Here is a 67,956-nt window from a genome sequence, read left to right as displayed (position 1 = left end):
GTTCTCCAGCTTACAGTCACACAACGTGATTTTGAAAAATAAAGTCATCCAGACAGGATAAGATTTTCTCCAGCTTGAGGGTGAACTTGCATTCAACTCTCTCATTTATTTGAACATTGACAGTAAGAGAGAGACTAGAGGGAGACGTAAAGCTGCAACAAAAATGATTCCCTAACAAACATTTTGGGTACACTGCAATGACTTTTAAACGACTTTCACATTAAAGACATTCTGTCATCAGTAACAAGTCTGACAGATGTGCCAATTGAAACTTTTTTGACAAGACTTTGCCACGTCTGAGCCCTTTTATGAACTCAGAAAGCACTAGAAGACTTCTGCTCATGTTTTTTATTGTTTCAGTTATCACACAGTAGGTATGGTTATTTGAAAGATTAAAATCTGAAGTGTCTCACCTCAATCTTTAGATTGTGTAAATAGAGATGAAGTGACTTGCTAAAACGGTCAAATTCTTTTATCAGTCGAAAAGATACTTTGCGGGTTGTCAACATGCATTTTAATTAAATTCAAGGCTGATTGTTTTTTTAATGTTCTTCTTTTAGTCGTTGATTTCTTCTTCCATGTTGTCTATTGGTGTTGCAAAGGTGATGGATGGTACAATCATTAGATATTGATCAACTTTGACCTGAGAGTTCAGCGTAAATGTCCTGAGATCTTTTCCTTGGCTCTTCTGATAACCCTCCACACTAACCTTCAGAACATGCAGAATTTGCATTTCCTCTTCTTGCCGTGTCCGCAGAGGTTGTCCCGTGGACCTTTTTTATTATTAAAAAAAAAAAAAAAACGTATACATCTTAATAGGATTAAGGTTTGGGGATGAGGTCTTTCCTCAATTAGACACATTTTCTTCTTCGACATGTGACATGTTTTGATTAATATACAGACGGATTGCAGAACCCCATAGCCCTCTACTTAGCCTTGTTTTTTACTGCTCTATAAATAGCGGCTGGTTTTTTGGGGAGTCAGCTATTCAGTTCAAATCCACCCCTCTGTTCCACGGACGGTGCAATTTTTGAAATACGTGGTACAGTTTTGTGCAACCACCTTTTAAGTACAGCAAATGCAGCATAATGTTAACAATTTGCTTTGAAAGATTGTTTTGAGACTATAATACAGTTTAAGTTTGTTTGTTGGTTTTTTCTTAATGATTATTTTTTGGGATACCAACAACTGTCCAAGCTAAAGTATCCTTGTAGAATAAACTGTATATTTTTTTCATACTTACTGGCTTTATCTATACCAGGGGTCGGCAACCCAAAATGTTGAAAGAGCCATATTGGTTCAAAAACACAAAAAACAAATATGTCTGGAGCCGCAAAAAAATGAAAAGTCTTGTATCAGCCTTAGAATGAAGGCAACACATGCTGCATGTATCTATATTAGTTAGAACTGGGGGAAGATTTTTTTGCATTATGCACTTCGAGAAAAAAGTCTAAATGTCGAGAAAAAAAGTTGAAATGTTGAGAAAAAAGTCGAAATGTCGATAAAAAAGTCGAAATTTCGAGAAAAAAGTCAAAATGTCGAGATTAATGTTGAGTACAATATCGAGAAAAAAGTCAAAATGTTTAGAAAAAAGTCAAAATGTCGAGAAAAAAGTCGAAATGTTTAGAAAAAAGTCGAAATGTGGAGGAAAAAGTCAATTTCGAGAAAGAAAGAAAAGAAGAAAAAAAAAGAAAAAAGGAAAAAAAGAGAAAAAAAGGGAAAAAAAGAGAAAAAATATTTAAAAAAAAGGAAAAAAGGTCAAACATTTTCGAAAAAGCTCCAGCAGCCACTAGGGCGGCGCTAAAGAGCCGCATGCGGCTCTAGAGCCGCGGGTTGCAGACCCCTGATCTATACTAAATGCATACAGGTATACCGTACATGACACAATTCCTTATCATTTAATCACTTTCCAGGCGATATGGAGCACTGCTTAGATTTGATGATTTGAATATTGAAATGAGGGCTCATCCCAATGGGATGTACAGGGTGGAGGAAGAGACGGGTGAAATTCATGGTCCTCTTCAGAAAAGACACATTTACAAAAGCAGTCACAACAAATTGGCATTACTAAGGAAAAGTCAGAGAAATTGGTCCAAAATATACCATATGGTCTTGCTTTATATGCTTGAATTAATTTTAACTTGACTTATTAACAAAATGAATCACTTTGACTGTATTAGTTTCATCAACTTTTTAGACTTGGACATATTTGCATTCAGTAGATCATCACCAACTGTGTAACACAAATGAACCCACAACTCTGTTTCTAGGGTGCATACTCACTGAAAATAATAGTAACAGTGATTTCCAGCATTTCAAATCTTGCCACTACTTTTGGTAAGACTAGATCTGATAATGTCATATTTCTTCCGTTTTGAGACGCTGCAGATGACTTCAAACATCTTTTAAACTCACACTGAATCTGCGACAACACCAGGAGGAAGGTTTAAAGGATGGGCTACTCGATCAATGTAAATCCCCACCGCATTCAGAGGTTACAGGGTGCATCCATTTATCATCCAGGAAGACACTGAACAGATTGAATTGTCACAACTCAGGCTGGAACAGACGAGGTGAATGAGAAATGAATGAGCTGCTCCCTTCCTCTCTAGCATCCAGAACAGGAATAGACTGTGCACAAAGGTAGACGTTAGGCTCATATTTGGAGAGCGGAGAGCTGGGCACTACTTTTTAAGTGTCTGACCTCCAAGTTCTGTCAGACTGTATATTTCCTGACACAGTTTCACAGGCTTACGTTATTAGACATGATCTTTGATCTGGAGGTTAAAGCCGAATTATGACCAGCGATAATGTTATTTGAACTCAACTGAATAATACTTTCTTAATCCTCAAAGAGAAATGATGTTGTTGTAGTATGAATTATCAACAGAAACTTGGTAAATAAAATTAGACAAAGTCGTAAAGTTGAAGGTAGGGCTGGGCGATATTTCGAGATTTTAATATATATCGATATATTTTCAAACGCGATATGGTACGAGACAATATTGTTTATATCGATTTACATTTTTTTTTTTTTATGATTTTGAGCTTATTTTGTGACAAATTGACTTGAATGTTTTATTTGAGATTTGCACAAATGTTTTGTTATTTGCACAACTGTCAACCTCAGTGGAAAAGTCTGCCTGTTACTGTCTACATTGTATTAATTGCACAGTGTATTTTAATGTAATTGTTATGCAGGAAAGGGATATTTGTTTTATTTTATTCAAGAAGCATTTTTATTCTATATATGCAGGCAGTTTATTTTTATTTCATTTGTTTTATATATTTTGATATTGTGCAGACCTCTGTTAATAAAGGAACCTGTGTGACATTTGGCACGAGGCTTTGTATTAAAACTGACTGTTTTTTTAAGGGTTTGCCTCAGAAAAAAAATGAAGCTAACAGAGATGCTATGCTATAATTCTTTGGGGGAAACCCCAATTATGGCACAGAAAAAATATCGATATATATCGAGTATCGCCATTTAGCTAGAAAATATCGAGATATGACTTTTGGTCCATATCTCCCAGCCCTAGTTGAAGGCATAGCAGAGAGTTGCTGTGCTTGAAACTTGGCACAAAGTTACATATTGTATAAAATGAAGACGTCTACTAAAAACTCTCTTTGTAGATAATACAAATGAAACTCATAACTTACAGTTCAGTGTTTAGAGTACAGAGATGTTTCTTCACATTAACATTTCAAGGATTGCATTGTACATGCAGATTGTCCCCCAATCTCTCCTCTACTTTTACCCAGGGACACTGCTAAAAATGGTGGTCCCTATGGAAAAAACATGATGTTGGGCCCTTCTCCAAGGTCAGAACGATCCATACACCTCATCTCCCTGTGCATTCTGCACCAAACACACGTGATAAACAGTCATACATCTAATTCCCCTTGTCTGGTCGCTGCGTCCTCCTGCACATCTGTGCTACTGCTGAGCCTCTCCTGCAATTCTTTCTCTGTATTTTAAATAAATAAATGATCTGCATGTCTCCTCCCTGGCTGGATGGCTTGAAGAGAGACCTGGTTCTTAATTAACCAAAACTGCATTAATTCAGAAGTAATCCCTGGTAGACAAAAAGCTTTCATATCACACTAACCTTCTTCTGTTGAATCGTAATGAGTTGCATTTACCGTACTTAAATTTAAAGAACTGCCTCACTGCAGAAATTACTCATAATTGTTCCCATCTCCACAAGGATATCTGCTTGCCTCGCGGACATTCCAGCACCTTCGACTAAACTAAAGCGCTTGATCGTCCCTGCCGATCAGCCTGTCAACCAGGATTTCAAAATCAACATCACCTCTAAATTTATCACACCTTCCAAGGTGGTTAGAAAAAAACCTGGGTGTCATGATTGATGACCAGGGGTCCGTTTCACAAAGCAGGTTTAGTGAAAACTCTGAGTCTGTTAACCCTGAAATGAGGGAAACTCTGAGTTTTCCGTTTCACAAAGGGAGGTAACTCAAACCAGAGAAAGAGAGGTAACTCTAGCCTGTTTCACAAAGAGAGGTAACTTAAGCTCTCGGTCAGTTACCGTAGTAACAGATGCTCTGAATCTAACCTGGTCAGTTACCGTAGTAACAGATGCTCTGAATCTAACCTGGTCAGTTACCGTAGTAACAGACTCTCTGAACCTAACCTGGTCGGCACCAGGTTTATCTCAATGAACCTGGAGTTTCTCTGCGTCTCCGCTTCTTTCAGAGCTGCACGCACATTTGATTTCCTCATTCATTCAGTCAGCAGACGAGTTTTGGCGAAGTTCTGCCGTCTCACATTAAAAACAGAGTCAGTATATATATATTAGAAATCCATTGTCACAAACATGGCATGTCCTTTTGATGAAGACCCAATTGATGTAGGTGCAGCATTAAAGGAGCATGAGGCTCCTTTTAAGAAATGAGACTCTCTAGCGCCACCCTTCACCACGACGGCCGTTGGGGGTACTGCAGCCAACAGTGAAGCCGGCACGGGAGAACGGGGAGAACGTGCAGGCAGCGTCATGTGACGTCACATCCACAGCCCAGCGCGGGAAATTCGGGACCGAATTGCAGCACATTTTGCAGCACACAGCCTGTTCAAGGCAACGGAGAGATACACTAGAGGGCTCATTCTTTTGGGTTTGGAATGCTTCATCTGACATTATTACTAGAAAACTTAAAATGTATACAGATTTTTTTCATAAATCCTGCCACAATCCGGCCTCAAGCTCCTTTAATGCGCAGAGAATTAAATATTCGTCGGGAGATGGCTTTTTATAGTTGTGGTTCACACGCTTAACTCCAGGTGAAACTACTTAGAGTTGAGTAAATTAAATAAAATCCGCTGTTCTGGAACCGAAAACTCAGAGTTTCCGATCTCAGAGTAGATCAACTAAGAGTTCAGGATTAGACTCAGAGTTTGTTGAACCTGCTTTGTGAAACGGACCCCAGCTCTCCTTCTTCTCCCACCAGGTTGCTATTGTTATCCGGTCTTCCTGATTTCCATCATGCAGTAAATCAAGTTGTACCTAACTAACTACGCCACCCAAGTCCTGGTACATGCAAGGGTTATTTCCGTCCTCGACCACTGCAATACCTTCCCGGCTGGTGTTTCAGCTGGCGCTGTGAAACCGTTACAGATGAACACGGTGGCTCGTCTGGTTTTCAACAAACCTAAGAGGGCTTAAGTCACTCCACTGCTTATCAAAATGCACTGCGTCTCTATCTGTCTTCAAGAAGCTTTTGAAGACACACCTTTTCCATCCTCATCTTCTCTGTTAACTAACAGTACTGACAGATCCCAACCCCACACTCCTTTTGCACGTCACTATATAAATTGATTCGAGTTGTACTTTTGATTGTGTTTTTCCGCTCTCTCTTTGTAATTGCCTTTTTCCTTTTCAAAATTGCCCTTTTGGCACACTGAAAGTCTCACTCTACTTTTTGGATTTTATTTTTTCCTCTTTTTTTTGTAAGTCACTTACAAAGCGTCTGTCAAATGTAATTTAACATTAGAAAGTAAATCTCTTATTTACAAATCTGTTATTTACCCCAAATATGCCATTTCTCAATCAAGTTTTTACCATACAAACTGGATACAGCTAAATACAGTATGACTTAATCTACATCTTATTATTTTCTAAAATAAGCTCTGTGTGTGTGTGTGTGTGTGTGTGTGTGTGTGTGTGTGTGTGTGTGTGTGTGTGTGTGTGTGTGTGTGTGTGTGTGTGTGTGTGTGTGTGTGTGTGTGTGTGTGTGTGTGTGTGTGTGTGTGATAAAACACCTCATAACTTGTACTTTACAGAAGCCATGTGTCTATTACAGTTGTAGGGCAAATCTGAACCGACATTTGGAAATCTCTATAAAACTCAATTGTGAAATGAATACATTTCAATAAAATCATGCTATGTCTAAATAATGGCAACCTTTAAAACCTTTTATTTTGACAGGTAACTCTCAATTTAATTCTAGCTTTAATTATTTTCACTTAAATAATGTTGAATTCTGGCAAGGCAAGTCCTTAATTCTTAAGTTTGCAACATCTGAGGGATTTACAGGAACTCCATCCATCCATCCATCCATCCATCCATCCATCCATCCATCCATCAAGTATAAAATAATTGTTGTACTTTGTCTGCATCTCAATTTTCCCCACAGCTCATATCATGATATCGACATAACATCAGTATTAAAGAGCTGTGGGCTCCCCGATGAACAGGCCCCTCCTCCCAGGACTGGCAGCTTTCCTGGAGGAGCTCATCATGCCATGGGCTGTGTGAGCTGGGGATTAGGACCTAAAAGCAAAGGCTGAGACAGAGGTTGGAATGTGAAGATTTATTTATTTAGATGGTCCAGACCAGGGGTTCTAGAGCCGCATGTGGCTCTTTAGCGCCGCCCTAGTGGCTCCTGGAGCTTTTTCAAAAATGTTTGACCTTTTTTTTTGTTTGTTGTTTTTTTTTTGTTTTTTCTTCTTTTCTTTTTTCCTTTTTTCTTTTTTTTTTCTTCTTTTTTTACTTTTTTCTTTTTTCCTTTTTCTCTTTTTTCTTCCTGTTTCCTTTCCTTTTTAATCTCGACATTTCGACTTTTTCTCGTAATTTTGAATTTTTTCTCAACATTTCGACTTTTTTCTCAACATTTCAACTTTTTTCTCAATATTTCGACTTTTTTCTCGAGATTCTACTTCAACATTAATCTCGACATTTTGACTCTTTTCTCAGCATTTCAACTTTTCTCGAAGTGCATAATGAAAAAAAAATCTTCCCCAGTTATAACTAATATAGATACATGCAGCATGTGTTGCCTTCATTCTAAGGCTGATACTAGACTTTTCATTTTTTGCAGCTCCAGACACATTTGTTTTTTGTTTTTTTGGTCCAATATGGCTCTTTCAACATTTTGGGTTGCCGACCTCTGGTCCAGACAGAGGGGAGGGAGGCAAGAGCACCGGTGGGATGGCAAGGAGGGCGTTTAGTGACACCGGACTGGCAAAGCAGTGAGCCGAGGCACTGGTGGGGTGGGAAGAAGGTACGGGGAGAAGAGCCGGTGGTGCAGGCAGGCAGGCAATAATGGAGGATGGGAGGCAGGAAACCCGGAGATACCACAGCATAAGGACTGGGGATGAAAAGATGAACATCGGTGATACTGATAAACGAAGCTAGATGCGTTTGAGTTCTCAAAAATGGATTAGAGCAGATCTACCAAAAGTAGTTACAATCTGGCAGCAAGCACACCGAGGTCCGGGGTTTATAAGCCGCTCTAATCATGATCAGGAACAGGTCTGCAGCAGCCAGCTCCTGAGCCACCTGCCAAAGCACACCACGGCCTGGCTATCTCCCATTTGTGTCTGAGGGCAGCTCGCCTTTACAGAACCAGCCAGAGCAATCACTCTTACATCACTTATAGCTCAAAGGGAAATTTGAGTTCAAGGGAAAAAGATTGAGTTTAAAAACTCCACCTCACCTGTCGTCTGGTCCTTTTGTGTACCTTGTTAAAGCGTGTTTTATTAGGGCCTGAGCACTTACAGTGCGAAGGCCCTATTGTATCTGTAGGATTCCTTCTTTCTTTCTTTCTTTCTTTCTTTCTTTCTTTCTTTCTTTCTTTCTTTCTTTCTTTCTTTCTTTCTTTCTTTCTTTCTTTCTTTCTTTCTTTCTTTCTTTCTTTTTATTTTTCCGACGAAATTAGGGCCTTTTTTTTCCCCTAAACGTGCCCCAAAAGTCACCAAATTTTGCACGCAAGCCACGCAAAAAATGTGATATTTAATGGTTTGCATTAATGGGCGTGGCAAAATGGCTCAACAGCGCTCCCTAGAAAACTTTGTGCCTCAAGCCCCACAATACGGTTTGACGTACATGCACGAAAATGGGTACACACCTGTATCATGTCGCAACTTAAAGAGAAGTCTCTTGGCACCATGGCCGAAACCGAACAGGAAGTCGGCCATTTTGAATTAATCGTGTAATTTTGGCGCAATTTATGCCATTCCTTCGGCAGTTAATACGGCCCGAACCGTAACGTGCACCCAGGTGTGTTATACATCAAAATGTGCGTCTCGATCCTGCGACGACGCGCATTACTTTTCTCAGTCAAAAGCGTTACCGTGGCGATGATAAACGCCAAAAAGCGCCCCCCTTCATCTGGTTGGTCCATATTTGATAGTCCTTACTTTCTGCCATAACTTTTGAATGGTTTGACATAAACACTGGGTGGTGTCATTTGACATGGTTTTGAGTCCTTGAACATAATTGTTGCAAATTAGCCCCGTCCCTTAATCTGATTGGTCAATTCTCTGATAGTTCCTACTTTCTGCCATAACTTTTGAATGGTTTAATATAGAGAGTCGTGTGTGGTTTCATCCGCTAAATGTCCAGTCCTGAAGAATCTACATGCAAGTCATACAAGCTTCCACTGCAGCCTGAACATACACAAGGGTGCGAGGGCCCGTTCATCGTTGCTTGCAGCTTTAATTATTATTATTGTATTATAACTTAAAGGGAGGAAAATATGTCAGTGTTCATCAAGACGACGGACTGGAGACACATCATTGATGGGGACTAACAGGAATGGACAGAGTAGACTGTATTTATTGAGGAAGCTTTCTGGGTTTGTAGCAGGATATTGCACGTAAGTATGTTATGGAGAGTTCAGGCTCTTCCCCTAGATGACCCTAGTAGATGACCCTAGCCATCTACTAGGGTAGCAACAGCAGAGCCATTTACTTGAAATAAAAATGAACAAACCTGCAAAGAAAGCTGGCTCTGCTCTGGAGCCCGTGGAGCTGATTGTGCAAAGACAGGTGCTTCATAAATGAAAAACCCATCCAACTACCCTGAGCATCCCCTTCACAGCACAGCGGTTCAAAAACAACATGGTTTATCCAGTCGGAGGCTTTTCCAGATTCACTGTAACACACGGCTACAGAAGATCCTTTGTGCTCACAGCAAAAACCTTCTACCATGATTCTTTGAGGCAATGTATGACAGTTACTGCAACATTTAATAATGCACTTTTACTCATAAAGTTTGAAAAACAACCAAAAAAACTTGAAAGCAAAATTCTTCTATTATCTACAATTATCCAGCATCTACTGCTGATCCTTTATGTCATAAAACCAGAATCTAAGGCCACGTTTCCCCCTCTACGTTTTGAAAAATATCATCATTTACACGAACCCGTATAAATATTCTGTTAAGGCGCTATGAGCAGCCAAACCTACAGGGGGCAGTGTAACGAGAAGCATAAAGTCATGCTAGCCAATCAGAATCCTGTAAAAAAACAACAACAAAGTGAATTCCAGTTACTTCCAAGATGGAACGAGAGTCTTTCGTTTGGAGTGACAGAGAAGTGGAGTTACTTTTAAGTGTGACTTTAGAATATAAAACAGGTAAAATACAAGAAAATGTTGATGGTGGCCAAACAAATTGTAAACACAGGTCGCACACATGATGCTGCACTGCAAAAACTCAAAATCTTACCAGGAATATTTGTCTTATTTCTAGTTAAAATGTCTAATTTTTAGTCAAAAAATCTCATTACACTTAAAACAAGAGTCATCACCAGATAAATAACTTTGACAATTTTCACCTGTTTCAAGTAAATTTTCACTTGTTTCCAGTGATGAGTCTTGTTTTAAGTGTAATGAGATTTTTTTGACTAAAAATGAAACATTTTAACTAGAAATAAGACAAATATTCTTGTTAAGATTTGGAGTTTTTGCAGTGTGGTGACGTTTCTGTCCCATAATGTGACGTTCTGAAGCCTAAATGTTCGTTTCCTTCCGTTTACAAGCAAACGTGAAGACGGAGTTTTTGCAAATCTCCACTTTGGCCGGAGTTTTCAGAAATGATCGTTTTTGGTGACTTTGAGCTTCGTTTTCATGTAAACGAACGGCCAAAACGCATGAAAACGCCAGCGTTTTTGCTACGTGTAAACGGGGTCTAAAACTGACTGAATCAGTCCAATGTATATTTATATACGGTCTGCTGCTTCTCACTACTAATCAAACACCTCACTGTATTCCTTACCTTCTTACACGTATCAATTATATTCTGAATGTGTACACACCATGTAATTCTCTCAGCTACACTCTCACTGTGGTGGCACATTGCATTATGGGAAATAGTCTGCAAGATAGACTGGTTGATTGTACATTAAGTTTTACCTGAACTCGCAAACCATCTGCACTTCTCTCCATACTAATATTTAGGCAAATGCAATATCCCATCATAGTCAACAAGCAAACTAAGAGTTTATGGTCTAAAGTTAGAGTTGGCTCTGTCAACTCTGAATATGATATAGAAGCCACGAAGCAGTTCTTGGCTTTCTGGAGATTTTTCTTTTTTTTCCTTTTATAGGTCTCATCTGTTTTGTTTTAGCTGTTTTGGTTTACTTCCTGTTTTAGTTTCAAAGTCTAATTTACTTCCTTTTGTTAGATTGTTGACCCCTGTGTCTTCTTAACCTTTGTGTGTCTGTCAGCCCACTGCATACTCCTTTGATTATTTCACACCTAATACTAATAAGTTGTTTTTTTTTTGTTTTTTTTTTAGCCTAATATTTATTTCCTGACCACAAATCTGTAAGATCCACCAAATAAGAATCTCACAGCATTTCAGTTAGCCTGCATGTTTTTGAAATTGATTTGATGGACACTTAGACTAACGTTTTTTTTAATACCATCATGCTTCCACCTGTGTGAGTGAAAGAATATTCCCAATATCAATGTCATAATGTTGATTACATTCAATCTCATCAGACCTCCTTGAATTATTTTTCCTTTGCATAGGAAAATCTTATTAACATGGGCGACAACCTTGCGCTTATTTCATTCGAATGTATCTCTCTGAGTTATGTTTTTGTTTTTCACCAGCAGTATTGCACCTGTATCGTAGTTATAATCACTTACTATCACTCTGGTCACATAATGACATTCAGTAAATCTTTCAACTATGCATTCATTCACTCTGCAATTTCTCCTACGCCAACTCTTTCCTTCACCGCTGCAAACATTTTACTTTACTACTGAAAAATGTGCTCTCCTCTGTTTGGTTGACATTGCCATGTTTATAGTGTCTCCATTAATGATGGTTCTTATAGTTGTTATGTGCTCTTTTAACTTGGAGTTAACACACTCAGAGTAGTTTGAAGTAACTCTATATGAAATGAGAAATCCCAGAGTTTCTCATCTCAGAGTTTGTCAGCTCTGAGTTAGTATTTTAACTTACCCTTCCACATAAAAACATTTCACTGCAGGAACCAAGACTGCACCTCTGGATTCTGAAAACCATCAATTTTAATCACTTGCACAGCACAATGATTTTTTTTTGTGTTTTTGCTGAACCACACAAAGAGTAAGCCTGCTGTGGTCAGAAATCAGCTTCAGGATCATAGTTGTGCACTTTGACAAATACCTGCACAACCAAGGCACATGAGGCATCCGCAAATACACAGGATGCCAAAAGTGGGAAAAAGGGTATGTGTCTGGATTCCTTATCGCCTACTGGTCCCTGGACCTGAGGGTCTCATGTACCCACATCCTCCTTTTTCCTTTCTGCTTCTCATTAAAATTATCAGTACGGATAATGCTAATACTTGCTTTTAGCAAGACAGATTTTCTTTTTTTAAAGATACTTTTATGAATCCCATTGGGGAAATGAGTCTTCTGATTCTAACCCATCACTAGTTACACTAGGAGCAGTTGGCTGCCATTTCCGTGGTGCCCGGGGAGCAGTTGTGGGGGGTAAAGGGCCTTGCTCAAGGGCCCACGACGATTCACTTTCATTGCCAACCTGGGGACTTGAACCAGGGTCCTCCAGCCCCAAGCCCTTCCTCTGTAACCAGTACTGGAGTTGAGGGGGGATGAGGGGGGATGGCATCCCCCCTGAAATAAAAACGGTCAAAATCATCCCACCTGTATAACTGCCATCCCCCCCCTTTCCATCCCTTATGTCATTTCATCAATGAATGTGGTTTTACTGCTATTTCAACATTTAGAGTTTTCACCAGAAAAATAACACCAGAAAAATGTGACAATTTTCACCTGTTTCAGGTAAATTTTCACTTGAAATAAGTAGGAAAATCTGCCAGTGGGACAAGATCTTCTTACAAGCAAAAAAATCTTGTTCCACTGGCAGATTTTTCTACTTATTTCAAGTGAAAATCTACTTGAAACAGGTGAAAATTGTTGTTTTTTCCAGTGATGAGTCTTGTTTTAAGTGTAATGACATTTTTTTTACTAAAATGAGACATTTTAACTAGAAATAAGACAAATATTCTTGTTAAGATTTTGAGTTTTTGCAGTGATCCATTTTACTTATCCTGTGAAGGACAGACGCATATTGATAAGTTCAGAAAACTGTTTTTATTGTTGTGTTTTTATGTATTTGATGTAAGCCCAGTGGATATTTAAAGCTTACAGAAGGCTGCATTTAACTGCTGCTATGTCATTCCTGCAGTATTTCTGCAGGTGTTTTGGTCAGTGCTATTATTTGTAATATATTATATTATTTGTAATCAACACAAATTATCTGTCCCCATATGATAAAATCCAACATCCCCCCCTGATTTTTTTTTACAACTCAAGTACTGGTAACAATGCATATTAACTGGAGGCTTTACATCTACAATCAACTGTACAAAGTTTCAAAATCTCCACCTAGCTTCCTCTGCAAACTGTGAGAGCCTGGCGACTGATGTGCAGCTCTCATTTAGCACACATTCGCTTTGGGATAAAAGTAACCTTATGGTGCACGGCCCTGGGACAGCTGCCAGTCAAAGGTATCAATCATGACATGGCAGAGCCTTTTTTATGACATCAAATAGCTAATTTAAACTCATCCCTTCAACAAAAAAAGAAAGAATACCAGCTGAACATGTGTTAAGGGTATGAGTGGCTTCACTGGAGATGTACTTGTGACCTACACAGTCAGTCACATGGGGCACACTTAAGATGTTTTGCTTTAATCTCCTTAGGTCTTAAGCCATCCATAGGCATGTACAGTCTATCATCTCAACACTCGGCTCAAATGGCTCGGAGTGAAGTTTCCCTCCTGGCTCCTCTCAGTTTGGCCCGGAGCTTCTGCAGCTCAAGTGTGACACCTAGTGGTGGTGGGAAGTTGCACATGAGCCCTTTTTAATGAGGTGAACTTGGGAAGTCTTTGCTTTTGTGTCTTATACAGGACTGTCTCAGAAAATTAGAATATTGTGATTTTCTGTAATGCAATTACAAAAACAAAAATGTCATACATTCTGGATTCATTACAAATCAACTGAAATATTGCAAGCCTTTTATTATTTTAATATTGCTGATCATGGCTTACAGTTTAAGAAAATTCAAATATCCTATCTCAAAAAATTAGAATATTCTGGGAATCTTAATCTTAAACTGTTATCCATAATCAGCAATATTAAAATAATAAAAGGCTTGCAATATTTCAGTTGATTTGTAATGAATCCAGAATGTATGACATTTTTTTTTTTTTTTTAATTGCATTACAGAAAATAAAGGACTTTATCACAATATTCTAATTTTCTGAGACAGTCCTGTACAGCTCATATTTTTGAAAGGCCATCATCCTTGTCTAACTTTGACTAAGTGTTGTGAAATAACGACTGTTTAGTTGTTGTTATTTAATATTTTGTAGATGCATACAATCTGGAATTTCAGTGTCCACGTTCCCATTACTGACAATAAAATGTAGTAGGCTATTTGTGACGGCCCTCTAGACATTAGGACCTGTTTCCTGGTGATTTGATTGCAAAGATCTGCAGCCTGTCTCACTAGAAGTGATGATTTACACCTGGTTTCATGGATGATTACTCATTTACTATTAATATTATGTATATAGTCCATGAACAGACTCCTTGGTTTGGTTTAATTGTGGACGATTTTGTCTATGGTTTATTTGCACTGCTCATTACATAGTTAACCAATAGCACTTTTCATTATTGCCTCTTTTATTATTTTTTTTGGTTGTTGTTCATGTTTATTGGAGAAGTCATCCATAGCCTCAACATGTTTACCTTCCATTAAGCCAAAAGATTTTAATTACTTATAGTTTACTTGAAGTGAATAAAGAACATATGAGGAGCATAACATCTCTGTTACAATATATAACTTATATCAATTACTTTTGTATTGTATTGTGTTGTATGGTGGTAGAGACAATATCTATCTTCTTTTTGTTGTGCTTTTAAGAAATGTTTTTTCCCAACTTTTAAATGTTCCTCACTTCACAGTGTCAGGCTGTAAAAAACAGACACACCCTGACATCAATGACCAATGACATGATGTTTTTACTAATAAACTCGTAAAATGCTTCATGTCAACTTGTGGAGGTCAAGGTATGTTGAAGAAATGTGGGAGTCTCACAGATTTAGCATATTAAGTTAGCTTTCGCTGGAGAGGAAGGTGTGCTGACAGAGCAATCAGGGCTAATGAACCAACATTTCAGAGATGTGAAACATTCAGCACCTCTTTATCCCCTGTAAATGCACAATGATTGTACAGATCAAACCTTTAATCTAAATCTGTTTGTGGTATATCTAGATTTCCAGGCTACCATTGTTGTATTTTTTCCCTTAGACCTGAGGGTGCCGATAGTTTTGATAGTATTTGAAACAATCGTGCAGAGACCTCAGAACACCATCCAACCCATTCAAGTCATTAGCACACTTACTGAGGAGCATTATGAAGGCACAGAGCAAATTGTTTGAATTACCGATACAGCCTTCTGCCGCCGCCTTCACCTAACATTATCAATTTGCATATGAGTATACACCATCTGTCTGCAGAGCTGCCCTTTCCAAATGCCATGAAAGGTCAGAAAGCAATAAGTCAAAGTGTCACCCTGTGCTGCAAGAAGGCTTGATTTCACACTTTATCTTATGCATGAAAATTGTAAATGGTAAACATAACACAGAAATTGATCTAGAATGAATCGTTATGTTATTTATGAAGGGGTTTAGTTGCTGGTTTGACTTAGGAGTCCCCACCTGTGCTGCTATACTGTGCAGGGCCTGATATTTTAGATTTCATTATGTGCAGTACTTTATGGTACAAAGAGGTCAGTTATGTTCAATTTCCCAAGACATATTGATTCTTCTTCTTTTTTTTTCTTTTTTTTACTGACAGTATTTGAATCAATACAGGTCCAGGTTTTAAAGCCAGCAGTTAGAACCTCATAACGCTTCTGGTTGAAGCACAACTCAAGCTGAAGGTCTGGGGTTGGAGAACATGTTGCAGCACTTTGATGCCAAAATGCCTCTGTTACTTCTATTGTTAAAAATGAATCCAGTCTCTCATGCCTTTTCTTAAGATTGTTTCCCACTCAAATTCATTCCTTATGGTCTTTATGCTGAAAAATACTTGTATGTAGTCTAACATTTCTGTATGTTAGTGTCCTTAATTGTGCATTCTGCTTTTATTTTGTTAATTTTTCTACTTCAGTCACATAAAAATAAACTGCAGGTTCAATATTAGATAATAGAAGGGACAGCATAGAATATGTTGTTATAGTGACTACATGTTCACAAGCTACTTATTATAGAAGATTATTTCAAAATCGTTGACAAATGTACATGTTAACTTCCTGCTCACGGCTTCTTCGCTGATGAACAGAAAAGGGCTGCATATAAACTCTCATGTTAGAAGTAAGTGTACAAAGAGATGTGCAAACATAAAAGATACAAAACTGTCACGACTAGGTATGGTGAGGACCCAGATGCAGGAGAGCGAGAGGCAGGAGTTCAACAAAAAAAGGGTTTATTCCAAAAAAAGGCAAGGACCAAAAACCAAAGCGCTGCTTAGCAGGATCAATAACACAGAAACAGGGATCAAAATAACTGGAGGAAAAACTTGGCAGGACACATGGAGGAAAGCACAGTACGGAACCACAAGGAGCAAGGGAATGACAAGACCAGATATACACAGGGGATAACGAGACACAGGTGCAGACAATCAGGGCAGATGGGACACACGCGGGGCAAAACAGAAACAAACTGGGGGAAATGTCAACCACTGACAAAAACGTTATTTGAACATAGGATTTGTATCTCTATCTTTATCTCTAGATGTGTGTATGTGTGTACTGTACACCTGAAGGGAGAAAAAGTATACTGCAGTATATGGTTGAATGTTCGGCAGTCATTTGTGATGTTTATTTTATACTCGTATAACAGTTTTATACTCATGTGGTCTGTTGGGACGAGTGCTGGTTATTTATGCTGATGGTGGCAGGGGGAAAGGCCTGCAATATTGCTCCTTAACACATTTAGTGTGCAGCAAATGAGTGCAAATTTCAAATACTGTAATTTTAGTCATTCTCTGAGCTACAATTAAAGTCAGTTAAAAAGATTACAGTACCTATTGACATGCTGAGTAAATGTAAACTGTCAGTTTAGACTAAAACTTGTCTAAATATACACCGATATGCCTGTGAAAGGTTTCCTTTTCCTTAAAGCAAATAAAGACCTATGTTTGCGAAGGAATTTAAGACATGGGAAGCACACAGACAGTTTGACTGCAGGACCCAATCCTGTCAATGCATCATTTAAAAATATAGGAATTCATCGGTTTAAAATTTTATGAGGCAAATGGTCTCACCAGCGTGTCTGCCTTCAGATTTATGTGATCTGTCCCATCCAGAAGACACGCAGCTTAGGCACATTCGCATTGTGTTCCCGTATTTGCATGAAGACCATGTCATCGTGTGGAGACAGCAGATTGGATCCCCACCCAGAAATAGTCCCCGCACAGAGCCGACCTGCTTGTCCTTTCACGTTCTCCGGAGTGTCAGGCCGTGAGACACTGGTGGAAATTACCCCATTCCTCCCTGTGACAGGCAGGATAATTGGCTCCCGTCACATGCAGTCCGCTTGAGAATCAGATGCTTTTTCAGGGCCACGGTTTTCATAAAGTGCTGTGTCACATCTGCTGAAGAGGATGTGAAAGTGTGAGGAAAAATAAGTGTGTGCAAGACAACGTGCCGGAATTGATTTCAGTGTATGTGTGTTGGGCGAGGGGGGGGGCTTCCTTACACTCAATTTTGTCTTGAAATTGGTGGTTATCATGTGGTGAAATTTTGCACATGCCTGTAGAACGTTGTTTCACTGAATGCAAATAAATGTGTGGAGACAAAACCCACAGCTTGAAAGCCAGATGGAACTACTACAACATGACTAATAATACTCTACTGTCTAACAGAATCTAACAGAATAAAATCTAACAGAAAGTCAATCACAGGAACATTTAACTTAATGTGTTGCATTTTTACTTGTGCAAATGAAAACAGATGGACACGGTGAGTAAAAACTACCATCCATCCATCCATCCATCCTTCTTCTTCTTCCGCTTATGAGGAAATGAGTCGTGGTGGAAGCAGTCTGAGCAGAGATACCCAGACTTCCCTCAGACACTACCTGCAGCTCTTCCAGGGGGACAGGCCCGTCAAAAGACATAGACCCAATCCCAATAACCCCCTACTTTCTTTCACTAGCCCTACTTTCTACCACTAGCCCTCCCTCACTACCACTACCCCTAAAAAAGAAGGGACAGATTTTAGGGTACTTGAAATCTTCCCTGGGGACTGTCCCAATACTCCCACTACCCCTACTTTCAGCACCACCACTAATCAGGAAGCTGAGAGCCAAAAGCTGTTTTAATTTAAGCTGTAGCGCTGTTAATATGCCACTTTATTAAGTTTTAATATTTTTTCAGGTGTAAAAGTAACCGTTAAGATCCCCAACCTGGGCTCAGTTTATCCAAATAACGCCTGTTAAGAAATTTGACCCGATGTTTTCGGAGATGAGAAGAGTCATCGGTCCGGGGCGCAGCAGCTCACGTACAGACGCCGTCGTCCCGGGGGAGAAACCTGTAGCTCTGTTGAGAATTACCGCTGGCTGAAATAAATCATTTAGGAAGATAAATGTTGGTTTAATAGATGAAATCTAACAGTTGTAGCTACGCCTGTTAAGAAATTTGCTCCGAAAATTTCGAGATTTCTGCCTGCCTGCCAGCTCCGGAGCTGATTTATGGTTCGCGTAACATCGACGCAGAGCCTACGGCGTAGGGTACGGCGTAGGTTACGTAACCTACGCTGTAGGCTCTGCATTGGTGTAACACGGAACCATAAATCAGTCTTTATTCTGGCGTGATCTTCGCAACAACGAGCAAACGAGTGATTATGTACATTCACTAAGTGAATATTATGAAAGTAAAATATATATTTCTCGCTAGAAATGTAATCAAAACGCATTTTTATGCAGAAACTAACTCAAAATATTGATTTTATTCACTAAAAAATAAGAAATGTCCGCCATGTTGTTTTTTTTTTGATTCAGTCCACAAATGACGACGAAAAGCATTCTGGGAAATTTTTCTGTCCCTAGATCAAACTAGTGAGCATCGGAAAACACTTGATCCGTAGGGACAGATTCATAGCCACTACACTAGTTTTCTTCACCAGCCCTAGGTGAAAAGAGGAATTGGGACACCACTACCCTCACGGGAACGCAGAAAATTTAGGGGTAGGGCTGAAAAGTAGGGGTAGTGGGAGTATTTGGACAGGGCCAAAGTCTCTCCAGCGTGTCCTGGGTCTTCTCCCGGTGAGACATGCCTGGAACACCTCTCTAGGTGCCCAAGCCACCTCAGCTGGCTTTTCCCAATGTGAGGAGCAGCGGCTCGACCGATAGTCCTCCTTCATGGCTTCTCCAAACTCCTCCCAGACCTGAGTTTTTGCCTCCAGGACTGCCAAATCTGCGGGTTTGCTTGGCCTGCCGGTGCCTATCTACTGCGTCAGGAGTCCCATCAGGCTAACATGGCCTGATGGGACTCCCTTACCTCCATGTTCACCACCGGGTTCGGGGGTCGCTGCCACGACAGGCACCAGAGACCTTTCGTCCACAACTCATTAATGGTAAAAAACTACCATCAGACATTAAATGGACATGAAGCAAACATAAGATGTCACCTCTGTATGCATTTAAAAAAAATGACTTTGTTAGAAAAACATTGTGTCACGACTGGTGTGGCAAGGACCCAGATGCAGGAGAGCGAGAGGCAGGAGTTCAACAAAAAAGGGTTTATTCCACAAAAAAGGCAAGGACCAAAAACCAAAGCGTTGCTTAGCAGGATCAATAACACAGAAACAGGGATAAAAAAAACTGGAGGAAAAACTTGGCAGGACACATGGAGGAAAGCACAGTACGGAACCACCAGGAGCAAGGGAATGACAAGACCAGATATACACAGGGGATAACGAGACACAGGTGCAAACAATCAGGGCAGATGGGACACAGACGGGGCAAAACAGAAACAAACTGAGGGAAATGTCAACCACTGACACATTGCAGTTACCGGGATAAAAGATTGTGTCAAAAGGCTCATGTTTGGAATTTGGCTTATTGAGTGCTAAGCCACGTAAAACAGACATACCTGTGTTGTCTTGAAACTTCCCTTTGAAACAATTTGAAAGTTACAGTGGTCGCAACACAATAAAAGTTTATAATTTTTGTCCAACAACGTGATTATTTTTTGTGCTAGTTTCACATCAGTTTTCCAGTTCTGAGACCTGGTTTGACAGCATCAGATTTGAGTTAATTCCCCTGTTGGGATCCACTGAAAAGGAATCTTGATGAGGAGAAATGTTGCCAAATGTCAAAAAAAAAAATCAAGGCCAAATCTCAAATAAAACACTAACATTATGTTCACTTATATAATTAGTATGAGTGTGATTTCTCTGACTTTAAAAGTCACTTTTGATTTAACTCTTATGATGAATATTTAATTCAGCCGTCTGCTGTTTCCTCTCCATCTCATCTTCATCTTCTTCCCTCTGCTCCAGAGGGTCTTTCCCTTTAATCCCCAATTTATAACTCAAGGAGAAGCTTCTCATTCAAGTCATAATCATCTCTCGAAAGAAATTCCTTTGGATAAGTTCCCAGAGTGTTTTAATTTGCCCGTCTTGTCACCTCTTGATCCCTCCACCAGCACCACCAGCACCACCACACACACACACACACTTCATTTCTGACTTTAATCACCTCTATGAATAATGGTGTTAAAACACACTTTTACAAAATGTTAACGTCATAATCATATAATCTATCAACACAGAAGCTGGCATGCCTTCCATGCATTTGGAATGATTTACTCATCACTGAATATTGCTCCTCTGCAGAGCCCTTCTCCTTGAGTCTCCGGGGACGTCGTAAAGCTCGGCTCTTCGTGCCGGGACAACTTTGAATACATCGAGAGACCACTTAACATGTTATTGCCTTTTAGAGGCCCTTCCCTGAAGATATAAACCTCCAAATTGCAAAGTGAGAAACCTGTTAATGTTTCGCTGCTCCATCATCTGCCACTTTTTGAGTCAATCAGTCAGCACACAATTAGCTTTCCCGGCCACTCAAGGAGAGACACTCAGTTATTACATTTTCAATGCCCTCCTGCTATGAAAGGTATCCATTAGAGAGTATTTATTGGACTCAGGACCATTTCCGACAAAAAGGTAATCCAATTGTCTTCAGTCCTTTAATAATTCAGCCTTTTGCTCACCCCTGCTTCTCTTGTAGCTATTTGTTCAGCATGATGAGACAGTTAGCCCACAAGAGCAAATATCGCAATGAAAATATGACGACAAAATAACTGACCGAATAAATCTAGATAATACACACAGCTTTAAAAAAAAACAAAAAAACTTGTCAGGCTGCAATAACAACCTTCTTTGTCTTCTCAAAGCTTTCTAACATGTCATGATACACAGTAGCTGCAGATCTGCCCCCTTTAGCTGCGGAAGCATTGGCAAGGGGACGCTGATGGATAAAGGTTAGTCCAAACCTTATCAAGATGGTCATGCAACTGACGAGAGCTTTAATCTCAATAATGTGGAAATTGCCTCTACAAACACACAGCCACATGAAAGGGCACAATGGAGCTTTTTATGCAGCTTCTGTTTTGATGTCTTGAAAAATCTAATTTTCAACACTTTTAATTTAATGGATTACAATTTTTTTTTAATCTATTAAGATAAGTAACACAAGTGTCTGTTAAAACAGCAGCACATAGTCATTGTTCATCTTTTTGTTCATTTTTATCATCTCATTGGATCATTTCTGACAAACAGAGAGCCAACGTACGACGGAGTATTAGGGCCAAACTAAGACAAAAAAAAGGAAATTACGAGAATAAAGTCGTAATATTTCGAGAATAAAGTCGTAATATTACGAGAATAAAGTCGTAATATTTTGAGAATAAAGTCATAATATTACGAGAATAAAGTCGTAATACTAAATATATTATAAATATGTAAATATAACTTCACAAGATGCTCAATATTCCTCATTTTAACACAAAGAGAAGATGCTCTTCCTGTTAGAGTTCTCATAAATTATATTCTAATAATATTACAACTTTATTCTCCATAAATTACGACTTTATTCTCGTAATATTACGACTTTATTCTCGTAATATTAAGACTTTATTCTCGTAATATTACGACTTTATTCTCGTAATATTACGACAATTTTATTTTTTTTTTGTCTTAGTTTGGCCCTAATACTCCGTCGTACCAACGAGATAGCAGCACACTAATTAAGGATATAATATAAAAGTTCTTATGAAGTCCTTAACACTCGTCCTACCATGTCAACTGATACTCGCCTTAGATTGAATGAGAAAAGCTCGATAAACCTGCTGTCATGTCACCCATAGGTTTTCTGAAGGGTGTTTTTGATGCCTCTTCCCTCATACGCCGCAGTGCCATGTTGCAAATGACAGGAACAAGCAGGCCTGGGAAGGACGCTGGGACACACTCACATTGCGTCTGTCAAGGTAGCTATTTTTGGCTTGGATGGTTTACCTTCAAGTCTGCCCAAATATCCTCATTGAGATGAAGATGTTTAATGGTATCAGATGCAGAGGTGGGTAGTAACGAGTTACATTTACTTGAGTAATTTTGGGGAAATTTTGTACTTTTAGGAGTAGTTTTGAATCACTATACTTTTTACTTTTACTTGAGTAGATTTGTGAAGAAGAAACTGTACTCTTACTCCACTACATTAGGCTATATTGAGCTCGTTACTTTTCTTTTATCCCTTTTATCCGCGTACGCGTCAATCTCATGACATCACTGAGGGATTCTTTGAGAAAAATATTTGTTTTTGCATGTTTTGTCACATTTACACAGACTCAAACACACACACAGAGTTTATATGAGTTCATGGTTCTAGTTCTGCCTGCGGAGCCTGGTTAAAAAAGAAAAGTACAAAGGCTTGAAATTGTGTGCTACATGTGCTTAATTAATTTTTTCATTCTGTTATTTTATCTATTTTATTATTTATTAAAGTACTTGAAGATTATTTTAATTTAAGCTATTTTTGATGTTTTATTAATTTTAATTTATTTTATTATTTTATTGATTTAATTTGCCTGAAGATGATTATTTTGTACTTTTGTCTGTTTGAATGGTTGTGTTAAAAAAATAAATCAGACGTTGCTCAACAGTTACTCAGTACTTGAGTAGTTTATTCACCAAGTTCTTTTTTACTTTTACTCAAGTAATTATTTGGATGACTACTTTTTACTTCTACTTGAGTCATATCATTCTGAAGTAACAGTACTTTTACTTGAGTACAGTTTTTGACTCCTCTACCAGCTCTGATCAGATGACACCAGAATGACATCCGAAACCAGCGCTGCCACGAAGACTAGCAGAGCTCTGCCGAGACCTGCGGTGGCTTGGCGGGTTTACCTTCAATTAGAAAAGCTTTATTCGTCACAGAGCCAGCGTCCTGCACAGTGAAATTACTGCCACTACAACCCATCGAGAGAACAGAAAAAAGACAAAACAGATGACAAGATATGACATGGGTACATAGGTGCAATTAGGTGAAAAGGGATGACACTGGGATAGGGGAGGGAAAAAAGGCATCTTCACACTGTGTAAAAATGCACAGTGTGAAAGTGTGAAAGAAAAACACCTCAGCACCAGAAAAGCAACATACTCATAACAATTTAACAACATCATAATGAAGACTGGCATGTGTGGAGGGGGAGAGGGTCGGTAAGTTCCCAGCACAGGCCATCCAGGTGAGCACCGCGGCCAGTACTGGAGTTGAGGGGGGATGAGGGGGGATGGCATCCCCCCCATGAAATAAAAACGGTCCAAATCATCCCCCCTGTAAAACTGCCATCCCCCCTTTCCATCCCTTATGTCATTTCATCAATTAATGTGGTTTTACTGCTATTTCAACATTTAGAGTCATCACCAGAAAAATAACACCAGAAAAAAACTTATTTGACAATTTTCACCTGTTTCAAGTAAATTTTCACTTGAAATAAGTAGGAAAATCTGCCAGTGGGACAGGATTTATCTTCTCATTACAAGCAAAAAAAAAATCTTGTTCCACTGGCAGACTTTTCTACTTATTTCAAGTGAAAATCTACTTGAAACAGGTGAAAATTGTTGTTTTTTCCAGTGATTAGTCTTGTTTTAAGTGTAAATGAGATTTCTTTACTAAAATGACACATTTTAACTAGAAATGAGACAAATATTCTTGTTAAGATTTTGAGTTTTTGAAGTGATCCATTTTACTTATCCTGTGAAGGACAGAGTCATATTGATAAGTTCAGAAAAGTGTTTTTTATTGTTGTGTTTTGATGTATTTGATGTAAGCCCAGTGGATATTTAAAGCTTACAGAAGGCTGCATTTAACTGCTGCTATGTCATTCCTGCAGTATTTCTGCAGGTGTTTTGGTCAGTGCTATTATTTGTAATATATTTCATTATTTGTAATCAGCACAAATTATCTGAACCCATATTATAAAATCCACCCTGATTTTTTTTTTTACAACTCGAGTACTGACCGCGGCTCTCCAACCTGATAGCTGCGTTAGGAGGGCTGATACGGGGGGAACCAGGGTAGGCATTGAATAATGAGGGAGGTGTTTTTATCATGCATGTGTGTGCATGTTTGTATGAGTGGTTATCTGCCCAAATATCCTCATTTCGATGAGGATGTTTAATGGTATCAGATGGCACCAGAACGTGGCACTGCCACGTAGACTAGCAGAGATCTGCTGAGACCTGCGGTCGCTCGGCTGGTTTAGACCCTTTGCAGTCGGCCATCGTAGGATGAGTAAGTACAGGTCATGATCCTGAAATGGTTCCTGGCTCCTTCAATATGCTTATTTCTGCTGCAAAGTTAGACATTTTAACATGGGGATCAATGAAGATTGTCTGTATCTGGAGCCAGTCCCCAGTGGTTAGTCGAACTCCAACTTTTCTTATTACTACATTGACTTCAACTCAGACATGGGAAAGCTGACTTCTGGTGTATGCATGTATTTGAATACTATGTGCTTATTCTGTCCAAATAAACAAATCATTAAATGTCCTGCAGTCCTGCATGAAATTTAAAGCTGCAACTGTTTGGTTTCCCGGATGAAACATGGTATAAAAAGGTTAGAAGCTTTGTTACACACCAATTGTGGGTATGTAGTGACTACACTGTGTCTGGGAAGGCCAAGACCTCAGAATTGAGACCGGCCACTGGTTTTATTCTTGAGCCAAGAGGGCAGACAGGGTGTAGTACAGAGATTTATTTTTGTTTATTTTTGCTTCTACGGGAGATCTTGTTGTCAGACGCCCTGTTCACACTGTGGACATGCTATAAACAAGCTGTCCTTGTTAAATTTCCACTGTTCCACAACACTGCAGCTGTATAATTAGATGGAGCAAACTGGCATCCTGGAATCACCAGGAGTGGCAGGAATATTATTGACTTGAGCAGAGTATTCTGGGATACCAGCTCTCCTTTACAGAAAGTGTATGTCTTCCTCCTTTTTTGCCTGTGTCACCTAAGAAAGTATTAATCACATTTTTGTGATAGTTGTCACAGCCCGGCTCTTGGGCTACGACAAAAATGGGAGACCAGACTGAGGTGCGAGCATAGCAAGCAATTTATTCTTTTATATGTCTATATCTATATTTTCTGTTGCACTTTTGAAATTTCTTAAATGCTGTTACCTTTTCTTATCCTGTTTTCAATACATTAACGCTTTTAAACATTGTTAAAGTGCCTGAGCCATTACCAAGAAGTACAACACAAAGAGCAACAAGTGTTTGTGTGTTTTACAGTCTATGATTTTACCCATTGCACTTTTTCCCCTTATTTGTTTGTTTGAATTTGTCTCCCCCTTGCGTTTATATACGGAATTACGTGGTGGCAATGTCAACAGATCTGTGTATACATGTAAAATTATGTTTGTTGGTTAGAATGGGATAGAAAGAATACAAACCGACCCCATGGCCAGCTTTCTGAATCGTGTGAAAAACCCCTTTCATTGTGACAAGACATGTTTCTTTTACCGCCTCAGATGTATTACAAGTGTGGTCCAAACTCACACTGCAGTGCCACACTACTTCATCCTGCCACAGTATTACATTTGAGGTTACATTAAAGACTTTTACATACCGTCACCGTATGTCAGTGGTTCTCAAATGGGGGTACGCGTACCCCTGGGGGTACGTGAAGGCACTACAGGGGGTACGTGAGATTTTAAAATATACATATATTTAAAAAGTAGCATCCATGCAAAAATCCTTTAAAAATAAATATTTCATAAATAATTGAGGAAAATATAAGTCTAAATTCATAAAATGAATTTTATCTTCAGGAGTGGGCTATTCAACTTATTATCCTAAAACCCCAGAGAATCCCCCACACCAGGATGGTTCCACCTAACCTGTCAAATGCCACCTGGCTTCACCTGTCAATCACTTGGACCAACGATGGAGTTGTGGTTGAAGCGTAGCAGCAATATTTTTAGGTTTAATAAATCAGTTACTGTTGGCACAGTGCTCTGTTTTAGGTCTTTTTTTTACAACCAAAAGTGCTTTGCACTGGTTAGGGGGTACTTGGCTGAAAAAATATTTCACAGGGGGTACGTTACTGAAAAAAGGTTGAGGACCACTGCCGTATGTCACCGTCACATTTTGTATTGAGCGTTGAAACCAATTAAACGTGTGAGAGTGTCTCTTTTGCATCTACTTTGTCTGGTTTTTCCCCAAGAGATGTCTGAAAGTGTGAATGACAGCGTTGGATAACAGATGTCCGTTCATGAAGGCCAGGAGGGTGAAGACTGGATTGCTGTTAAATTCATACATTGTATACAGGACGTCGGTGCTGAGGTATCTGAACTCTTCTGGTGTGATGTTAAAATCCCTTTTCTTGGCAAAAGCATAAAGTTTTCCATAAAGCTGGTGAAAGAAGATGTTATAGCTTTCTGCACTCCACTTCAGGATTGATCTTAAGTGGAGACCCCTGATCAACTTATGGAGATGTATGAGAATACAATATTCACACTTCCTTTCTTTTGACAGCTCAACTAATTTCTCGCCGGATTTATCAATTACCAGAAATGTCAACATTTTTTCCACAGGAACAAACTTTGAATCCCTGTCCACATCCTTTGGTTCCTTCACAATCACATTCTCTGATAACACCAGCTCATGAAACTGGAACAACCCTTTGATTTTCTTGGAGGCACGCAAGAAAAAACTGCTCACACCTGAAGGCTCTTGCCATGACACGTTTTCTGAAAGATTTGGCTAGTTCGTGCTCCACTGGCGACTTGTGAAGTTTTTCTTTCATTACGTATCTGTCAGCAAGCTTCCGAAAACATGTTAATTTTATAAGGTCCTTGTAAATGGCTTTGTCAAGCTGTTCAAACTTTTCTTCAGGGATGTAAAAATCCATATCTACAACTTCTCTCCAAAAGATGTCAAAAAACTGCTTATTCAAGGCATTGAAATGTTGCTGAGAGCAGGTCATTTCTGCCTGTGTGAATATTCGCAAACCAGATTCTTGGTAAACTTGTTCACCAATGTTTTGTAAAACTCTGACAAGTAATCCGGTGTGGTTTCTCTTGGGGGGGCTCTGATGACTCCGACGACACTGCCGCTGAGTCAGCAGAAGGGAGCTGTGAGGTCCGGCCTTCAGGACTGGGGTCCACATGACCAGAAACACTTGGGACATTTCTTTCCTGGTCAGTGACATCTTCATCGGCCACCTCCTTGGTATCTTCAGCTGAAGGTTTAACACTGATTTCAGTATACTTGATTTCTGCTGATTCTTCAGTTGTGCCGGTGTTCCCGGCACCTTCAAAGGATGTGTGTTTTTCGTTCTCTGTTTTTCCTAAGATTGGACCAGCTTCCCCTTTGCTGTCCTTCTCTGGTCGACTACACTTTATACAGAAAAATGTATAAACCATCTTAGGAAAAATACTATCCACAGTTGCCACCAGTTCCTTCGTAAAGTTACCTGAATTCCTGATTTTTGCTTTGATCAATTCTTTTTTTTTTTTTGTCTGCACACATATTAATGATCAATGCTTTGATGAATTCTGAAATCAACTGCATGGTCTGAGACAACATGTCCTTCAGAAGGTTTCTTGTATTTTCCTTGGGTTGACCAGCCTCCATTTCCATGATAGTGTAACATGGGATTTAATTACCGCTCGGACCTTGTCCTCCGGGTGTGCAGCCTGCCGTCCGTTCATTGCTGATGTGTTTTGGCGACGAATGAGCTCAAACTTTTGATACCCCACCGTGTTTAGTGAAAAGAAGCGACCTGCTCACTCCTCAGGTTCAGAATGAGACCTGAGCTCAGTGCTCACTATTTTTGATATCAAAGGAAAGTTGGTGACGTAGAAACGTTGCCAGATGACGTCAGGTATGAGCTCAAACTTTTGATATCAAACGATTCGGACTAAGAAACGGCCGAAGTAATGACATAAATTGCGCCAAAATTACAGGATTAATAGGGCTTGGTCACCAAGGTGCATTCTGGGACTCGGCTGCCATATTGGCAGCCTCATGAGTGTAAATAAACAGCAGTGCAGTAGTTTCAAAGTTTCAAAGTTTATTTAGACGGGACAATGCATATTAATGTAGCACCAAGTGAACAGACGGAACGCAAAAAAAAGATGTTAAAATGCCGGAAAGGAACTGGAATTTACCGGGATAACTTAAACAAGGAAGCCAGGGACCGGTATGTGGAGAAAATAATGATTATTAATGGTTTGGATCCATATGAAATCCCTTCTAAAGAGTGGAGCTCCTCATCGGAGTTCCACTCTTTAGTAAGGACTTACTGCTGCAGTTCTGCACAACCCACGTCTTAGGCTACCTTGTTTGCGAGTGTTTGGCAGCTGCTTTGGTAAATGTTTGACTCGCCATGTGTTTCAATAAATTTGTATAATAGTACAACATACAGTACATGTTTTGTATTACTCTTACTTTTTTCTTTTTTAACCGCTATATTATGCGGAAGAGGCTCCGAGGTGGAGCAATATTTTTGTTTTCCTCGTGAGATTATTTTTTTCCTCTGCAGCTACAAATAGAGTTAATATTTTTTCCTTAACAAACTAGTTTTATCTGCAGATTGGGGTTAATCGCAGCGCAGAGAGCTGGCCAGTAACTGCGTTTAGCTCGAGAAGTGGGAATAAAACCCGTGTGAATGATCCGACCCGGTCTGTGTGAGTGTTTGTTTGTGGTTTACTGTAGAAGGTTATTATTTGTCGTCTTACAGCCGCGATCCAAGCGAGCCGACGACTCTTTAACTCTGTTTTCTCAGATACTTGGTCTCCGTAACGATTAAAAGTACCAGGAGGCTAAGATAAAAAGAAGAGGGAGCACGTCTGTACACAGTGCGCAGTGGTCCGAAGAGCAGCTCAAGTAGCTTCCAACAGGGCGGCTCCGCCAGGTGATGACGTCAAGACGAACATGCCCTATTCGAAATGGTCGACTTCCTGTTCGGTTTTGGCCATGACGCCAAGAGACTTTTCATTAAGTTGCGACATGATACAGGTGTGTACCGATTTTCGTGCATGTACGTCAAACCGTATTGTGGGGCTTGAGGCACAAAGTTTTCTAGGGGGCGCTGTTGAGTCATTAGGCCACGCCCATTAATGCAAACCATTAAATATAAACATTTTCGCCAGGCCTGACTTGCATGCAAAAATTGGTGACTTTTGGGCCACGTTTAGGGGGGCAAAAAGGCCCTAATTTCGTCAGAAAAATAAAAATAAAAATAAATAAAAACGAGGATAACATCTCCTACAGATACAGATACTGTAAGTGCTCGGGCCCTAATAACTGTATCCACTATGGATATTTTGTGAGGACTCGTATCGCAAATCTGCTGCGCAGTTTAAAAGATCCCAGTCTGAACGCGACGTTGCCTTTAACTCTTATTCATGGTAGAAAAACATATGACGCCGCTTGATACCGGAAGAAGCCCATTGGTGATTGACGTTCCTCCCATCCAATAGGAATCGAGATCTCACACATTGAGCCCGCCCCTTCGAGAAAATTGACCAATCAGCGCTCGGGACGTGAACTTCCGCCAGCCGGACTGAGCATGTTCCATTGTACGAGCTTTCTGAAAGAGTGCCGCGATTGTTGAGCTGCGAACTGATAAAAACACGCTATTTCATTGCACTTTGCAACCGTTTTCCAGAGGCATTTGTCTGTTTTCGTGCAGGAATAAACCCTGCTGATGTCGTGCGGGTCAGAATAGCGGCTGGTTTTGCAGGGGAGGGGGGGAAATCGTCGGCGTTTCCAGCAAAGGAATTCCCGCATCAGCGCCGGCTCGTCCTCCACAAAAGGGCAAGTTGTGAACTAAAACCTCGGCTTTTGCCGGCGCCTTTTCGCTTTTTCTTTTACTCCTTTTACCCGTTTTGCCGTGGTTTTCCGGCTTGCTGCTGCTGCAGGGGCTGCGGGGATGAACGGGTTCAGCACCGAGGAGGACAGCCACGACGGGCCGCCGGCCCCGCCGTTCTACGGCCAGAGCTGCTGCCTGATCGAGGACGGGGAGCGCTGCGGCCGCGCCGCGGGGAACGCCTCCTTCAGCAAGAGGATCCAGAAGAGCATCTCGCAGAAGAAGCTCAAGCTGGACATCGACAAGAGTGTAAGTGTAAGGGTTTGAGTGTTTAACTCTAGTGGTGTGGAAGTTGCCTGTCATATAAAACGCTGACTTCCCCCCGGCCGGCGTGCAGCGCCTGCCATAGACATATATACGTAGACGCATCGAGTGGGCTTGCCCGCTGCTGCGATACGTCAACGTCGCCGCCATATTGGAGGTGGCAAAACTGCGCTGTAAACTAATACAAGCAAGCCCGGATTACCCAATGGGCATTATGGGCGGGCGCCCAGGGGCCCACGCGCATCAGGGGGCCCATGGCCGAGCCTCTTTTTTTTTTTTTTTTTTTTTTTTTTAATTTATTTATTTAATTTTTTTTTTTTAGGGATTGGGGCAGCTAGAATTGGAGAAACCCGTAGACTGTATATAACCAATAAAAATCACGTAGATTTGTTTTTTTTTTTATTAAAATGGAATGTTTTGATTGGTCAAACAGCAGTCGGACGTCACTGTCCTTATAAACGCCGCACTGACAGCTCCGAATTGTGGGAGTGTAGGAGTTTGATTGGAGAAAGATGAGTGAGAGAAGCGGTTGTAGTAAAAGAAAGCGGAAAAGATAAAAGGAGGAGAGGGAGGAAACTTTTTTAAAAAGTGTGCCTTCCATCCACAACTTTTTTTCAAAAAGAAGCAGGGATGAGGAGGAAGAGCCGTCGTCGGCTCCGCCGGTACAGCCACCACCGCGCCAGCTCCGCGGAGCCGGTCCTGCCGCCGGATCCTCCGGAGGAGGATGCCGGACAAAGCGCGACACAGCCGGTTGCTAGTTGTAGCCACAGCGCGCCGGGGGATGCTGCTTGTTGGATGTACACGCCTTGTACATCCAACAAGCAGCATACCCCGGCGCGCTGATGGCCATTAAGTCTCAGCTCGTCAAGAAATTGGACTTTGATGAGATTGTGACTGAGTTATAGTAAGAAAGCAAGAAACAAGTCTTTCTGAGAGAGTGATCATGAGAAAAGAAGATGGGAGTAAAATGGACAAAGAGCTGAGAAGGAGAAAGAGAGAGAGAGAGATGAATGTGGGAAAAAACGTTTAGAAAAAAAGAAGAAAAAAAGAGAGATGAACCAGAAATGAGAGCCACATTGAAACACAGAGGAGGAGGAGAGGAGAGAGAGAGAGAGAGAGACATTGGAACACAGAATAGGAGGAGAGGAGGAGAGAGAGAGACATTGGAACACAGAATAGGAGGAGAGGAGGAGAGAGAGAGACACACAGGTAGTGTGTGTGTGTGTGTGTGTGTGTGTGTGTGTGTGTGTGTGTGTGTGTGTGTGTGTGTGTGTGTGTGTGTGTGTGTGTGTGTGTGTGTGTGTGTGTGTGTGTGTGTGTTTTAGTGTGTTAGGACAACCTATATTACATTTATTTTTCATTTTTATTTAATATCATAAGGCTTTTAGTCTAGTTGACCAGTGCTATTTTGCATCCTTGTATTAGCAGAACATGATAGGTGACAAACACACTGAAACAGAGATGAGAAGGAGAGGAGAGAGACAGCCACAGGTATTTTGTGTGTGTATGTGGGTTTGTGTGTGAATAATGTAGGAATCTGACTCTGAATCCACAATCTGGACTTGTGGAGATGAAGCAGCTTTTGTTTGCAAATGGTAATGAGTAACAATATGCTGATAGTCTTGATATTGTAGCTGCTTGCTGAGGAAAGCATAGTTGCAAGTATGTGTAAATCCTGTATGATGGAGGATATCTGCAGGTGCCGATTTTGTCCATTGTAATCATACAGACAGTACCCTATCAGTGTAAATCCTGTATAAGCTACAGGTGTTTCCAACAAATAGCAGTCCATAATTCAAAACCCAGTTTGTTTGCATGTTTGTGTGTTTTCGGGGGAGAGGGGGGGCCCATCAAGAATTTCTGCCCAGGGGCCCCTGCCCTCTTAATCCGGGCCTGAATACAAGTATGAGTTTAGTTTATTCGCAAATAATTAAAAAACACAAATACAGATAATAATCGAGGTTTGTAAAATGGGACTCCCCAGAAGCTACTGTAGCTTATGAATAGGGGCCCAGTCACACACAGCAGAACAACTATAAATTACACATATAATACATATACATACAGTATAATAACCTTATATCCTTATAACTTAAATAAGAAAAGAAAAAAATCTCCTAGATACAAATATATTCTTATAAAAATAATACATCAGGTATTGGTACATAAAAAATTTAACAAGAAACATAATTTAATAATATTTTTTCTTTTAATCTTTTTTTTTAAATTGAGAGAGATCCAGACTCTTTTATAGTACTACCAAGCTCATTCCAAATTTTTGGACCTTTGCAGGTTACACTAAAACTTGCACATTTTAGTTTCCTTTTCTTTCCCTTTAAAAGTTGTTTTCCCCTTGTGGTGTGTTCATGAGTGGGAACAGAAATGGGGATGAGATGACAGATCATTCTATCATTGAGTCTAAAAACTACAGTATACATTACACAGGCAATAAGAACTTTATTGATCCCACATAGGAGTAATTCCTGTTATATCAGCTATAGAGAACAAGGTGGTGCTAAAAAACAATATATATCCCCCCTCACAAAAATAAGAAAAATAGAGAAACATATTTTCTCATCAACAAAACTCATTTAAATTTTTTAAATAACATATTTGAACCATTTTTCAGACAATAAAATAACATTTGAACCATTTTTTCAGACAATAAAATAACTGAAAAAATCAGAAAAAATTTTCAAATATGTTATTTTGTTACTTGAAGATTTTTAAATATTTTTATGTAAACTATGCTTTGTTGATGAGAAAATTGAGAGAATTACTCCTATGTGGGATTAATAAAGTTCTTATTTTTGCCATATGAGAAAATTGTATGTATTATATTTGGTGCCTAACTGTTTCCCAAGTATATTAGTGCGTGTGTGAATGAATAAATGAGACATTAAACGTACATTTCTTTGTAGAAAAAGGCGCTTTATGAAAATAAGTCAATTTACTTGTGTTAGTTTACAGCGCAGTCTTGCCACATCCAATATGGCGGCGTCGTTGACGTACGACTCAGCGCTCGATGGGGCGTCTACGTATATATGTCTATGGCGCCTGCCCCCTGTTAAATCGACGCAGAGCCTACGTAGCCTACGGCGTAGGGGACGCGGCGACGCACACCGTACGGTGTTCGTCGCCGCGTATCCTACGCCGTAGGTTCTGCGTCGGACCATAAATCAGCCTTAACACGCAGCTGTGCTCCGTTGTGTTAGTTTTCCTCCAACACGCCCCGCTGATCTTCATAAAATGGCTGTTGCCAGGGCGGTTTTTGCAGAGTAGGTTTAAATCTCCGTGTTTAGTGCAACCTGCCTTGTGCAGCGAGGCCAAAAGCCGGTCTTGTAATGTTGACAGTTTGAAACGAGACACCGGTGTAACACACATTTCCGGCACCCGTCAGATTGTGTGACCCGATTTTCAGCTAACGCATGTTTTTGTTTTTTTTTGTTTGCTTCTTCTTTTTAGCTTTGCCCTATTATTACCACGGAATTCTGTGAATTTTAAGATTTCACTGTTACATATATTATTTAAAACTATTAAGGATTTTTCAAGTTATGTATCTACATAGTTGAAGAATATCAGACAGACCTAGACTGCGTCCGAAATGCTATACTTCCACCCTAATGAGTATAAGATAAGATATCCTTTATTTTCTCCCTCAGTGGGGAAACTTATTTTTGTTGGCAGCAGTACACTTAGCACACACATGTAGGGGAGGGGTAAAAAGACTAAAGTCAGAAATAAAAAATACAAAAAATATATATAAAATATGTATAATCACAGAAATATGAACAGTATGTACAGTTGGTTGAAAGAAAGAAACAGTGCAAAAAAAAGCAGGTGGAGTGTTGTGAGGTAGACTGGCAGATTGGCAGATATTGCACATCTTATATTATTGCACATCTTATGTTATTGTCATATTATTGTCCACTGGCTACTGAGAGGAGGCCTGGTTGTACAGTCTGATGGCAGCGGGGAGGAAGGACCTGCGATGCCTCTCGGTGGTGCATCGTGGGTGACGAAGCCGCCAAAATGAGTATTCAGATTCAGAATATTTTATTAGTCCCAAAAGGCAATTCATTTCTACAGTCGGTCTGTCCATAGCAACAAAAGACGATACACCAAACAGCCAATATCCACGATCACATCAGCAACAACAACCACAACCAGTGACAGCATAGCAGAGCAGGATGCAAATACTTCATGGTTCACAGTTTACAGTGTATGCGAGATTTTTTAGTGCATCCGAAACATTAGAACGTACTCAATAGTATGCACTATCCATACTCATTCCGGAGAAATGTATTAGTGTGGATTGATGGACACTAGCTGAGCAGAAACTTCCCACAATGCAATGCAGCAGTATAATAGTGTAATAATATTATTATATAATATTAATATTATAATCATATATATAATAATATTATATAATGTCATCTTGTTTCGGCCAGGATAAACGGGAAACAGCGGAGCGGTGCTGCTACCGCTGCTGTGACATGTCACTTCCTCCCAACGGCAGGAAGTGACATGTGCGCTCTGAATAGTACGTCCGAATTAATGCATAATACTGATATTTACTCAAAAGTGTGCCGAATTTAAGTATACTTTTTAGTATGGCACTTAGGAGGCACCGCTATACTTTTAAAATCCCCTCATGCTCAGCTAGACCTATCCAAATGATTAAGGGTCATTGAAATTCATGTGACACGCCACATGAATTTTCATCTGGTTCTGTAAGAAATCAGTTTTGTTTTCCGTGGTTTAATTTCACCTCTACATTAAAAAAAAATGCCATCCTGGATTAGTCATAGGAATGGGCTGGATGGCTCAACTTTGCCAACAAATGTCCCGTTGTCTCTGTGCCTCCAGACAACAGATCCCTGCTTTAAACTTTATTATCAACCAGGTAATTATGCTCGGCTCCAAATGGCATTAAAGCCCCTAGTTTGCCAGGGCGGTAAATAGTTTCCTGGTGATTCATAATTGAAGTTGTTAATGAATATGTAAGGAAGAGTATATGTATTTTATCAAAAATGTAGAATATGTACAGTGTTTGTTTGGCAAACAATAACCCAAAAGAATCAAGATTATAAAAATATTAACGTGTTTTCAGTTCAGTGATTTTTGCTGATCTCCAAGTTGCACCTCATTGAGCCTCAATTACTTTACCTGATGAATAAGGCACCAGATTGTTTACAGACACCATAATGATTTGGAAGAACCAGTATGTAGCTACCTCAGGCTTGCTCCGGGCCTGCACAGAACACAGGAGGGTTTCCCATTAATGCAAGGAAGTCTTGGCAATGCATTGTTGCTGCAGTAAGCAACTGTGCACTCTGCCTTTACAGTCCACATTGTGCCCAAAGTCTTTCCTAAGATGTCTAAAATGTGCTGCTGTCTGGCTGACGAGACATGAATGAGCTAAGTGTTCCTCGCTGTGTTTTGGTCCACTGGTTTTAGCCAGCAAGTTGTTTCCTGGAACTCTGAGACTCGTGTTATTGGTCACATGACATGAGCATGACCTAGATCAAGTTTTGTTAATAGGAAGATTGTTACAGTTGCAATTTAGGTATCTCGCTGACAAATCTGGTGCGTGACAATCACAATTTATTTTCTTCGGCTTACGTAAGCTGTGCAAAATCCCAAATCACATGCTTTCACTTCTGAGTCACAGTTCTGTTACTTTGAAGGAATACTTATTTATTGATGGCAGCTTGTATAAAGACAGTATGAAACACAGGCACTGTTCTTCTGTAGATTCAGGGTTAGTCATTGACTATTGATCCTCCAACCTTCCCGCAAAGCTGCTAATCTAAAGCAGCTCCATGTAATGGTTATTATTCTTCTCATCTTTGCAGGTGCGACATCTTTACATTTGCGATTTCCACAAGAACTTTATCCAGAGCGTCCGTAACAAGAGGAAGAGGAAGACCAGTGATGACGGAGGAGAATCCCCGGATCATGATGTCGAGGTTCCTGAGGTAAGAAAACGTACAGATGACAGCCAGCTCTGAGATAAAACTGTTGTGCTTCAGCCATGGCGTCAAAACTTGGGCCCTTTAAATGTCTGTGGACTGTGGCATGTGCAGAAGTTTGGGCACCACAACAGCGTGTTTTTGCTTTTATAGTTGGAGTCTTTTTCACCGTCTTAGTTGCAGGTCACTTATACTATGAATGTATTTTGGGCTGTTTAGCACGGCCCTGGTCTACCAACAGATTTTTCATTATGGTTGGGTAACCGTTAGACACTGGGGCTCGTTTAAATGGCTCAGCTTGTTTTATTTCTTATTTGATCTTTGCTGACAGAACAACATTGTCTGAAAAACTCTGACTATGTAAGGAGACTCGCACTGCCCAAGCCTGAAAGTTTTGGAAAACTTTTCGAATCTATTGATTTCTGAAGATGATAAATATTTTGCCATAAATTATTGTCCACAGAATGTTTAGCTGAACAAGACTGAGTAGCTGCAGCTGTTGCGTAAATGAACATGGATTGGTGCAGACTTATAGATGTGATATTTTAGTAAAGTTTTGGAAAACTGCTGGTGTTTCAACCATGATGTCACCTGTATTTTAATAGCTTTCTTGACTGCAGAATCAAATTGCGTTGTTTTCCATGTGAAAGGCATGTGATTTTTTTTATAATATTAATAGTGTTGTCCCGATCGATCGGGACCAAAGTTTAACACTGTCTGGTGTACTGCGCTTGGGTTCAGAAAAGAAATCCATAACACATACCTAGTTATTCATGTTTTTAACATATATTAATTATTAAATCGTTTTATAATTGTATTTAACAAGTGTATTTAACAATACAGACAGTTGATGTGTGTTTATTATAAGATATTGCTTTTGGGCGGCGCTGGCGGCTGGAAGAGACGTTTGTGCTGGAGGGAAAGAAGCGCGGATAACAGAAAGCTAATAACAGCTAGCCTACGCTCAGATAAACGGTCTGGAAGTTTTAAAAAGAAAGAAAAGCTGTCGGAGAAAAGTGACTGTATTGTTATGTAAATGATTATCCGTCACTCGTAAATCATCTTTTGGTCCACTTTATTGACTCGGTAACAACATAACGGATGACGGACTGCTATTTTGCGGGCTGGTGTTACGGTCTAAAGGGTCCGACTCTGAACAACCACACTTGGTTCCTACGCTCTGCGTGACATCATTACAACACTGTGACAGACAGGGCAAAAACTATAACAGCCGCGATGAAAAGCTGCCGCTATTCACTTCATGCTGTTGAGAATTCTGTACTAAGGTTAAGCCAAAATTTATTTTAATTTTCTTATTGATTATGAGTTTGACTGGATGTCATTCAACTTTTGAACCTAGTAGGTAAACTACCTCCTTTTGAAGTTAAATTTATTTATTTTTGTTATTGCATTCTGCACTTTTTGTTTTAGTTTACAATTTCATGTTTCTACATTTTGTGGCACCAGTGCTGATAAGCTTTGTTTTGATCCAATGATGCAGTCAGTGAAAAGAAATATATGTCCATGTTGGAGAGAATGGACAATAAAAGAAACTTGGGACAATGAGTTTTAGTCTTCCTTTCTTTTTTTTTACTTAATTAATTGCCAAAATATATCTGATCGGGAAAAAGTATGGGAAATGTATCGGGAGCCAAAAAAAGTGATCGGATCGGGAAAAATCGGGATCGGCAGATGCTCAAACTCAAGTGATCGGGATCAGATTGGGAGCTAAAAAATCCTGATCGGGACAACCCTAAATATTAATCAATGTAAATATATATTTTTCATCTTTACTTTGACTAATTTTAAGTATTCAACTTCAAAGATTTAGGTTCTTCGTACTTTAATTTTATACTCTTTAGATACAGAATTTATTTTCCCAAACAAAACATTGATGCAGACATTTGTATCTACAGTTTTTGTTATTTCATTTTTTTTTTATTTCTGGAATATTCAATTTGAAAACCTTAATTATTGCTGCTACCTGTTTGTGTGTATTTTTACTTTTTAAGTGAATGCTGGGGTTTCCTACAGTCTCATTTAGCATTACCCACACAAGCAACAACAATGATGATAAAGGAGGGAGTTTGTTTATTTATTTATATTAATCATTTGTCCGATCTGACGTCTGTTTTCAGGTGGACCTTTTCCAGCTGCAGGTGAACACACTGAGACGCTACAAGCGACACTACAAGCTGCAGACCCGGCCCGGCCTCAACAAGGCCCAGTTGGCAGAGGTAACAGCACACAAACAAATGCACATGTTTTGCACTGTAACTAATGATTTTATCATTTTTCTTGCTTTGCTTTTTAGAAGCAATATTCTGCAATGACTTGTGGAAATTTAAGAGATAACAAATGCGTGTTTGTTTGTTTCTTGATCGTGTTTTTTTTTAATATTTTTTATCTTCATGAATTTTATCATATTTATTTAATAATGTTTTCAACATTTTGCTGTAGTTGATTAAGCATTTGCAAAAGTCGGGTGATGTTTGTAGCAACTGTGAGCCACGTTTGTTCCATTTAATTACTTTCAGAGGTGACTTTAAAAGTACAAGAAATATGATGCATGCAGTTTGTTGGCCTGTTTATTACTTGATTTATCCAACTTACCTTCTCACAGCTTTTTTAAACAAAAATTGGCTGCAAAGTTTGAAAAAAACCAAACCATGATCTTGAATGTGGCAAATTGTGTAAGGGAAAAATAGTTAAAAAATGTTGTTAAATACTTGGATTCCCATCAGAGTAAAGCGATTTCTGGTTATCATAAAAACACACATCAAGTTTATTTACACTGTTCCAGATTTTGTTTATTGGTATCAAAATAATACATTGTAGAAAAACGATTAAAAAGTCATAGTAATGACGGAGAACGGCAAATGAAGGCCTGGTCTCCTACGCAGGGGAAATGAATAAAGGCTTTTGTTGTGTAAAATGCAGTGTTTTGCCTGTTGGAGGTGTGGAATGACATAATACTAATAATTTATAGTGAAAATTCATTAAATGTATTGTAAAAGTACCAAAAAAAAAACAACTAATGTTGCATTTCTGCACTAATCATTGTAGCAGAGGCAGCTCTGCTACTCTGTATGAAAACCGGTGAACATTTTTTATCTCAGTTTCTTTTGCAAGTTCTTAAAAAAATCCTGTATATAGAACAAATATACTTGAAATATTCACCTTTTGTAATACTTCAGTGAGCTGCGTTCAGTAGTTGGGCCCAGGCACGTTCTTCTCTCTCTTCAATGCAGCGACTCCCATTTCACAGTAATTAGTCATGGAGAGATTGGGAGGATGAGGGCTGAGCTGGCTACACGAAGCCCACCTGTTGATTTGGCAAATTAGTCCAACACCCGCTGTACGTAGTGCACGCTTCACACACCCGGCCTGTGACGGAGAGCCGGGCTCACACGCGGCCACTTGACTGAATGCAGGAACAAATAAATGAAAATGGTTGTAAGTTGGACGTGTCCACAGGCTTCTCGTCGGGCTCAGACTCTGACACTACGGCGCCCTCCACGTCATTAATAAAGCACCAGTCAACAGCTCCAAACCCAGCTGCAGCAAGTTCAGCGCTGCTTAGCAGAAGCAGTGGCTGCTGGGTAGAGTTCATCTCGCTTCACTGAGGATGTTTTCTCCTTCACTCGTGTTGCTTTTATCATGTTAGTTGCATCCCTTTCGGGGAGAGTGTGGAGTCTGGTTTTCAGGACCACGTTTCTGATTTAAAACCAGTTTTACAAGTTGCTGCCCCCAAGTTGTGGAATATTTTACCTCTGCACATCAGACAGGCCTCCTCACTGTCTGCTTTTAAAACTGACCTCAAAACCCACTTTTACTCATTGGCTTTTAACCCAGTATGAGAGCTCGCTCTGTTTTTAGTGGTTTTATGTAATTTTATTTGTTTATTTAATTGTTTTTATTGTCTTTTGCTGTTGACTATTGTCCTCTTATGTACAGCACTTTGTTTCAGCTGTGGTTGTTTTAAAGTGCTTTATAAATAAAGTTGAGTTGAGAGAAACAAATTCTCTGTGATTTAAAGTGAAGAATCTACAACAATTTAAAAACCTCTGAGGGTTCAGATCTTCATCTCCTGGTGATGGTCATGATGATAGAATACATACTTTTCTGTTTAAAAACAGACCCAAATATAAATCACAACAGTGAATTACTTGCAAAGCCCTCAACAGTTAAAAATATGAATTATAACTAAGTGATTATGTTTAGTGTATGAATTTTTTTTTTTACCTAGCTGTGACACTGCGTTCAAATATGTGACATGTCTTGGCAATTATTGATTGTCATTACTGTGACCAACGCCACTTGACTGGAGGGAAATACCGAAAGTGTTTGGGCATAAAGTCGGCCCACCTTTGTGACTTTCTACTTTTTGTAATTGTTGGTGTCGGACTTCTGCAGAAGCTGCAGTTGTTAACTGACGGTGTGTGTGTGAGACATTTCCAAAAATCCAAATCCGACAGCACTCACTTGAAGTACAAAACTTTAATATATGGTTAAATCACTGCACAGCAGCAGATATAGAATAACGCGTCCGATTTTCTGCTGCTGTGATTTAGCCATATATTAAAGTTTTGTACTTCAAGCTGTCGGATTTTGATTTTTTTAATGTTTTTTGGACTGGCACCCGGTGACACACTTTTGTTCTTTTTGAGTGAGCACGCCAAGTCTGCCGATTACTGGTGTGTGAGACATTAACTGCATAAATTAGAATTTAGAAATAACCTTAAAACTGTGTAACAAGTTATTGACGTCAGACTTATTTCTGAAATGTTAACAAGTGCTTACCTTTACGTTGGTAAATGTTGATGGCACCGGACGCAGGATGAGGCTGCACTCTAGAAGCAGCTGTTTTTTTTGTATTTTCAGCATTTCATCATGTTGATCTCTTGAATTGCAACAACCTTTTAATCCTTTTCACTATTTGTACTTTTTCATGGATCACTCCGAAACCAGTGCCAGTTTAACACTGGTTCATCATCTACCTTTTTGTCCTGTTTTTCAAATCAAACATCATCAAATATTTATAAGTTTCTCCTTTTTTTTTCCCCCTCAGACGGTGAGTCGTCACTTCAGGAATATTCCTGTGAACGAGAAGGAGACGCTGACCTACTTTATTTACATGGTGAAGAGCAGCAAGAGCCGTTTGGACCAGAAAGGAGACGCAGGAAAACCGCTGGACTAAACTCCGCCCACCGCAGCAACAGCTACAGTGACAAACAGACATCGCTAACAGCAGCAGAAACCAAAACCAACTCTTCCTGCAACTCTCTCCATCCCACTCCCCCTGTCAGAGCAGAAAATGAACCTTTGTTGTCCTCCGGGGACGTTAAACACAACTGGAGAAGTGGAGGCGAGATGAACTCACCACAACTTGTTTCGCCGCCTTCTCATCCACACAGTCTCATGTCGTCAGATTGGTTGCTACCCTTTGACTCGGCCTTCTCCAAGAGCTTTTCTCTCTTCGTTTAAGCCAGGTCCATGAGAACTGTCGAGAACCAGGACTCTCTCTGCAGTTTTACTTTGTCATACTGTAATGATTCTGTCTATATGTACAAAAAATGGCATCTAAAATCAAGTAAATCAGTTCAATGCAATGTACAATATAGCTGCCTTAAGAGTTAAAAACGACAAAATCAACAACTTTTGGTCATTTTTAGGGTTTTCGTTTTTTTGTTTTTTCTTTGCCTAGACGACTGTTAACACATTACGAGGGAGGAAAGTTTGTGCCAAACAAGAAGGTGATGTTGGGTGGGAATCATATTAGTTTTTATCCCAAACGGATGATTGTTGGGAAAGTGCTCCACCTTCACTGAAGTCAGATCAGTACTCCCGTTCATTGTCAGAGTGTATAATATTTAAGCAAATAACTTTAAAACTAAAAAAAAATAAAAGCTGCCTAAAATAAAATTAAAAACTGAATCTAATAATTGAAGTTGCCTCGTTCCAGACAAAACATTATGTATTAAAAGATGGTTAGGAATGCTGTAGCATTTGGCTGATGCTCTTTTCCTTCCTGTTGGTCATTATTTTTGTATGTGCGCTCATTTTAGTTCTCTGAACATTTAGTTGGTATTTTCTGTTTTTAATTTTCAGTGGAACTTTGTTTTCTTTTCTCTTAACTCTTCAGGTTGTAAAAAGTCTGTCTGCATATTTGAGTTTGATTTGGAAATCTTTTCCTGCATGAAGTGAAAGTCACGCATGCTCGAAGGATCGAGCTGCAACACTAGTAATCAATATCCTTTAAAATATTTAAAAGCACTGTTTGTGATAGGCAAATTCTTAATTTGACGCTGAAGGAAAAAGCTCAAAGGAGTCTCTTTTTTTTTTTTTTTTTTTTTTTCCCCCCCACTGATTTTTAACAATTTTCCATATGTTTGTTACTAATGACATCTCCAAACCATCCGGCTATTTTTTTTTTTTTATGCGGTGGCTTCATGGGTTGAATTTGCAGTTTAGGATTTCTTTTACAATTTCTTTTCGTTTTTTCAAGTCTGCTCCTGTTTTAATTTTGATTGTAGGTCGGTTAGTGTCATGTAGATAACACTCATCTTTATTAACAAATAGTTCATGCCTCATTAACCTAACTGTTGTATTAGAGAAAAAAAGCGTATTTAGGTATGGATGCATACTGCTCTTAATAATAATAATAATAATAAATGTATTGTACATGCAGAGGTTGTGGTCCGTGTTTGTCAACAGATTGTTGCATTATGTTTACACAGCATGAGCCTAGATGTGAAAATATCTGAATATAAAACGTGGGTATTGATTATTGATTCAGTAACAGGCAACGACCACCAGGTGTCACTCTCGAGCCTTTCAGCGCTATATAGGAAGTAAACTACATTTTACTTCGACCGGTGATTGCTGCATTTTAACACTTACATTTTTTTTTTTTAAATTAATTTGCGTATTTTCGTGTTTTACTCCTTTTTTTTAATCAAAAATAGAACTGGAAAGTTTAAGGAATCAACTTAGCAAAATTCAAACAAGCTTTAAGAGTTTTTTTCTTTTGTTTTTGCACTACAGAAAATGCCGAGTAGATGCATTTCTGGGGTGACGTCATGCTAAAATTTAAAGTGAAGACACTTTCTGTGAAATATTCCATAAACTCATTAAATGAAAACTACCAAATAATTGAGTTCTCGAAAAATATAATCCAAGTTTGTTTTTTTTTTTCCTTTGTGATCATTTTTATTACCTGGGCCTGTATGATGAAAAATGTCCCCCTTTATATTCCTTTTTTTTTTAAATTAATTACAGCATTGTTTTATAATACATTTATGATCATAACTCGTCTTAAGGAAAAAAACACGAAAAAGCATAAAACCTCTATTCCGAGATCATTTGTATCGCTGTTATTTTAAGAGCGCCAATAAGCCTGAACAAGAAACGAGTTTTCCACAGCAGTGTCTTAAAATAATTCATTTATTTACGGAACCATATATAACTTCACATCTAACACACATTTCCATCAACACTGACAAATAATAAACCTTTTATCCTTTTTTTCTGCTTAGAGCCTTGTACATGTCTGAGTGAAAGCTGCGTTAACTGAACATTCGGTGTCTCACTCGTAAATGTTTCTCCTTTTCTCCCGCCGGACAGTGACATTTAAAATGATGAGGTAGATTCAACAATTCCTATCATGTTCAACGAGAAACAACAGTCTGCAGGCCAATATAGCGCTTAAAGGTCGTTGTAACGTGTGAGCGGGGTGGCAAATTCCGGACATTTCCGATTAAATGAAAGCAAAATAATAATAATTAATAATAATAATAATAATAATCTGACAACAGATTCAGATAGTTAACGTCCGCTCCAAAACACTTTTTCTTTGTTTTATTTTACAGGAGAGGGCACAAGAGAAAACACGCCTGCCAAGTTAAATTCAAACTCAGTCAGGTTTTAAGTTCTTTTCATTTTAAATAGGAAATAGACTAAGACGATAATGACGAGTTAAATATCACATTCCGAGTTTAAACACTGTGTCATGCGGTTGTCTGTCGGTTCTACTGGTTTCCTGTTGGGAAAAAAAAAAAAAAATCTGAGAACTTTTAAAAATATATATATCACCTAGGCTGTGGCTATAGTGAGGAATTCCCCATCACAAAAAATCCACAGTTTTGACAAAAACACCAGTTCGGGGGTTCTATTTACCAAATTAAACGACTAATATCAGGAAAAAATGTCGTCAAAGGGATGGAGAAGCGGCACAGGGGCGTCAATTGGGTATGGCAAGGTATGGCAGCCGCCACACCTTGGCTTCAAGGGAAAATGTAAATGTTGGTTTTTTAAATACATTTATGGAATTAGTCTGTGTCTATTTGTATTGATTATTCTATTACTTAATACATATCGATTTCACTAGTTATTATACACTGCAAAAACTCAAAATCGTAACAAGAATATTTGTCTTATTTCTAGTTAAAATGTCAAATTTTTAGTCAAAAAAAAATCTCATTACATTTAAGACAAGACTCAAAAACAACAATTTTCACCTGTTTCAAGTAGATTTTCACTTAAAATAAGTGGAAAAATCTGCCAGTGGAAAGATTGTTTTGCTTGTGATGAGAAGATAAATCTTGTCCCACTGGCAGATTTTTCTACTTATTTCAAGTGAAAATTTACTTGAAACAGGGGAAAATGGTCAAATAAGTTATTTTTCTGGTGATGAATCTTGTTTTAAGTGTAATGAGATTTTTCGACTAAAAATGAAACATTTTAACTAGAAATAAGACAAATATTCCAAAGAAGATTTTGAGTTTTTGCAGTGAGCGAGACTGCATTTGAAAAAGTTCCAATTTTCTTGACCATACAGATAAGCTACATAGCAGAACTCTGTGATGAGTATTTGCTGGACGTGTTGATTGATACTCTAGTTAAGTTCTGTGACTCGTAACCTTGCCATACCTTAGCTTTGACTGAATTGACGCCACTGAAGCGGCACCATGGTTGGATCAGGTAAAAGGTTTGATTTGATGAAGGGGATCTTTGTTGGAAACCACGTCAACATCCATCTAGAGAGGTTGAAACACCAAAAAACAAAACAAAAATAACAAAAAAAAACCGGCTTGCGTGGAGAAGAGAAGAGCATCAGGGCGTCCAGCTCGGTGTTTTTTTTCCAGCGCTTCTCCACATCTTGCCCATGTTGTCCTTTCATTCCCTCTGTTTTTGCGCATCACTGCACTTGCACAGCGGTGTGTTCAGCCTCGGTCAATCAGTGTTATTGTTTAATTTTTTTTTATCGTTTGTGTTTTCTTGTGTATTCAATCAAATTTCCATCCGTAGAGGGGGTTTCCCTGGGAGGGGGTGGGGGGTTTTGGGGGGGTTGGGCTGGAGGTCACTGGTTCAGCTCCAGAGCCCAGACCTGCTGCGGCCACCCGGTCCGGCCCTTCACCTTCTTCTCGGTGCCTAAGGACTCCTGCAGGCCGTCGGTCTGAGAAGAGGGGAGCAAGGGGACCAAAACACCCCCAAAAAGAAAAGAAAAGAAAGAAAACACATATTATTATTATTAGCAGCGCCTGCAGATTATTTTCATTTCTTGCAATCTGTGCAACAGTTATCCCGTTTACTTGGATATAAACCCCATAAAGTCAAACTTATTTTTGCACGATTAGTCTCCAAACATTGATGCAGATTTGCATCTTTGACACAATCTTTAAACATAACCGAAATTATTTTTCAAACATGCAGTTTAATATAGCATGCATATAATATAATAACTTTTCATAGCTGCATAAAAGCATTTTTTTAAACATAATACACGCTACACTATATGCATAATATACATTTTTAGTTAAATAATAGTTAAAATAGTAGTTAAATGTCATAAGTAAAACTCAACATCTTTAGTTTTGCTAAATATATGAGGTGAACATTTATGTGGTTAATTTATTATTTATTATTAATTCAAACGGCATTCTGCACCTACAGCTAAAATGCACAAAGTGATGCAGAGTTGTCGCTGCAGACATGTTTACAGTTTCACTGCTAAAGCGTGTGTGCAGATTTAAGTAGAAAAATAACTGTTAAACCCTTGTAAGTAGAGGGATTACAAGAAAACAGTTAATTCAATCACGAACACTATAGCCTTGTTGTGAGGGCGATTTTAAGCAATTAAGCATTTAACTTTAGTTGAACCAAAAGTTTAAATTCTACCATTTGAATTGTTGGCCTATACGTAATAATACACCATTGCAATAAGCAGTTTAGGGGTTTTATAGTTTTCTATGAGGAGAATCACACCGAGCTGACCAAACTCAGGCCTGCAGATATTTCCACTGACCAGACGTATAAATGACTTAGTGGACACAAACACGTTTTGGTTTACAAGTGTTTCCATATTTCCAACAAGCATAACTCACCAGCTCTCGTTTCCTTTTCAAATCACGGCTTTCAAATTTCTTAATTTCGGCTTTAAAGCCCTCAGTCTCCCCGGAGTCTTTGGCCAGAACGTCCATCAGATACGCGATGTAACTGGTGGCCAGGCGTAAAGTTTTGATTTTTGACAGTTTCGTGTCCGCGGGCACGTTGGGGATACACTCCCTGAGCTCCGCGAACGCCGTGTTGATGCTCTCGGTCCGCCGGCGCTCCTTCTTCGGCCCCGACGCTCTCCTCTTGCCATGCATGCCGGGCTGCAGCCCCTCCAGCCGGCCGTCGTGCGCTGCCCCCGGCGCGCCCAGCTCCGCGGCCGGGTTGTAGCCTGGCGCCTGCAGCTGGAACTCCGCCGGGACCTCGCCGTGGTTCACCACCCAGCTCTGGAAGTACGGCGCGTCCTGGTGGCACCGCTGCACGAACGGGAAGGGTTCGTGCATGAGGTGGTGGTGGTGGTGGTGCTGGTAGCCCCCGATCAGGTTCATGCTGAACCGGATTGCGAATGGAGTCGGTGCCCCGTTCCTCGTCTGCCTTTGCCTTTCTCTGCTGCCGCCGCACCGAAACTGTCTCTGCTCGGGGATCCGCAGCCGACTGGACACATTCAACACTCAAGTACCGCTGACTTCATTTACAAGTCGAGTCGAGCGATGCGTGGATTATTTTTCTTATTTGGTTCTCTCTTTTTCTCACATGGTCGTCATTGCTGAAAGCGAAACAGGCCGTAAAAAAGCTTATAATTCCAGGGAAGGGGATTCTCGGCGATGCGCTATGGACTCCACTTTGTGTTTCGCTCTCAAAATCTTTTTCCCAAAGAGGCTGCTCTGATTTACCCAAGAAATTTGACCCTGGTGAAGGTGTGAGGCCCCAGGTTTATATGACTTGGATGTCAGCGTGGAAAGGAGGCAGCCAATGGAGGAGAGCTCCCAGGATGGGAGGAGAGTCTGGAGAGGTTTGTAATAACATGCGCCATGGTGCCAGAATGTCAAGGCTCTACGCAGGGAGCAAAGATCTGCTTGATGGTGCTGGAAATTCATTCATCTATAAAATTACATGAGGAAAAAAAGAGAGATTTAAGTATGACTATATTGTTCTTTTTGTGTGCGTGTGTGTGTGTGTGTGTGTGTGTCAGACTGGAGTTGACTTTTTGGGTCGATTTTTGCGCATGGAAATTACGCACCACTTCGCAGGACACACCTGTTAAAGTTGGTGTTGTAAAATCTAGTCATAGAAAAAATATTTGTATGTTTGTTTATTTTTCCTGTTGGTTCTGGGTTAATTATGTGGTAAATGTATGGATGTCAAAAATATTTGGTAGTTTTTAAGTTTGAAAGTGCGTGCGTTACTTTTAAATAGTCAGCTTTTAGAGAAATCTCAGACACAATGTAAGATCGTTGCTATTTATAACAAAAAAATCATAATTGAACACAGAAAATCTAGACTTTGAATAATAGTTGTACACCTTTTGTAGTTTTGCATGCCTTTTATTCATTATTTTAGACTGATTGGATAAAGGGCGGTGGGATTTAGTTCACATGAAATATCATTGAATCCACATTGTTCTATTTATGTTGTTTTTGGTTTTTTAAATCCAGTCCTGATTAAGATTGTCTCCGCTTGCCTCTGGCTCAGCGTGCAAGGCAAATAAATTGTCCATGTTTGCTCCACTTACAAGCAAAAGTCCAAATATTCTCCATGATTTAAAAACACTATATTTTCTGTTGCGCATAATGGTAATTTGGAGCGTCAAATTGGCTGAACGCAAACTATATTATGAGAAAAAACAAACCTGGGTAGATTTTATCTGCACCCCTTCCTGCAATTATTATATGAGGGGTACGTCATGAGAAGTTTGAATACACAAAAGATGCATTTTTTGGCTATATAGTGAGGGCCTGATCCCGTCTCTGCGGCTTGCAGTCAGTCATCAGAATAAAGAAAAGGCCCGCAGCGGCTTTATCTCATCCTCAGCTCCCCCCACAGCTCCCCCCACACTAAACACATCATCTTATCGCCATTGCCTAAAAACATTATCCCCTTACATTACATGACCTTGACGCTATTTAGGAACCATTTACGGCGGTGTCTTATCTAAATACAGCCATAAATCAGGACGTGTCACCCTGCAGCAGAGCTACATGTATTCCATAAAAGCTCTCCTGGCCCGCGCACTGTTTACAGCGCAGGAGTTTGTGGCATATTTCACCGTTCACCCGTGTTCCCATAAATAATAGCCCGTCACAACTCAGTGTCCCGTATTTCACAGGAGCGCGCAGAGCTCTGCACGGAAACACGGGAGATTTAAACATCCTATAACCGCTGCCTTTTCTATATTTACACGACACCAATGCAGATTCAGATTTATTAATAAGAGGCAGAACAGAGATGAAATTTGCTTTCGAGCCTCAGGCCGAATCTAAAGCTCCAACTTTAATTTTGAGCGCCTTCCCTTATTTCACATGCTGGCAATCTGCTGTGGTTATGGTTCTATTTGAACCTTCAATAAATGTTTTAAGATAAACAAAGAACTTAATAGGAGAGGAGATAAAAAAAGATATGCACCAAAAGGGAAAATAAAATTATAAATTGGACAATAACAAAGGGGAAATTTCCATAAAAATAGAGAAAGGAAAAAGGCTGCAGGAGAAACAACGCACGTAGCGCTTGGAGCAGACGTCTACATAAATGGGATTTTTGGGGGATTTCTGGCAACCTTTTCTTCAATAAAGGCAACCATCTAAGATGTGAAAACTTCAGAGCTGCTGCATCAAACAGAGGGTTTGTATAATTGCCTTTATTTTTGTACTGAATTTCCCAGACTTGTTTGTGTTTAATCTGATGCCACATTCACATCCCATTCACATGTGATTGTGTGACCCGATTTAGACGTCTTCAGTTCCCAGTTCTGATGGATTCTAGTGTGAAATTGTGATTTTTTTTCCCTCTTTCTTTTTCCACAACGGTTAAAAAGTCAAATGCACAAACCACAAACTCCACTACATCTCCTCTCTTATCAGCTTTCAAAAATGCATACTTCTGTATCATGACACACGCGCGTCTTTTAATGCACGCCAGCGCTGCTTTTGAGCAGTGAAGATACTTCCTCCTCTCCGTCCTGTTTGCATATTACCTCCGCTGTCAGCGTGAAAAACACCACGCAACCTCCAGAAAGAAAACCTGACACTGTTGATTAAGACGTCCACTACGCAGAGATGAAATACAACCCCTCTTATATACACCCGCCCCTCCTCTTACTCGTTCCTCCTCATCCTCTGTATCACTTTCTCCCCCACTTATTCTTGAAGTTCTGCCTCCATTTTTTCCCCTCAGTGCATCCTTTTCTCTCAAACCTCTTCCCATAACCTTCCTACTTGTTGCTCTCTTTCTTTGATCCCATTTGCCTGCTATCTCTGCAGGTGCTGAAAGAGGAAAGCAGAAGTAATAGACTCTTCATGCGCAATCCCAAACGGCTCCAGTCATCTCTGCGTCTGCTGCTGCTTTTGCCAGGAGAAACATCCAAAATAGGTCACAAGGAGCCATCTTGGCCCTGTTATGGATTCTCCTCATAATTGTTTGTGTCATCGTGTAGATGTTTCAATAGACACCGCTTCCCTCCTCTTCAGAGTGCTTACCCTCAACTCTACATTTCCAAACAAATATTCTCCTCTGATTCAAAGGCCGTGCACGCTCAGCTCGCTGATGGGAGCGCGCTCGGGCCCTTAGTTTCACTTATTCAGCCTCTTTTATATTATATTCACACACACACACACACACACACACACACACACACACACACACACACACACACACACACACACACACACACACACACACACACACACACACACAGATAGAGCTTAATTTAGAAAATAAAGAGATGTATATATATATATATATATATATATATATATATATATATATATATATATATATATATATATATATATATATATATATATATATATATATAAATAACCCTGCAGGGCTATGCGCGAGCCTGCAGTGCGCCATCGGCGCCAACACGCGAACCTAATTGAACCCATTGGTGCAATTAAACATGGTGGCTCCTCCTCGTTCTGGGAACTGTGGGCAGACTGGTCTGGTCCACTGCTGGTGGTCACAGAGATCACCACCGGTCCAGTGGCTGGTGGGAGAGAAAGAAAGTGACCTGAGAGAAGAAAAGAAAGAAATAAAAGGAAAAAAAGTGAAATTACATTTATTGTTCTAATGTAGGGCTCTTCGCTAAAAAAACTGTTTCAAGAAAATGCAGGCTAATCAATAAGTAATAAGAAAATCTGGAGAAACAATGACAACTTAAATTACCGTCCAAACTCATGCAAAATGACTCAAAGTTGAACTGAACCTCTTATCATACATTAACTGGAAGACTAAAGGTTTAGCATGCACACGCATAACACACCCACACACAAACACACAAACTCACGTATATATGTGTGTGTATCTATGTATGTAAACTATCTATGTTTTCCCTCAAATGAAACATTATTGTTTGGCCTAATTCATAAACCCGTTAAGATTTAATATATTTTCAGAAGCGTCTTAAATCCTATCCTGTGATAAAAGGCCTCCTATTTTGAAGATTTTTGAATTTCCCAGCCTTTACAAAAATCCTTATTTTATTTCATTATACGTTGCACACAATAATAATAATAATAATAATAATAATAATAATAATAATAATAATAATAATAATAATAATAATAGGTATTATTATTATTGTTATTATTATTGTTATTAATAAGAGCTTAAACCTTCAGCCATGTCTCCCTAGGATATTTTTCTTTCTGAAATGATGGCTCACGGGCCGTGACAACAATGACATCACATGGAGCTCACGTTGCGTCCGGCTTGAGGGGGAAAGCACAGATTCATGCGTCCTAAACAGGTCAAAAATACATTTTTTAAAGATTTTGGTACTTTTTGGATGAATTTAGAAAACTGAAACCAAGAATTATAAATCCAGTAGATATAAGGAACAAATACATTTCAGCATAATATTTTCTGAGGCGACCTTGTAAAACTATAGTTAATCCGGAATAATGATGATCAATCTTCTAAACCCTCAGATTGTCTCTTCAGTTAAATCAAATGTCAGTAGCCGCTGCACGTGGTTCTTGTTCGTCTTCTATTGTCATTGATGTGTCCCATTTTTCATGACTTTAAAATGCATTTTTGTTTTCATTTCCACATTCTAATTATCCTGTGAAACTGCACTATCTGAGCAGAGATGAACTTCAGTCCGAGCAGCCAATCAAAGAGAAGCCGTCAGAGCTGAGATAAGCGCTCCTGCAAAGATGTTTTCCTCCAAATCTGTCATGCAGCTGTTTGTGTTCTGAATTCATGGAAAAATGCACGAAGAATAAAGTTTTTATGTTATGAGTTTGGCCTTTTTTTTCTTGTCCCTTTTAAATGAAATATGACCTCACAGCAGCTGAACTCATTCATACTGTTCGCATTACTAAACGCAGTGCGTCGTGTTCAGGCCGGTGTAAATCACTCGCATGTTGGCCTATTATTTTAGTTTGTTGTTGTTTAGTTTTTTAGTTTTTTTTCGTTGTGAATGGGATAGGTTAGACATTTTGGCCTAAAATGGCGGTTTAATGTAATTTGAAATAAGAAAAATCCCCATCCTGTCCTGTTTCTTGCACAGAAGTTCGTGTGAAAAAACATGTTTATTATTATAGAAGAAATATGCAAATTATCCCCCAAGATGACTCCTCTCACGCTGAAGCAAACTCCAGTTATAAAGATGTTGCATTTTATTGTTTGTTATTTGGGATCTTAACCAGATCATTTACTTTTATTACCAAGGCTCCACGGCTTCTTTTTTTTTTTTGAACCCCCATTTTCTCCTTAGCAGAGTCTCAAGTGTGCACCACTATCAGGGAAGGACATTCCCCGCATGTCTGAAGCTGCTCTCTTCTGATCTCATGTATTTTATTCTCTCTCTCTGTCATCTATCCATTGATAAGTGATTGTCGTCTGTTCTCTGGTCATTTACGTGTCAGAGCTCCAGAAACTGTCCTCTAACTGCGGTAATTCTGCCCGTCCTCAGCCAATAAAGATAAGAGCGGGACGGCTGGAATGTGGAGCGCAGAGGTGACGGTGACAAGCTGAAGGGACGTAAACTCACATCAAGTCCCACACTTTCTGTAATGCCCCCCTTTAACTATTTTATTTGATCAGGCTCGTTGGATGATTTTAAACTAATGTTAAGTGGAGCTACTGGATTTTTGTTAAAAAAAAAACAAAAAAACTATTGTTTCAATTAGTTCATGATGATGTTTGCTACTGAATACAAAGTACCTCTATTTGTTAGGATGAATAAAACCAGTGGGAATATCTTTATTCAGTTGTAAAGAATGGATGCCCAGGTTTAATTGGTGGGTAATTTAAACAAGATTATATTGTGGAGAAACAAAGATAGAAGTATAAACAGGCAGTGACTGCAAATGCGAGTTTTATTAAAGTTAATAGAGGAAATATAAATGATAACTTTCAAAAAGCAGTGTTGGATATTTGAGATACCTTTATATCCAAAGAATGAAGTTTAGTTCAGTTTATTTTGCTATAATATCAGAGAAATACAAAGAGTCTCTTTTTATTCTGACGACATGATAAATAAGAAAAACAAACTCAATATTTGGAAATGTTTTTCTTTTTGTCGGGCATAAAGACCATATCAGACTCTGACTCACGAGAGCACAGGGGATGCTGACAGGTGGTATTTGACATGTCCTGAGGAAGATAAAGTAGATGACAGAAAGGTACAGCAGACAGGGAGGAGGATGCTTGTGAACATCAGATCATGTCCTGACTGTGAAGGAGTGTCTCTGCACCCTGAATACTGGACTATTGACTAAGAGACAGTTAACCACCATTAAGTGTTGATGCTGCATGATGTCATCAGTTCAACTGTTGCCAAACTACAAACACAACTCTTTATTTGAGCTTTTTTCCCTTTAGAGTTCCCCACAGACGATTGTTGTCCTCCGCATATTGATTTGGCATAGGTCAATTTGGATGCCCCTCCTGACACAATCCTCCCCCTCCTTCCATATATATATATATATATATATATATATATGTAAATACATATATTTATATATATATATATATATACATATATATACATATATATATATATATATATATATATAAATACATATATTTATATATATATATATATATATATATATACATATAAAAACTAAAACTGTATATATATATATGTATATATACATATAAAAACTAAAACTATATATATATATATATATATATATACATACATATGTACATATGAATGTATGTTAGGTCTTAAGTTACTGTGACACATTGTATTTTGTGTAATATATTTTGTTATTGGATAACCTACTGTAATCAGCGGCTTTCATTTTAAAAATTAAACTTATGACATTTTCTTGGTAGCCATCTAAGTGTTTCGAAAATTTAAATCCTGAAATTGAGCCTATGAATTAATTTATCTTCTTTAGGACTTCTGATTTCAGATTTTTTTAAATTGCAGGGACTAAACAGGACCTATAAAACGAAAGAAATCTTTTACTTTGAAAATCCACCATAAAACAACTGGGCTACATAGTTTCACAGTGAGTGGAGTGGTGTATTTTGAAACCCTCGGGGTATTAATAACGCAATATTCAGACCAATTCAGTATGAAATACAAGCTGCACACGATCCTCACTGATCCTCACTTTATACTTAATGCAAGCTTTAAGTAAAGCCCTCCCTCTCTTTCTTTCTTGGACACACACACACACACACACACACACACACACACACACACACACACACACACACACACACACACACACACACACACACACACACACACACACACACACACACACACACACACACACACACACACACAGATACGGGGCCTGTGCTCGGGGCTCGTGGACCACCGGCAGGTCAGGCTCTAATGATTTCACAGCAGCAGATTTAACAGAGGGTGGCTGCTCTGTGTCAGACAACCCTGGAGGGTTTAGCAAGGCCAACAGTCAAAACATCAGCAAAAAAAGGCTTGACCCTGAGAAATCCTGAGGTGGAGATGGTTCAGGGACCCACTTCTCTAAAAGTGGGCTGCAGCACTTTAGTAAATAGTTTTGAGGGGCAACCAGAGATGGAGCCAGTGGGGGGAACGACATGATTTCATGAATCTGATCTGGAAGTTCATAAGACACTCAAACGTTGCTCCATTTTCTTTTCTTAAGTGATAAACTATCATTTTATCGTAATGACTTTTTGTCATTTTTTGTGTCCCCCTCTATATATTTCCAGAACCTTTTTGCCGACTCTAAATGGAGAGCTGTATCTTATGTGACATCGTCCCGTCATATCTCTCCATGAAGGCTTTTGCAAGATAAAGTTGGAACATTTTCACTGCACTTTATGTCAAACTAGTTTTGAACTGAAACTGTTCAGTACAAGCAAGATTTCTCCAAAGGTTACAGATGAACGAGATTCAGGGTTCGGGATTTTTTTTATTTTAATCTAATTCAGCCTGGATGTTCTGCTCATAGTTTTAATGTGTTGCCAAAATACCTCACATAACATAACCTTAAACCTTAAACGGTATATCAACAACAACTGTGCAAAATGTGAAACTGAATGTAAAAATGTTTTGAATTGTCATTTTGTTTTCCTGTTAGGGAAGAATAAGTGATAATAATTTCATGTAACAGATGCACCGTAACTTTGTGTTGCTTTTTCTGTGTTTATCGGTTGTATCGGTTTCATCCTTTCTTGAATTTCAAGCGAAGAGGGGATTTTAGAGGATAATCATGAGGCTAGTGTCCTTGTGGTCTTTAGGTTTATTTGTAAAGGTCTTCACAGTATCAGCAAAGTTGTTTACCTCATGAAATAAGCAAAAATAACCAAAAGCATCACATGGAGCAGGCTGTTGTGTATAGTAACACTCTGTGGTTGTATTGAGGTCATCGTGCTTGCTAACATAATTGCCCCACAGGCTCTTAATGGCAGGGGCAGCTAGTTAAAGTCTCTGCTTGTCCATTCATACTCGGGTCTCCCCGCCTCACTCTCCTGCTCATTAAAATGGTGAATGGACCACAGATGTGGACTTGCCCATTAGTTTCTACCTGGAAGGAGCTTTGGGAGAGGTGACATTTAGAGGAGAAGTTAAACATCCTGGTAAAAGCTTCATTTCCCAGCTGAGGCCACCCAGGCTAAAAATGCCCAAGCTGCACGGGGAGATGTGTTTATCAGATGTTACCTGGTGAAGGTGGACAACAGAAAAAATATTCTTAAAGACACGTTTTCCACAGCCCAGTGACATAATCTGGGAATATATCCAGAGAATCTTCTGCTTTAGTTTATGAGAGCTGTAATAATCTCTGGTGACCTAATTAAATATTTTTATTACGGTGCTTAACATGACTTCACATACTTTTCAGAGTCTTATATGAAAAGTGCTATACAAATAAAGTTTGATCTATGAAGTGGCATAACCAAATGTTATAATACAAGCTGCATGGATTAGTACTCTGCCACTCCTACAGAATCAGCGGTCACAAGTCCTATGCGTGCAGGGAGGGGCTTTGGTGGCAGAGCTGAAGCACAGCAGAGAGGGAGAAGGAAAGGAGCCTGCAAGTTATGTTTGTCCACATTTTATTTCTAAGTCCACCAAGTTCTGCCTGGAAATATTAGTTTTTGGACAAATGGAGTTGGTTCCTACGACGGAGTATTAGGGCCAAACTAAGACGAAAAAAAATTGGAAATTACGAGAATAAAGTCATAATATAATGAGAATAAAGTCGTAAAATTACGAGAATAAAGTCGTAATGTTGTGAGAATAAAGTCGTAATAGAATAAAGTCGTAATATTATGAGAATAAAGTCGTAATATTACGAGAATAAAGTCGTAAAATTACGAGAATAAAGTCGTAATGTTGCGAGAATAAAGTCGTAAAATTACGAGAATAAAGTCGTAAAATTCCGAGAATAAAGTTGTGACATTACGAGAATAAAGTCGTAATGAATAAAGTGGTAATTTATGAGAATAAAGTCATAATATTATGAAAATAAAGTGGTCATTTATGAGAACTCTAACAGGAAGAGCATCTTCTCCCTGTGTTAAAATGAAGAATATTGAGCATCTTGTGAAGTTATATTTATATATTTATAATATATTACAACTTTATTCTCGTAATATTACGACTTTATTCTCGTAATATTATGACTTTATTCTCATAATTTTACGACTTTATTCTCATTACATTATGACTTTATTCTCGTAATTTCCTTTTTTTGTTTTTTTGTTTGGCCCTAATACTCCGTCGTAGGTTCCTGCAGGGAGGGGTCTGTGTTTTTTTGTGACAAAAGTAGTTTTTCCTTTATGCCTGGAAGAGAAGAGCAAGGCAGGAAGTATTCAATTTGTTACAACCTGCAACTTTTATACAAAATGCCACTGAATCCCAGACAAAAGACTAGCAAAAGATGGCAAAAACAGTAAGATGCAAAATACCATTTTAATAAAATGCAAACCCCAACTGTCTGCCATGCCTGAGCAAAAAAGTTTGCCTGAAAAGCTTGAAATAGATCTATTAATCGCAACTTTTGATTCATTTGAAATTTGCCTCTCCTTTGTCCTCACCAAATCAGGAAATGTGTTTGCTTAGTTTAACCTAAACCAGACCTCATCTGTTGGTTTATCTAAGTGAATTATTTATATCTCTATAAAATGCTTATCTTTAATTTTAAATGTTCTGTCACTATTCTTGATAAAGTTAACAGCCAAGGTTTAGATTTGACAAGAAGTGCAGGGACATTTACAATAACTCATCCCAGGTTTGAGATGCTCGGCCCATATTTCAGCGGGTTAGTCTCAGCCGTGTCGAGACTCTTTCCTATCTGCAAAGACCCTGAAATAGCTCTTGGGCTGTGCGTCGGCAGCTGGCATCGGGCCTCGTGATAGTGTCAGATCAGCCTGTGGAATGCAGAGACAAGCTCTCACACTTACATCGGATGCTTATCACAACAGCGTGGGCTCTGATTGGATGCTTATCAAAAGCATAGCCTGCTGTTGGCTGATAGAATGACCTTTACAGTATCAGGCTCTGGATGCCATCCCAGGGTGAGGCAGGGAGGACTTCCCCTGATACTTTTTCACACCTTTTAGGCTGTTTCTTCTGACCTACGAGGCAAATATAAGTGCTTAAGGTAGATTAAAATATTTTGGAGCAGAACTTTGAGAGGAAAATAGTCCAAAAATAAGTACATATTGGTTTGTGCATCATTTTTTTCTTACATTTTGCTTTAAGATCTAAAGCAAATTTTGACCCCAAACTGGACCATACAGTACATGTCATATGAAATTATAATACAGATTATTTATTGTAGTTACTATCATAATCGTTTCAATGTTTTTACAAAGTCAAAAGGTAAAGGATCAACATGTAATTCCAGAGTTTTATTCTGAAAGGCAGATTTGTAATCACTCAGGATGTTGTAAATAAAATAATGCTTGATTTTATTTGGTTTATAGAATTAGGCGAAATACTTTTGCACTTCCAGAAAATTATTTTTCCAAGTGATATTATTTCAAAAAAGGTTTTGCTGGTGTGTTTTTGTCTTACCCCTGGAAGCAAAAATCAGCTTACATATTGCAAGAGATTAGTTAGGTTTCTATCTTTTATGTGGCTATTTAAAGCAACAAAAAGCAGGCATTTTTTTTAAATGGTAAAATATCTGATTCAATTTCATTTGAAGTAATATTGAATTTCTTTTGGAAAATGTCTCCCAGCTCTTGTAATCCTCCATCCCGACTATCAGCAAAATCCAGACAAAGTAACTTTAAATCCCATCCTGGTTGTCTTTTGTGACAGTTACAAATGATTTACAGCTCGTACACCAGCGGCTATAAAAGTAGCTAACAGAGCTACAATGGACATCACGGCAGAGATGCTAGAAACAGTAAAGATGAAAAAAGAAATTGAGAGAGTGGCTGAGTCCACAGATGAACGAAAATAAATCCCTGACAGTAAAAGCAACTTAACCCCCCCACCTGTAAGAGGACTGTCTGAGCCAAAAAAAAAAGAGCAAAAGTTTAAGCTGTGCATTAGAGAGAGTTGATGGAAATAACATAACTATTAAAGTAACCCATTCAGTTTTGTATAAAGTTTTCTTCACATTTGTGGAGGTTCATATTTGAAAGGTAGTGCACATCATGAAGCAGTATCACAAGATATTCAAAATTTCCCCACAATCTTGTTTGTCTCATGTTCCTCCTCAAGTCTTTTTTCTGGTTAGTAACCAATAATTAATCTGTATATACCAAAGTATATACTGCCCATTTCCAGAGGTGTCAAGTAACGAAGTACAAATACTTCGTTACTTTACTTAAGTAGAAATTTTGGTTATCTATACTTCACCGGATTAATTATTTTTCAGACGACTTTTTACTTTTACTCCTTACATTTTCACGCAATTATCTGTACTTTTTACTCCTTACATTTTAAAAACAGCCTCGTTCTATTTCATTTCGGCCTTTAAAAAAAAACTATCCAGTTAAATTGCTCCATCCGGATAGAGTGAATTTGGTTGTGGTTGTTTCAGATGTTCTTGTCCAGTTTTGTTCTTACATCCGTTCCCTCAGATTCCTGCAACTAAACTTGGATGTACATTCCAATAAAGGTTAGAATAAATGATAACATGCCTCTGAAGTTTGACTTTTTGCACCATTACAATACTTATAGGCAACTAGTCATCATATCTCCTGCTCTCTGAAACACATGTTAATGCTCAATAGTACACATATATGGTTCTTTAATATATTTGCATTATACTAAGATGCATTCATTTTCAATGGCTTTTGTCCTTAATGGCTTTTTTCTCCCTTACATTACTTTTACTTTTACACTTTAAGTAGTTTTGAAACCAGTACTTTTATACTTTTACTTGAGTAAAAAACTTGAGTTGATACTTCAACTTCTACAGGAGTATTTTTAAACTCTAGTATCTATACTTCTACCTGAGTAATGAATGTGAATACTTTTGACACCTCTGCCCATTTCGAATGAAAGTGCAGTCTAGTTTGTTCCTGCTTAGCCAATAATTGTCCTGAGAAATATTTTCATTTTACTGGCTTTTTAAAACGTTTTCAGTTTTGCTTTATACTAAAATGAAAAGTGACTTAATTAAGATAGGAGGGCTGGTTCATGTACATGCAACATATGTGCAATACCATATATCTTTTAGTAAGTATGTCTCCTTTGTCCTGTGCACATCTTAAGGTACTTACAGATGCCATATTTGGTGCTTTGATGTATGGAAATTAAAACTTCCCCCTGAGTTGCTGCGATTGCTTCATGGTACTTTTCCATGCTACGTTCCACTTACTGTAGTCATGGTAACGGCTCAAAGATGCATTATCTAAACAAGAGTTCTGCTGACACAGCTCACCCGATTCCAGCCAAGAGGTTGGAATCCCAAACATTTAATTATGTACACTTTTATATCTCCCTCTACTTATTTTTGGTTTGTTTGTTTGTTTGCTTGTTTTTTTTTATACATGTATGTGTATATTTACCGTTTTTGTACATCATGTGGTATTTCATGTCTCCACTTTTGAACACAGATTTAGTTTCAAGCATTCTTTGGTCTCTATTACAAAGGTCATCTCTGAAGTTCTTTCACAGACAACATTATAATTACCCCTGTGGAGACATGGACAAGAATCTCCATCGTTTGGTAAATCTCTCACATCGTTATGGGGGATTTATTTTTTCCTTTGGGCCCAGTCTTCTTTACAACATTCAGTGATTTGGTTTATTGAGGTGTGATTACATGTCATCACATGCATTCATGTGTCTCTTATAGATCTGATCTTATAGATCTCTTAAGCTGGGCATACACTGTGCGATTATCGGCTCGTTTTGAGCCGATTTTCCAATCGTGCGACTATTTTTTCGATCGGGCCAGATTTCGACCCAATCGTTTGCTCGTGCCTCGTGCAGTAAACGTGGGGTAACGACGAGAGATTAACACCTCACGACGAGCTCCCGATCACGAATCGTGTGCTCGCAAGAAAATCAAACGTGTTTGAAATCCTGGTCGCTTTTCGTGAAGGAATCGTACAGTTGAAGCAGCTACGACCCGATTGACCTCATCCTTTCGCAGAGAGCATGCGCAATCTCTGATGTAATGTCAAAAACTATTATTTGTAGTTTAAAGTGTTGCAAATTCACATTACAAATCATGTTTTAATAGCAGAAAAAAAGTCACGTCTGCCCAGCCAATTCCTTGTCCAATCACGGCGTTGTCTAATCTTTTTTCATTTATCGCCACACAGAACGGCACAAATTGCTAAAGGTTGATTTATGGTTCCGCGTTACACCAACACAGTGTACGGTGCGCGTCGCCGCGTAGCCTACGCCGTAGGTTCTGCGTTGGTGTAACGCAGGACCATAAATCAGCCTTCAGTGCGCGCTCTGTGCGCTGTTCTGAATACTTCTCTGTTGTGCTCATTTTGCTGGGACTTCGGGTCCCTCCGCCGAGACACAACTTTTGCGGTATACGTTCATTGTTGTGTCTAAAAATGATGCGCAGTGCCCGCCCAATCAGAAACGGTACACATATTTTGTGATTTTTTTTAAAATATATATATAAAAAAATAAAAAATAAAAAATAAAGGATCCCCATAACCTTTGATTGGGTGGGCAGGTCGCACGTTTGGGTGGGCACAGCCCACCCCTGCCCCAAAACCGGCCTCGAGTTCCAGTACACAGAAGTCCGACGGGAGGATTATGATCGTATAGTGTGAGCAGACGGGTCGCATCCGAGCATCGGCTCGTACAGTGTGAGACCATAAATCGTGGGCTGTGAACTTTTGAACTCCGGGATCTAGTCGTGCAGTGTGAGATGCGGCAGTCTCAAACTATTTAAAATATCGCACAGTGTATGCCCAGCTTTATAGATCTGAGTCATGTCGAGATCTGGACTGGGCCAATTCAACAACTTCATTATTTTCATTTTCAGCCAATCTTACGATGCAATTTTACGTGTTCTTGGGATTATTGTCCTCACATTAAACTCCAGACTAGTTTTAGGAGATCATAGTCGACTCAGTGACAGCAAGGTTCCCAGGTTCTGTGTCTGAAAAGTAAACCCAAATCATTACTCTGCCACTACCATGCTTTACAGTTTGGTTTAAATCAAATATGATGCTGCTTAATTTGATTTAACAAAAATAAAAAGGAAAAGGTCATATCTGTCCATATGACATTGTTCCAGATATTGTGTGGTTTGTTGTCGTACAACTTTGTAAACGTAAGTAGAGCTACAATGTCGTTTTTGAGAGAATCCTAGCAATTCTTCAAGGCTAGTAATATTTTTTGCTAATTGTCATAGACCTTGATATTTACAATGTTAATCATGTAGATTCTCCGATGTGGCTCTTGGGTGTTTTGCCATTTTTCTGATTGTTGCAGTGTTTGATCCGTGGATGAACTTGCTGGAAAGATTGCCTGCTCTTGGGAAGATTGGCACCCACCTTGAATGTTTTCCATCTATGAATAAACTTTCCCAAAGCTGAAGGATGTACTCCAGTTTGTCTGCGTACAACTGGAACTTTAACTCTTCCCAGATTGATGGGCAGCAAACAACTTCATTCACAGGCCAATTTTTCGGTATACCAGGTGTACCTAATAAAGCCTATCCCTAAGATAATTTCTGATGTCTTTATTTCTTTCCAATAAGTTAATGCACAGTTGGATGCTCCAAAACAACAAACCAACAACACATCTGTTTTTACAGAAATGGTTGCTTTATGACGATCAAGTAATAATGACAATACCTTAAGATTGTGCTGTTCTCCATCTATGTATTTATCTACTTTCAAGGCTTGTTAAGGTACATTTAGCTTTTTATTATGACCTGATACCTTAAACCGTAGAATTGAGAAAGAAATACCTTCTACTACACAGGAATCTAAGTTTACATATATCGTCCCATTTCGTCCAACGCGCCTCGTGGACGGAGCTGGTCATTCACGATTTGTGGATTTAATTAATTTCGTGAAAATGTGAGACACAAGGGTATCCAGTCCTTGTGCTCGGAGAGACTGATGGCATCATTAGAAGAACTGTACTGGCACACTTAAAAAAAACACACATAAGTGGTGAGTAAAAGAGGTGAGCAAGAGATTTCCATTTAGCGGCATGCAAACATCTGGGTTAAATCTTCTATAACTCTGAATATTTGTGGGTTAAAGACTTGATTTACAAAAGGCCTAAAGTTAAATACCACCACACGGTTTTTTTTCCAAATGCTGCCAAATACTTTTACATTTGGCTTATTTTAAAGTTTCGAAGTAGGCAGAGTATAACATTCCTTGAGCAAACTTTTAACCTATAACTGCGTAGTGTAACAGGCTGGTAGCGCTTGTTGTGGCAGGTTAATGTCCCAAATTTGGGGGATTTGTCTGTTGTTCCTGCAAAAAACCAATGTATCCTTTTCTGTGACAATATTGGCTAATCATTCAACATCTCATGTGGCGTGAAGTGAGGCGGCAGAAGAAGAAGTTAAATTTTGATGTCTCACCAAAGATCGGATTTGTGCATGTGAGTCTGTGGAAAAGGAGTTTGTATTTACTTTCTAGTAATCCCAAATATGATTCAGTTGACAAATTTTAATTTCTCAAAGATCTGAGTTTCATTTTTTGTTTTCTGTTGTTCACATTTTTTTAATGCCATCATGATATGAGGAAATGCTGAAGGCGATTTACTATCTTCATATAACTTTCCTGCTCGTCGGTATCACTCATTTCATTTTCCCAGTTTGTAGACTGTTTAAAGAATCTCATAGCGGATGATTGCTGGTACAAGTTGAGGACCGAGGGTGTTCATGATTTTTAAGTTGTGTAAAAATGATCAAATTTCTTCTTCTCTCATTATTTTAGGCTTTAAAACTCAGGTAAAATTTTAATTTTATCTTAGTGCATGTTTGAACTGCTTTAGTTCGCTATTTTATTCCTTCTGGGATCCTTGTTTTTCATTAACTGGTCATCTACACCAGTGGTTCCCAACCTTTTTCAATGGAGCCCCCCCTACTTGTGTGTAAGACCAGCCGGGCCCCCCGACCCGTACGTACTAGCATCAAAAGAGTAAAGTTATTGGTTACAAACCTTTAATTGAAAAAATGAACATTAATTATGTTTTTTTGATACATTTCTCTTTGGTTTTCCCCTTTACTTTGTTTTTCTCACCTTCCTTTTGTGTCACCAATGTATAAAATACGCACAAATAACTGCAAGGACATAAAAATATTTCTGAAAAATGTCTCTTTTAATATGAGAGCAACATTTTTTTACATTTTTCCTTTAACAACCTGTCGGAGTAGTAGTATGATTTAATGTTGAATAATGATATAATAATAAGTTTTTAAGTTTTTATCCTGATAAATAACTTTAGTACTTTAAAATGACCAAAATATATTTCTAAGTGGGTTTATACAGACTTGGATTACTGTATTCCATTAGGTGTGTTATTATGATTTTTTATTTATTTAACATGTGTAAATATAATTTTTACAACTGCATTTCCCGCCCCCCCCCAGAGATCTCTGGCGCCCCCCCAGGGGGGGCCCGGACCCCAGGTTGGGAGACACTGATCTACACAACAATATATGATTTAATGTGTGGGTGGCACCTTCTCCTTGTCAGAACCTGGTGGCTGTTACTGCCCCTGCCACCTAGCCTCTATTTATTCCTAACAAAATCCTTTTGTTGCTTCCAGACATGGAGGGCTTTTGCATGGAAAGCCACGCTGGAAGCTATTGTCCAATCTGCAGCGTATGTACTGTATATGTACTGATAATGTCACACATGGCTAAATGCTTTTTAAAACAGTCAGACTGAAGACGATTGTTATTACTTTAAATTGCACTGCAGAAGGAGATGACCTGAGAATTGTATGGCTGGGACAATAAATCTGACCATGAGTGCTTTGTGGCTGCCCAGGTCAGTCCTCCTGTGGGAAAAGAGAGATGAGAGACTCGGGGTCAATCTGGGCTAAGCCCTGCTGGTGCCAGTGGACCCCCCATTTCCCTTAAAAGACCCTGAGACTACGGTGACATCAGATCCAGGTCAAATACTGTCTAAGAAAAACACTGCATGCGTCAACCTGCTCTGAAGTACAGAAAAGAGAAGGACAGTAGATGTGTAATGTAATAAAATGTAAGGTTTATTTCAAAGGGCTAATATAAAACACAAGCATTCAGAAATCATACCCAACTAGAGCTTTAGACAAAGGGGAACAAAACAAACATCACAGCACAAATGTAAAATATGCATGAAACACCCCAAAAATGATTCATTGATTCAGGAGTTGCATGATTACAAAAAGTAAGTGATTTTACGGTTATTGTAGCCTCAGACGGCCACCATGAAGACTTCCTAGGTAAACACGTAAAGATATTTTTGATAAAGATCAGTGTAATTGAGATTTTTAAGGAATTTCATGGCATAAAGATGGACAGCTATGATCTCTGGTCTCTGAGACGGCACTGCATTGAGAACACTCGTCAACAGTTGATATGGAGGGAGAGGAATAAGCGTGGGAAACTTTGTCAAGCACAGCTATATATCATCACCCTCTTAAAATGATGGCTTGATCCATATTGCTCTCATTTTTTTTTTTACGAAAACAGAAAAAAACTAAAGCAAATATTGGGTTAAGTTGTTTTTGTTTCGTTTTTTCAAAAACTTGAAAAAAAATTAATAGGCTCTTATTTAAAGAGGGTGACAATAGGCAACTTTCACAAATGGCATTAAAAGCTGCACAAAATGAAAAAAAGACCTTGTGGAGAAGCTACAGTAATGGGCTCAGAGGCATCTTGGATGTCCTGCAACGCAGAGGAAAATATGTAGAGCGGTCAGATAAATAATCCAAACTGTTATCAGCGCCAAGTCCAAATACCAGGCTCTGTGAAGACGTCAAGTTGTATACGTGCTCTCCGAAAAGGTCTTGTACACTTCTATGAGGGCAAAATTAATGCAGAAAAGTGATGTTTTAGAGAGCATATACTTCCCAAAGACTTCCTTTAATTTTTTTCACCAAGAAAATGGTACATATATTTTTCTGGTCTGCCACAATCCTGACCTTAGCATTGGACTTCATTGGACAATTTATTTGGGAAACAAACAGTATCAAATATCTTCATACAGTCTGGAATTAAATAAAAGTTACGGGAAATATCACTTTTTGTCTGTCTTTTTTTTTACCATCTCAACATGTTCTGACTTGGATGTTGTAGATTTAGTTAGTTAGTTAGTTAATTTTATTTGGTCCATTAGTGAATCAAAAGATGCACCACAGTAAAGCTGGATACATAAATATATGAACCAAAAAAGGTGTAGACTGAAGCCGTAGCTTATATAATGCCTACCCTTTTTTACAATACATCACATCACATCAAATCAAAATAAAAAGTATTACAGAGATCAATTACAACAAAAGCATGTGATATAGAGGATTTACAGGAGAAGCTGCTCTTGGTCATAGTTTATATTTATCAATTGCCCTAAGTTTAAATTTTTTTTTGAATTTGCGGATAGAACACATTTTTAGCTCATCACAGAGACTATTCCACAAGTTTACCCCTTTAACAGAAACACATCTAATTCTAAAGTTTGTCCTTACCTTTATTTTTTAAACATACAAGTTCCCCTGAGTTCATACCGACTTTCTCTGGGTGAAAACATTTCCTGAATGCAGTAAGGAAGTAGGTTGTTGTGTGCCTTATACATTATAAGAGAAGTCCTTAGCTCAACTAGATCTACACATTTTAAGGTATTTAGTTTAATGAAGAGTGGGTTCGTTGGGTCGCAGTATTTTGAATTATTTACAATTCTTATGGCTCTCTTTTGTAATTTGATTATTGGATCAATGTTTGTTATGTAAGTATTTCCCCATACCTCCACACAGTAAGTAATGTATGGAACAATGAGTGAACAGTACAGTATGTAAGTGGATTTCTGATTTAAAAGTTATTTTGTCTTGTATAGGATTGCAATGGTTTTGGACAATTTAGATTTAATATTGTTTATATGTGTTTTCCAATCAAGTTTATCATCAATTATCACGCCCAAGATTCAGTGCCATGTCGCGGAAAATGGAAAATATAATTTAACCTGCAATATGCTTTATGGGTCAAAGCGACTTGTAGGCAATTGTGAGAATTCTCATCGTGGATAACCGTGTTTGCCTATACGAAATTAAAGCAATAGCCTATTTAGTTGAGTTTCGAAGCCCCGTGGTATTTGTGTTTTTAGTTTACATTTGTATGAGCAGTTGTATCTCTGCTGTGTTTGGGTGTTTGCAGTTTGCAGACACGTTAGTTGCTCCCCTGCAGACAACTGTCTCTCTTTTTTTTTCACAAGATACTGAAACTAACTTGAGCCAAAGAGGCTTATAATTATTACATGTTGAGATCTGGACTGGGCCACTTCAACAACTTCATTATTTTAATTTTCAGCCAATCTTACGATGCGATTTTATGGTGTGCTTGGGATTATTGTCCTGTTACAGCCAGTTTCAGTCGAGCTTTAGCTGACAGACCTCACATTTGACTTCAGACTAGTTTTAGGAGATCATAGTCGACTCAGTGACAGCAATGTTCCTCAGGTTCTGTGTCTGAAAAGTAAACCCAAATCATTACCCTGCCACTACCATGCTTTACAGTTTGGTTTAAATCAAATATGATGCTGCTTAATTTGATTTAACAAAAATAAAAAGGAAAAGGTCATATCTATCCATATGACATTGTTCCAGATTTTGTGTGGTTTGTTGTCATACAACTTTGTAAATGTAAGTAGAGCTACAATGTCGTTTTTGAGAGAATCCTATCTTCAAGGCAAGTAATATTTTTGCCAAAGAGGCTTATAATTACTGTACGTGCCATAAACACTTCCTACCAAAAGTGAATCCATCCAATGTCTATTCTCCCTCCGTCCTGTTTTGGGTCACTGGGGCTTCTCCCAGATGTCGCTGGGCGAAGAAGGCCCCAGCAAAAGCCAATAAATGATAACGAAATACACACAGATCCAAAATATCTTAAAAAGAGAG

General features: G+C 39.0%; 2 protein-coding genes across 2 annotated transcripts; one reads left to right on the top strand and one right to left on the bottom strand.

Annotated features, from left to right (window-relative positions):
- Positions 1 to 29,901: 29,901 nt before the first annotated feature.
- On the top strand, positions 29,902 to 43,169 carry LOC133460070 (histone deacetylase complex subunit SAP30L). Its single transcript, XM_061740583.1, has 4 exons — positions 29,902 to 30,453; positions 36,327 to 36,449; positions 38,582 to 38,680; positions 41,515 to 43,169. The coding sequence occupies exons 1-4, from the start codon at positions 30,268 to 30,270 to the stop codon at positions 41,641 to 41,643; spliced, it is 537 nt and encodes a 178-aa protein (XP_061596567.1). The 5' UTR covers positions 29,902 to 30,267; the 3' UTR covers positions 41,644 to 43,169.
- A 2,052-nt stretch (positions 43,170 to 45,221) lies between these two features.
- LOC133460069 (heart- and neural crest derivatives-expressed protein 1-like) lies at positions 45,222 to 47,696 on the bottom strand. The gene is made up of 2 exons (XM_061740582.1): positions 46,829 to 47,696; positions 45,222 to 45,900 (listed from the first exon to the last, which is right to left on the bottom strand). Exons 1-2 carry the CDS (start codon positions 47,321 to 47,323, stop codon positions 45,805 to 45,807), a joined length of 591 nt encoding a protein of 196 aa, XP_061596566.1. The 5' UTR covers positions 47,324 to 47,696; the 3' UTR covers positions 45,222 to 45,804.
- Between the last annotated feature and the right edge of the window lie 20,260 nt (positions 47,697 to 67,956).

This window comes from Cololabis saira, chromosome 14 (assembly GCF_033807715.1).
Source record: "Cololabis saira isolate AMF1-May2022 chromosome 14, fColSai1.1, whole genome shotgun sequence".
In the NCBI taxonomy this organism is placed as follows: domain Eukaryota; kingdom Metazoa; phylum Chordata; class Actinopteri; order Beloniformes; family Belonidae; genus Cololabis; species Cololabis saira.
The sequence above is the reverse complement of the archived record's forward strand: the minus strand, read 5'-3'. Positions and strand labels throughout refer to the sequence as shown.

What these genes read in the sequence shown, in the direction of transcription:
- LOC133460070 (XM_061740583.1), top strand. Translation starts at nt 30,268, where the DNA reads ATGAACGGGTTCAGCACCGAGGAGGACAGCCACGACGGGCCGCCGGCC. An exon ending in AGCTGGACATCGACAAGAGT is followed by an intron (nt 30,454 to 36,326) that starts GTAAGTGTAAGG and finishes TCATCTTTGCAG; the next exon opens with GTGCGACATCTTTACATTTG. An exon ending in ACAAGGCCCAGTTGGCAGAG is followed by an intron (nt 38,681 to 41,514) that starts GTAACAGCACAC and finishes TTTCCCCCTCAG; the next exon opens with ACGGTGAGTCGTCACTTCAG.
- LOC133460069 (XM_061740582.1), bottom strand. Translation starts at nt 47,323, where the DNA reads ATGAACCTGATCGGGGGCTACCAGCACCACCACCACCACCACCTCATG. An exon ending in TGAAAAGGAAACGAGAGCTG is followed by an intron (nt 45,901 to 46,828) that starts GTGAGTTATGCT and finishes CCCTCTTCTCAG; the next exon opens with ACCGACGGCCTGCAGGAGTC.